The following is a 72,089-nucleotide window of genomic DNA, read 5'->3' as shown; positions in this document are numbered from 1 at the left end:
TATGTGATAGTAGAAGATTTAGATAAAAATGTTTTCAGCTACAATTGTCTTGAGTGTAGTAATGCAGTAGCAGTCAGTAAATTTGTGCCGTTGGCAATTGGTGCAGTGGAAGCTGGTAAATGATAGGGCTGCAGGTAGCAATCTCCACATCATCAAACCCTCATTAGCTGCTTGATCAGATTTTCAATGTAAAAACTGGGACACTGTGATTGGAAGGGGACGGAGGTTGCCACAGGGAAGTATTTTGTTGGGAGTTAAGGGAGGTTGGCAAGAAGCAGGAAGAAAAAGGGTTGCCCTCTCTCGTCTGTCTCTCTTACCCCCACTATCCAGAAAAACAAGGAGCAGAGAAAGTAGGTGATCTGAAATAACTCCACCCACAAGTCTGTATTCCCTGCTCTGTGCTTCTTTCTTATTTTGCAAGGGAAGAGGCAGACAGTTCTACATCCTGCCTCTGTGGAGCTCACCCTACTAAAGCCTCTAAATTCTGATCTATGCCCCCTGAAACCCAAGTACCGCAGAGTGTCAGATAGGTGTACCCTATCCTGAAGGGGCTAACATAGATGTAGTTCCATAAGGAATTGCCCAGTGGTAGCAGGTAATACCGTAATAATAATATTTAGGTCTTACATAGCCCTCTTCTTTAGTAGATCCCAAAGCAATTTCCTAAGGGGATAAGTATCATTATCCTCATTTTACAGATGGGGACACTAAGGAAGAGAGACTGGCCCTAGATCACCAGGCCAGCAGTAGACCTGGGAATAGAATCCAGATTTCCTGAACTGTAAGCCAGTGCTTGATCCACTAAATTATATTGCCTCCAAAAGAGTTTCATTGCCTACTGTGTAGTTACCCTACAGATCCCAGAACAGCTCTCTGAAGCAGTAGCTTCTGGGAAATTGTGAAAGGACTTGTGGGAGATCAGGTCAAACTCCCACAATTCCCAAAAGACAGTCCTTTAAGTCCCTGGAATTAGTGCAATTCCCAAATTGTCATCTCAAAATGGAAGCCAGAATGAACAGCTCTCACTACTTGCTCAGCAAGAAGTATTTTTGTTTCAGCTTTGGAAAATAGTTGAGAGGCACCTGCATTTGCTATGGCCAAGTGGAGGAGGATATCCCACCTGCACAGAACTGGACACCAGTAACTCACAAAGTTATTGCAGCAATGGTTACACATCCTACCCAAGCCAGATCCATTCAGTCCCTGAAAGTGACCTGCATTTTCTGGAGATCTGCTTTTGGTCCAGGCCACAGACTGATGAGCTGTCCTTGAAACCTGACTGAGCAGCAGTGGCTTCATAAGAAGGGAAGAAAACTTTCTGCAGCCATTTGGTAAGCTATCCTTGACTTTACAGCAGCTATCATTAGGTTGAGAGCTCTGATTGTTGTGGGAAAGAGAGTGGTGATTGCCCTCTAGAAACTGACAACATCAGATAGTTATCAGTCAAATAGGTGCCAGTCTGAGTTCGGTACTGTTGCTTTGGAGATGAACATGAGAATAGATAGCATTTCAAAGGCATGTGATCAATGTGTCTAATGTGACAAAGTCCACTGAGGGATTTAAGCATTTTAAATTCCTAAACTGTGCAGGAGCTATTAAACGAACCCATGTGCCCACAACGGCCATTTTTCTCAGAACATAACAACGGGCATAGTGGATCAGACCAATGGTCGTTCTAGCCCAGTATCCTGTCTGACAGTGGCCAATGCCAGGTGCCCCAGAGGGAATGAACAGAACAGGCAATCATCAAGTGATCCATCCCCTCTCACCCATTCCCAGCTCCTGGCAGTCAGAGGTGAGGGACACCCACAACATGAAGTTGCATCCCTGACCACCTTGGCTGATAGCCATTGATGGACCTGTCCCCCATGAACGTATCTAATTCTTTTTTGACTCCCGTTATAGTTTTGGCTTTCACAACATCCCCTAGCAAAGAGTTCCACAGGTTGACTGTGCGTTGTGTGAAGAAATACTTCCTTTTGTTTGTTTTAAACCTGCTGCCTATTAATTTTATTGGGTGACCCCGGTTCTTGTGTTATGTGAAGGAATAAATAACACTTCTTTATTCACTTTTTCCACCCCATTCACGATTTTATAGACCTCTACCACATCCCCTCTCTCTCTCATATCATCTCTTTTCCGAGCCGAAAAGCCCCAGTTTTTTTAATCTCTCCTCATATGGAAGCTGTTCCATATCCGTAATAATTTTTGTTGCCCTTCTCTGTAACTTTTCCAATTCTAATATATCCTTTTTGAGATGGGGTGACAAGAACTATACACAGTAGTCAAGGTGTGGACGTACCATGGATTTACACAGTGGCATTATGATCTATTCTGTCTTATTATCTTTCCTTTCCTAATGGTTTCTAAATAAGAACATTTTGCAAAAAATTATTAAAATTTAGTTTTTGAAATGAATCTAGAAAATGATTTTTTTTAATTTGTTGTTTTTATTTTTTTAGTTTATCATTTTTCCTTTTTATCCCCTTTCTCTGTTTCCTCCTCTTACACACCCACCCCTCAACTTCTGTGGCAAAGTGTAAAAAGGAAAAAATGGGGGACAAAGGGAATGAAAGGAAAAAGGATGAACAAGGCATTATTATAATACCTGTCTGTTGCACTTTACATAATGTATGTAAAAGCAAAGGCAAGGGCTTCAACACGCAGTGCAATAAGGAGGCAGCATGACTTGCAGTAATATATACACAGATGGACATACAAACTGTTGGATTTGAGGCTGTTACCAATATTACCATAGCCTGTGATCAGTGTGCTGCCCACTTATAAATACTCTGGGCACACACCTTCAAACTAAAGTTGTGTAATTCGGTTTGCGTCGTTCACATCAGGGAAACTAAATGTTATAATTTTTAAAAAATGTGGAGTTATTTCTTGCTATGTTGATGGGGGATTTCTCCTTTCTTTTAAAATAAGTATTAAATATGAGCTTTCTTAATTGTTCTGTTAATTTAATTTGTATAGTGAAGGATTTTATAGTGTCTAGAGTTATGTCTGTGTTGAGGCAATAATAATTAGGAACAATGCTATGTAGTGCCTTTGTGTGCCTTAGTGGTGGGCTTGTACTTTTGTTGCTGGTAAACATTTATTTTTCCTATGGTTTCATAATCATTTGCAATGGTGAGTTTATGTAGGAGTGATTTGTTGTTGCATTAATGTTAAAGAACAGTATGATTGATGTACTCATTACACAACAACATTTTTTTCCATAATGTATTAGATCATACAAACACAAATATGCAGGCCAGCTGCAATATCAAATCAGTGTAACATATTTATAAAAATAAGGTCAATAGGGATTGCATTTCACAGGGGAATAAAATGCTTGTCTTATGGATTCCAGTTGTCTTTCCCTCTATCATGCAAAGGGGTGGAATGCCTTGAGATTGGATCCACCAGACAGCTGGTAGGGGGCAATCTTGTTGGTATTAGAATCTTGAGTAACTGGTTTATATTGGGCAAGTGGTGCAGGAGCCAGTTGTTGGGACAACTCTTCTCTTCTCTTCTCTTCTCTTCTCTTCTCTTCTCTTCTCTTCTCTTCTCTTCTCTTCTCTTCTCTTCTCTTGCCCATCCCTCATGGTGTCTGAGCCCCTCTGTTATCTTTTTTTGGAGCTCCTAGGTACTTATTAAACAGTCACTTTGGAATTGTGTCCTAGAGTGTCATTTCCCTCTCATTCTGGGAATAGTCCAGCTTAAGTTCCTTGTCCTGCTGCATGAACCTGTTCTGTCTGATGTAAGTGGTCCTGATTTGCACCTTTCTAATTGAGACCATTCAGACCAAGTCTCTCTACATGTCCAGCAAAATGTTTTCCTTGGTTTTCCTTTCCTAGCCCTCAAGTTAATCTGTACCTATGTGGATACCATTCACCTGGTCTGATGTACCTACTTGGGTAGAATTCACCTGACCCCATGTAGCTCTCGGTGGTACATGGTGGCCACTACATGAAAAAAATAAAAAGAAGAAATGACAGGGTTAATAACTATAGGGGAGGTTTTCAAAATCTTCTAAGGGATTTAGGAATACAAGTCCTGTTGAAAGTCAACAAAACTTGTGCTTTAAAATCCCCCAGGTGAAAATAATTTATCCATCCCTTGGAATACCAGGAAATTAAAGTAACAATTAAAGTTCAGTTGCAAATTCCAGTGGTTTCCTGCAAGGTACTTTAGCTTGGGCTTGAGATAAAGGGCACACAGTTAGATTTCTCACACAAATCTTATAAGAAGGAGAGCTGGAAGGGCAAGAAAATTGCGGGAATGGAAGCTCTGATGATGAGAAAGGGACTTGTGGGGGGCTAATCACAATTACTCATTGCAGACAAACACAAACCTCAAAAACATGACTGTGTTCTTCTTGCCCTCTGTGTGGAGGGTCCCAGCAACGGACAGAAAAGCTGTATGAGATTTTGTGGGAGTGCAAGGAAATATGCACTTCCTGAAAGAGTAGAGTCAAGTAAAATATAGCCTTTCTGTGTTTAATTTAGAAACCGTATTGGCATTGATGTTACTGGAATGGATGGATCCAGAATGCTAAATATGAACAAAACTCTACCACAAGCACAATGTGTATCAAAGTTGATCTGGTTTAGCATTTCTAGGATTTTTTTTATCTTGACAAATTTTGGAACACTTTCCGACTTAATTAGCTCTTTAAAGATACCCTCTACAGTACAAAATGTCAGTTAGATCAACTACTGTAACTTTGTAAAATTCCAGACATGGTTTTGGTCTAACAAGCATAAATCTTTTTCAACTGTTATAATTTGTGTCAATCACAAAACAGTGAAATGGTCAAATCAGAAAAGCACAAATCAAGCCACACAACAAGGACATAATTTAGACTTTAGTTTGGCAATTCTTTTTCTATTTGGTATGTGAAATATTAATTGACCATGAGCAGCCAGTTATTAAATGCTTCTGAAGGTGGTTTCTTTGAAAGCCAATGAGAGTAATATCAAATACATTGTCTTCCTGCTTCTGAAAATGTATTTTCTCATGAAACAACTAAAATAACTGAGAAATATGGTTACAAGCTCCTTGATAATGCTGGATCAAGATTTGGCCTTGTATTAGAAGTAATCATTGTGAGTTAGTGGAGTTTCAAACAGCTGGAGCCTTCTGTCTGAGCTGCTGTTTTGAAACGTAATTTTTTTCTGGGACTTTGGTCTTGATTTTCTGGTCTACGTGAAATAGGCAAAACATTTACATATCTCATGGGACACCCCTTTCTTAGGATCTTGGGAAGTTACTGAGGGAGTTCTATTCTCAATTCCGCCAACGAATGAAATGTCGAACTTTGGGCAAGTCACCAGACCTTTCCACTCATGAGCGGCACGTAATGGAGGCTGGGGGAGGCTAAGCATGGGCTGAGAAGAGGAATAGAAAACTTCTCAGAAGTTCTCAGAAGCCAGTCACAGTCACTAGCAGAGTACCTCTTCCTTTGTATACTCAGGGGGTCAAAGCATCCAGGTTTCAGGTAGGGTGACCGGACAGCAAGTGTGAAAAATCGGGACAGGGGGAGGTGGGTAATAGGAGTCTATATAAGAAAAAGCCCCAAATATCGGGACCGTCCCTATAAAATCGGGACATCTGGTCACCCTAGTTTTGGGGCCTCGAAGAGCTGCAGTGTTCAGGAAGTGAAGGAGGCTAGACCTGCAAGGGTCAAGAACTTGCGGAGTTTGAGAGCTGGAAGATTATAGAGAGAGGCAATCTGAAGATCCAAAGGAAATGAGGAAACTCTTAAGAAGCTGGGAGCTGGAACAACATGAGTTATGATCTGATTTGGCCCTAAGGAATAAAGAATTGATCCCTTCCATAGACTCAGAATCTTGAATTGTTAGAAAGGTATATTTTTCAGCCACAAGAATATCTGCACAAGATATGTGTTTGCTACCAGAAAATCCTGGGTTATAGTGTAAGAAAATGGAAGCTAACAGCAGCCATGTTCATTACTAAAAGTCTTTTTTCACTTTATGTCATTGTCAGGCTACATATCAAGTCTACAACATTCTTACTGCAAGACTCTACAGATGGATGGACCATTTCATTGCTTCTCTTGGACCTATCTCTAGCCATGTAGAATTTTGCCTTTTTTTTTTTTTGTTACTCTGAAGAGCATCATTGATCATATGGAGGCTGGGTGTGGAAAAATCTATGGAAGCGATTAAAATTATGGACATTCCTGGTAACAGCTCTTCCTATTGCTATCATAGTGGTCAGCAACATGCTGGCTGGTTCACATCTGGTCCACTCTTGCCTTTCCTTTAGAAATAATGTAGAGAAGCAGGCCTCATAACAAATGCTGTGGTGCAGGGTCAGAGTCATAAATGAGGGCTGCACCACCAACTTGGGGCTAGATGGTAATAGTGCCATCATTCTGAATATTTAGTTTCCATTGGAGCCTGATATTTTTGTGCCCATTGTTTTCATTCCATGTGTCTATAAACTCCTCAGCATACTGAGGAGTATCTCTCATTAATGTGAAGAGAGTCATCTTCCCTTGCCCTGAGTAAAGTTATAGGGATGAGAGATAGGTGCTTTCACCCCTATCCCAGTTGAGGTGACCTTTGTGGGACACTGTGAATCCTGCCCCTCCACAGACTCTCTAAGGGAGATCCAGGAAGGGACCCATGTCTCTAAGCAAGTGCTTTCATCCTAGGAGCACGAGAAGCTGATGCCATAGCATATCAATGAAATAAGAGGCAGCCAAGCCGATCATCCAAGAATTAGAAATAATACGAGTTTTGCCTGCTTTGCCTTCTCACCACTGCATAGGATCTGAAGGAAATATTGCTGTCCTACTAGCAGTTAGTAGCTGGGGTCAGATGGCAGCAGTGGCATCTTTCTGAAAGATCCTAGAGGGTTAGTACTAGGCAATTTGTTTGCCTGCCCCAACAGCTCAGCCCTTTGGGTTACCATAGGGTGTGTCCCCTCCTGCTAAATGTGCATAAGATTATTAGGAGGGTAAGTGAGCAGGTGATAGCTATGAGGCCTTTGGTATGATGATGACACCAAGCTCTATGTCTCTAGTCTTGTCTGAATGATTGACTGAGCAGTGTGCCTTACATGTGCCTGGCTGAAATTGGAGCTTGAATAAGGGCTAGCTGGCTCAGGTTCAGCCCAGACAAGAATGAGGTAATGTTGATAGGACTGGGAAGCAATCAGAAGGAATTGCAGAGATTATATCTGTTACAAGAGATGTCTGTATATATGTAAATAGTTAGTAGATAAGGTTCCAGTAGATAGGTTTTGTTGGACCAATAAATCTTCTTGTTCTTGTGCACTGCAAATGGCTTTCTTTGTGCAGCTCTCAACAATATCAGCCCCTCAGCTGAGGGTGTGTGCTTCTTTTTATGCAGGTTTGCACCATGGGGGTTGCATTAGATTCTTAACTGTTCCTAGGTGCTCAGTTCTCCTTGCTTTTGCCAAGAGCATCTGGGTTTGACTTGAAGAGTGACGCTTTTCTTTCAGATGCAAACCTTGTTACTGTTACTCTAATCTTTGTCTCCTTGTGATACTATGCTCTATATGAGGCTACATCTTGGGGCTATTGAGAACTTAAATTAGTGCAGAATGCAGCTTCCTGTTTAGGCCATGCTATTCCATTCTTACCCTGTAGCACGGAGGTGGATTACAGCAATGGCAAGTTTCTTCTATTGCTGTAAGAACTTTACTTCTTAGAGTGATGGTAGCTATGTCAGTGAAAGCATTCTTCCATTGTCCTAGTCCTATATACACCATGAATTAGGCTGGCATCATTACTGTACTGAAGGCTGTGGATTTTTCACACCCCTGAGCACTACGGCTATGTTGACCTAAGTTTTAAATGTAGACCAGGCCTAAATCCTGGTCTTCATTGATAAAAAGAGTGTGGTTTCTCTTACTTCCAGGTTACTAATACATATGAGCTATCCTGGTGTAGGTACACAGCAAAGACAAGGCATTTTAATTCTACTGCAAGGTAAACTAAGCAAGGTCATCACTATATTCTTGTCTGGGGTTGATCCCACCTAGTTTACTTTGCATTGAGATTCAAGTGCCTTGTCTTCACTCATGTTTTTACCTCAGATACCTCATGTGTGTTAGTTACTCAGCTGTAAAAAATAAACCTCTTTTTTTAGCAGTAAAGGCCTTACTAAGTTGTGGTTCATTTAAAGAGAATATCACACCAGTGCTTCTTAAGCAATGTCTTCACTGCAAAAAAGATGGGTTTTTTCTATAAAAACTTAGTGAAGACACAGCACTGTAGTTTTGCCATGGGCAAGGGCATAGTGTTGATGTTGTCTCCTTACTTGGTAGTAAGACTACAGTGCCTTGTTTGCTTTAGCATACATTGATTAACCTGTGGTAAAAACATACCGTTTTTTGGCAGTGATGACAAAGCCTCAGTCTGTTCTGGCAGCCATTTCATTTCAGGGTGGAACATATAGTGTTGTCTTTGACCTGCATTTTAGGTCCTAGCCACCTGACAGACCATCTGTGATACCACTACTTTTTTGGGAAAAGGAAGCACTTAAACCAGCACCCCATAATTTATCAAAAAAGTAGCAGGCCCTTTTCCATGACAAAACTTCAACTCTGATCCCAGAGACCAGATCTGTTGCCTTTGCAAGACCAAGGGATGGTCATCTATTTTCCTGGGCTTTTGCACAAGAGAAGTGTAGTGGGATTAGACTGATTTGATAAGGGTTATATTTTCCTTTCTCGAGACCGGTAATTTTATCTATACCACTCAACCAACCATCCCTCATATGCTCAGATTGATTTATATGTAAGGGAAAATAATTTGTATTTGGGATCTTATTTGTAGATACATTTAGATTGAGCAGTATCTGATTGACTTCAAAGAGACTATTCATGATACAACTCAATGTGAGTAAGGGTATAAGAATCTGGCCTATAATTTGTATATTATAGCAGGGGTTGTAATAACCTCTATATTTGGGTTCTCTAACCCTTTCTATTATAAAAACATGAACATACTTTGTTTGGAAGCTCTAACTGTTCCTTTGTTTGCAGCAGCCCTTTCAAATTTGGCAGCAGCTAGAGATATGCCTTTCCCTTGCCCTGTGAACATTGGTTCTGGTTTGGCGGAGTTATAAACTGTGAGAAAGCACCGTTTCCCTTCTTTGACCTGAGTTGCTGAGGAAAAGGTTGGCAATCGGCCAAACTGGCAACTGAACATTCTAAAAAACCAGGCCCACATCTCTGCCAAAGTAGCAGTAGCACCCCCCCCCACCACCACCACATGTTGTACTGGAGATTCCTGGGATCTACCCGAGCAGCTGGAGCAGCATGGGGGTGGGTGGATGGTCGTTGCATTTCACAAAAGCACATATCCCCACCTGGGGCCACCACATAGAGGCAGGAGCTCCCCCAATTCATGATCGAGGAGAGAGAGAACGGGCTTTCTCCAACATGTGTCAGACCCAGTCCATGGGGCACATGGCTCCTCTCCCTCTCTGGAATAACAGCCTTTTCCATTTACCAGCTAGCGTAGCTCGTCCTGTAGTTCAAGTGGTAGCAGTCTGTCTTGTAATGCTGAAGGATCAAGCCCTAATGACGCTTCTGCATAATGGGGGGAGGGAATTATTACAATTGTACATATTAGTATTTGTTTTCTATTTTTTTCCTTTAAAAATATAGGATATTTCATCAACAAAACCCACCACCACCAATAAACCAAACCAACCAATCCTACATTAAAAGAAAGTTAGGAAATGCCAGACTGACAATTGTCTGTGCACCCTTAATACTGCCCTCTTTTGCACAGGTATTATGGTACAGTCTCTAATTGCCTGATCACATACTGTTTTCTTCACAGCACCCCACTTCATTCAGTGCAAAGAATGGATGCACCCAAAGGCAGAATTAGCGTTGTACAGGCAGCTATAAATCTGACTTTTCCTAACTTTGGAGTGCTTGACTTGGCAACCTCAATAACGTTCTTTCAATGTAGTTTTTCTGTATGTAATTTTTTGTTTGCTTAGGGGTTAGATTAGATTCCCAGCTATTAATGGATGTTCATCATTCAGCATTAGCCAAGGCAGCTTGTTACCATTTACATTTGGCTAAAGCACTGCAACCTTTTCTTTCTGAGGCAGACTTCATTACCACAATTCATGCCTTTATCACTTCAAGACTGGATTATTGTAAAGCACTTGACTTTGGGCTATAGCTATACTTTAAATCCATTCAGAAACTGAAGCTAACACAAAGTACTGTGACTAGATCTCGGTAAAAACTGGATTTTTCATTATTCAGAGAATTCTGCAAGTCTGATAAGAAAACTATTAGAAATGTAACATGAAAATGAACTCTGAAAAAATCATTGGGGGTTGATGGAAGCATTCTGTTTTGACAAAGTTGAAACATTTCTTTCCGGTTTTGACTTTTCAATGTTTGTGTATTATATTCTTAAAAATTGTAATGAAATGTAACTTTGAAATGGAAAATTGAAATGTTCAGTTCCAAATGTTGAAACATTTCTACCCTTCGAAACACTTTTTATTTTTCAATTTTTCTTTCAAAACTAACTTGTCAAAATCAACATCTTCACACAAACCATTTCTCTTTTAATGAACTGATGTTTTCTGACAGTGGAGCCATCCATCGGAAAACTTCAGATCAGTTCTACCTGTGACTCACTTGTAAAGTGAAGTGTCGCACTGCGAGTATATAAACTGATATGCTTGTGATCTGCACTAGTGGCTTGTGGGTCTGCACAAGTGGCTTGTGGAGTTTAAGGAATTGGCATCCTACCTTGAAGATGCTCTCCTCAGCTTTTGGCCATCGAGACTCTATTTACATAATTGATGGGCAAACCAGTGTGGATAAAATAAACCCACTAACCTTCACCTAGGTTTAGAATAGAACTCTAACCCAGACCAGATTATTTTTTTCCCCTTGCATTTTTTATATTGGTACTCTGTGCTCCCTTCAACCACCTGGACTATAATGGCTCTTCAGAACATTTTCTGTCTAACTGGAAATGGAAATCCTAGAAGAGCAGAAGATGGCTGGTAAAGTTTAATGTTCTCCAATCAACTTCAGCTGCAGCTATTTGGGTTGGTTAGTAGCCATTGATTTACACTGAAACCTCAGAGTAGCACTGCTCTTTACTGATCCATAATAAATGTCATCTATTTGAATGAGAAGTTAATTGGTCTGTGGAGCTGTCCATTGGTGTGAATGGAGACCCAGTGAGGCTTATGGTAAACCTGGTTTTGTTATGGTGGCAATTAAGGTCAACAGTAACTTCTTGGAATCAATGGAAATCAAATGCAGATAATAGACATTAACTTAACATTTATTGGAAGTAATTAAAATTAATTGTAGTCATGACTTAATTACTGGAAATTAATGACTGCCATTTAGATATTAACACAATTACTGGAATGTAATGACAGTCAATACAAGAAGTTTACAAGTGGTTGAGTTAAAGAAAGGCTTATTGATATTAGAATTACTTGTTAGTAATTAGGATATTAGGAGTACTTGTGGCACCTTAGAGACTAACCAATTTATTTGAGCATGAGCTTTCGTGAGCTACAGCTCATTTCATCGGATGCATACCGAGTTTCCACAGTATGCATCCGATGAAGTGAGCTGTAGCTCACGAAAGCTCATGCTCAAATAAATTGGTTAGTCTCTAAGGTGCCACAAGTACTCCTTTTCTTTTTGCAAAGACAGACTAACACGGCTGTTACTCTGAAACCTGTCATTATTGATATTAGTGATCTTCAATATTTTTCAGTGGAACTATAATCTAAACTAGGGCTGCATTGCAATGGGAGAGATTCTGGACTACAGAGGACAGAGAACATAGGCTGAAGGAAAGCAAAGATCTGGTGCTACTAAAAAAGGTGTCAGGTTCTCTCATTTAATAAAAAAAACAGTAATCTAAATTTTTGCATTTCCCCCCCCCACACACACACCATCACCTTTTTTATAAGCATTACTTAATTAAAGCAGTACTGTAAGGTAAGAACTGGGTAATCAACAGTTCTGCCTCAGAAACAGCATTATGATAATCTTCTTTGGCAATAAATCACATGATTTATATTTGTTCTCTTCATCTGCTGAAAGTTCCTTCATTTTTCAAGGCGTTTTGGACATACTCGTCCTTGTTAAGTCTACACTAATCAACATTCTGGGGAAAAAAGATTCTTGTATGGCATATCCATTAGCAAATTAGTACTTCCTCAAGCTATTAATACTTTCTCAACATTGCCTTCTAAATCTGCAGTGGTTGTGCCCTATTGGTTTTTTAACTGTTTTCTGAGTATGCTGGTAGAAGATGCTAAGTACACAGGTAAATACATTGGTATGTTTCATGTACAGTATAGCCGTAATAAGTAGTTATTACCCTTTTTCCAAGTACAGTGCATGGTAACCTTAAGCAGAGTCAAGTGGTAATGTGGTAACTGTTTGGGTACCCAGATAAGTAATACAGTGACTTTCACATGGGTAGATTATTCTGAAATACATTCTTACATTTACATATAAGTATGAAACCATGAATTATATTGATTGTAAAAGGACCACACTGTAGACTCTCTAACCATGTAAATATATTGTTCTTGAATTTCATATAATGTACCTCAAGTTTTTACATCTGATTTGAATTATATGAATTTCTTAAAGATCTCTGTTCTGTCCAGACGTGAGAAATGGCTTTGGTTTAGACAGTCTGAATGAAAGACCACCTAATGAGGAGAGAAATATCTTTTTTACTGCATTATCACTGAAAACCAGGATGGAAAATATGGCACACTTTTTGAAAGGACTTTGAGATCCTCTGATAAGTTCTATAAGTGTTATTATTCCTAATTGGGTCAATTTCTCAGCACAGAGTAGAGTTGGCACACCTTATAGCCTCATAGGTTTTTGTAAGGTCAGAAAGGACCATGGTGATCACCTAGTCTGACCTCCACCCACTTCTGTAACCCTAATGTCTGGTTGAGTTAATGAAGTTCTCAAATTATGGTTTAAGACTTCAAGTTACAGAGAATTTACCATTTACACTATTTAAAACCTGCAGGTGACCTATGCCCCATGCTGCAGAGGAAGGCAAAACCCACCCAGCGTATATGCCAATTTGACATGGGGGAAAATTCCTTCCCAACCCCAAATATGGCCATCAGTTAGATCCTGAGCATATGGACAAGACCCACCAGGCAGATACCTTCATAGTCATGGGAAACAACCAAACCTTTCTACACATAATTAGACTACAAGTTGCTTCTATCCATCTTCTGTTACAATTTCGTACCTTTTTACCATAGGCCTATAAACTCCTCTAGTTTCTGCATGAAAATTTACTTACTGCTGCTTAATCATAATAATAATGAATGGGAATTGCATACAATGTATATTAGAGCTTCTTCAAAACAAGAATTGGTCTGAAATAAACAAGATGAAGTTCAATAAAGACAAGTACAAAGTGCTACACTTAGGAAGGAAAACTCAAACACACAAACACTAACTAGACAGAGATACCGCAGAAAAAATCTGGGGTTATAGTGAATCATAAATTAAATGTGAGGTGAGATGTGTCGCAGTTGCAAAAAAGTCTAATATTCTGGGCTGTATTAATGGGAGTATTGTATCTAAGATGGGGTGGGCAAACTTTTTGGCCCAAGGGCCACATCTGGGTGGGGAAATTGCATGCAGGGCCATGAATGTAGGGCTGGGGCAGTGGGTTGGGGTGTGGGGGGGAGTGCAGGGTATGGGAGGGGGTGCGGTGCACAGGAAGGGGATCAGGGCAGGGGCGCAGGAGGGGTGCGGGGTGTTCGAGGGGGCTCAGGGCAGAGGGTTGGGGTGCAGGAGGGGGTGCGGAGTGTGGCAGGGGGCTCAGGGCAAGGGGTTTGGGTGCAGGAGGAGTGCGATAGGGGATTCAGGGCAGGGTGTTCGGGTGCGGAAGGGTGTGGGGTGTGGCAGGGGGCCCAGGGCAGGGGGTTGGGGTGCGGGGTACAGGAGGGGTTGGGGTGCAGGCTCTGGCCCAGCGCCACTTACCTGGAGCAGCTCTGCGGTGGCAGCGGTGCGCAGTGGGGCTAAGACAGACTCACTGCCTGCCCTGGCTCCATGCCGCGCCGCTCCCGGAAGCAGCTGGCACCATGTCCCTGCGATCCCTGGGGGAGAGGGGGCAGAGTGCTCCACGCACTGCCCTCCCCTGCGAGTACCTCCCCCAAAGCTCCCATTGGCTGTGGTTCCCCGTTCCTGACCAATGGGAGCTGCAGGGGCATCTTGAGGCAAGAGCAGAGCACGGAGCCCTCTGCCCTCCCTCCCCAAGGACTCCAGGGATGTGGTGCCGGCCGCTTCCAGCAGTGGCGCAGGGCCTGCGGTGCCATGACGGTGGCAATTCTGCTGGCCAGATCCAAAGCCCTGACAGGCTGGCCCGTGGGGTGTAGTTTGCCCACCTTGATCTAAGACATGAGAGATAATTGTTCTGCTCTACTCAGCACTGGTCAGACTTCAGCTGAAGTATTGTGTCCTGTTTTAGGTACTACACTTTAGGAAAGATGTGGGCAAATTGAAGCAAGAAGAGCAACAAAAATGATAAAAGGGTTAGAAAACCTGAGATATGTGGAAAGGTTAAAAAAACTGGGTATGTTTAGGCTTGAGAAAAAAAGATGGGCAGGACCTGATAGCAATCTTCAAATATGCTAAGGGCTGTTATAAAGGGAAGGTTATCAATTGTTTTCCATGTCCTCTGAAAGTAGGATAAGAAGTAATCAGTTTAAGAGTTTTAAAAGAGCTGTCTGAGGAGCTTGCTGGACCATTAATGTTGATTTTCAATAAGTCTTGGAATGCTAGGAAAGTTCCAGAAAACTGGAAGAAAGCTACTGTAGTGCCAATATATGAAAAGGTTAGAGGGGATGACCCTGGTAATTATAAGCTAGCCAGTGTGACATCAATCCCAGGCAAGATAATGGAGTGGCTGATACGGGACTCAGTTAATAAAGAGTTAAAGGACAGTAATTTATTTAATGCAAATCAACATGAGTTATGGAAAATAGAACCTGTCAAACAAATGTGATTTTTTTATATGAGATTAGATGTTTAGTTGACAAAAGTAATAGTGTTGATGTAATATACTTAGACTTTTCTAAACTCTTTGATTTGGTACTGCACAATATTTTCATTAAAAAACTAGAATGATATAAAATTAATATGGCACACATTAAATGGATTAAACTCTGGCTAACTGATAGGTCTCAAAATGTAATTGTAAAAAAGGAATCATCATCTAGCAGGTGTGTTTTTAGTTGGGTGCCACAGGGCTTGGTTCTTGGCCCTAAGCTATTTAATAATTTTATCAGTAACTTGGAAGAAAACACAAACCCATCACTGATAAAGTTTGCAGATTACTCAAAAATTGGAGGCGTGGTAAATAATGAAGAAGACAGGTCACTGATACAGAATGATCTGCTTTGCCTGGTAAGCTAGGTGCAAACAAACAATATGTGTTTTAACCTGACTAAATGTAAATGTGTATATCGAGGAACAAAGAATGTAGGCCATACTAACAGGATGGTGGACTCTATCCTGGCAACCAGTGACTCTGAGAAAGATTTGGGGGTCATGGTAAATAATCAACTTAACATGAGCTCCTAGTGTGATGCTGTGGCAAAAAGGGCTAATGGATGCATAAACAGAGGAATGTTGAGTAGGAGTAGAGCAGTTATATTGCCTGTGTATTTAGCAATGGTGCAACCATTGCTGGAATACTATGCTGCTGCTGGTGTCCATAATTCAGGAAGGAAGTTGATAAATTCCAGAAGTTTCAGATAAGAGTTATAAGAATGATTAAAGATTAGAAAACATGCTTTATAGGATCGACTTAGGGGTTCAGTTTATTTAGCTTGGAGAAGAGAAGGTTAAGGCATGACTTGATCTCAATTTATAAGTACCTACACTGGGAACAAATGTTTGATAATGGGTTCTTCATTCTAGCAGAGAAAGGTATAACATGATCCAATGGCTGGAAGTTGAAACCAGACAACTTCAGTGTAAATAAGGCGTAAATTTTTAACAATGAAGGTAATTAACCCATGGAACAATTTCCCAAGGACCATGATGGATTTTCCATCACTGGCCATTTAAAAATCAAGATTGGATGTTTTTCTAAAAGGTCTGCTCTAGGAATTATTTTGGGGGAAGTTCTATGGCCTGTGTTATTCAGGTCAGACTAGATGATCACAATGGTCTCTTCTGGCCTTGGAATCTATGAGTCAAGGCAAGAGAAATTTAGATTAGATATCCTGAAAAACTTTCTAACTGCAGTATAAGGATAGTTAAGTACTGAAGTAGATTACCAAGGGAGTTTGGGGAATCCATATTACTGGAGGTTTTTAAGAACAGGCATCTGTCAGGCATGGACTAGGTATAGTTGGTCCTGCCTCAGTGTGAGTAGATGGACTAGATGACCTTTGAGGTCCCTTCCAGGACCATATTTCTAGGATTCTATTTATTTTGTCTCCTTTTTTGTCAGTGAATTTTCTGTGAACAGCTTGCTATTTTCTCAAATGCATGTGTTATTCAAAATTATTTGCTGAGTAAATCATTGACCTGAGTGGGCTTTGGATCATGTCCTAATTTCTGAAAATAATCCTTAGGCCACATCTACACTACAAACTTTTTCTGTCATAGCTTTGTTAGTCAGGGGTACGAGGAGGTGTGATCCTTAACTAACAGAGCTGTGATAGCAAAAGCCCCCTCTGTAGATGCACTTATATTGGCAAAACCACACTTTTGTGATAATAGCTTTTTTCATTTGTGGGTCTGAAATAAGCGATACCAGCAAAAGCACAGTGAGTTTTGCCCATATAAACTGCATCTGCATTAGGTGTGCTTTGCTGGCGCACTGTAGCTATCCTGGCAAAGCATTCCAAGCCTCAGTGTATATTCTTGAGGCGTTTCCTACAAGTTTTTAGAAGCTGAACTAGAGGTGGTCATGTGAATTTTTCCAGACTGGATGAACACAACTCTTAGAATCAGGATTCTGTTGCAAAATTTCAAATGATGAACTCAGAAATTCTATAGTTGTAAATATTCAGCAACATTTTATAAATTGTCTGTTCCTGCAAACATTCCCACCAGGAAACTGATTAGCTTGACAATTAATGGAAAGTGATCGCAAAATGAGTGTGAGAAAAAAAGACAAAGTTAAGTTATTTACAAATGTGAATCAATATTTATGGGGTTTTTTTGCAACATTTAACAAAATCTATTGAATGTATACAGAAAAACTGAAGGAACAGGTCACACTATAATACAATATAATACCAACTTTTTTTTGAGTAGTAGTGTCTTGTTTTAAGTGATAAACTGAACTCACCCTTAACACAGAAGTGCTATTGCACTTCTGAAATGTTTGAAATGTCTGAAATGTTTGAATTCATTAACAACCACGGATCCTGTACACTTTACTTAGACAAGACTCGAACTATAGTAAAGGGAGATATGCCTGAGTACAGAACTGCAGGAATGGCTACACAGAGATTATTGTTTGTATTTTTAAAATCATATGACTGTACTTTGTTTCTACAGTGCTTATGCTGTAGCCTCATTGTTAATTATTTCCCTTATTGGTGCGCAGGAAAAGGGATATATTGCATTTATTCCCTGTACCATTTAAAGTAGAGTGCCATATGACTCCCAATCGTTTATTCCTTGACAGAAAAATAGACATCTTTGTATTAAACTTCCTGGGAACAAATCCTTCTCCATTTGGAATCAATGGGAATTTTACTGTTGACTTCATTGGAAGCAGAATCCACCCTCTAGTGTGAAATGTATTTGTAAGTTATTACTTCTCTTACCTAAAGGTGTTTTGAGTCATCTTGTTTTTAATGAGGTTTGTAACAAACCTTGCTTTGTAACAGAAGCTCTTATGGAAACAAACTAATCTCTGTACTGCGCAGATCCCTTTAAAGCAGATATTTTGTCTTTTACAGCCGTCCATTTGATTATCCACTGATTTAAAATTAAGCTATTTGTGGTGTAAGGTTTGGCAAAATAGCTTGTAAAACCAAACCCAGATTCCATTTTGTTCCCTATAGTTTAAAGAGAAAGGGAGAGATCCCTTAATTTCAACAACTTCAGAATGCATTCTGGTAAACAATTTTTGCACTAAATTTCAGCTCAGTAAGGTTTGAAATGAGTGAGATACTAAACCCAGAAAATCAGATTTTACAATGGAAATGCCAGCTGATCCTTTAGTATATCATTGGCACAACTCTTTGCTGTTATTGAAATAAAGCCAATACAGCAGGGTTATCACTTTTCCATTCTCACATCATTTGTTTAAAAATAATTGTTTCCTGATTCATAGCAGTCCACACATATCAGACCTCTCTCTGGGTATAATCATACAAGGTGCTGATGTCAATGTGAGTTGAGGATCCTCAGCACTTCACCAAATCAGGCCCCATGCAAAGGGAGAATGTAATTTTTCAATAAGTGAAAGAAAAAATGGACGTGGTAATTAAAGATTGTTAGTTATAAATCCATTCTAATGTTAGCAACTGTAGACTCCAGTTATGCCACTCAGTCCTCCACAGAATGTCACAATTAATCTCTAGGTTTTTAATTAACATTTTCCACCCCATATTTTATTTAATATTTCTCTTGGAGATTTTGTCCTCATCTTCCATCAGTAGTTTAGTTAATAGGGCTCTAAACCCAGAATGACCCCACTGAAGTCAATCTAGAGTAATTTAACTAAATTCTGTTTTCAGTGGAATCACTTAGGACTTACACTGGTGTAACAGATGTTAGTTCAGACACTTGGGATTTACAGCCATTACCTCCAGCCACGTCCACTGTCATTTTCATGATATTTGGGTAAATATACACATTCCAGCATTTCAAAAATAGTTTAATTCATCTCAAGATGATAAAATTATCAAATATACTAAAAAAATCCTCAGGAATTTGGCTAACTTCATATTTAGTCAATTAGCAGGAATCAAGGGTCTTGAGATCAACAACCATGATCTTGTGCACTGTCTAGAATCTTTTGCAGCAACTCATTCACTATTGTGCAACAATAATAAGATTGTTTTGATGATTAAAAGGAACTTTGCGTGTTATAAATTGGAGCTTATAATGTTCTTTTTGTTAGTAATATAATTTGGACCTTAAGAGCTGTGGGTTTGGCACTCAAACATTAAATAGTTTGAACTTCCTTTTGGAATTAAAGTTAGCAAAAGGGACTGACTGCATGATCCCAGCTGGCAAAGAGGACATGCAGCCTTTTAAATGGACTTCTGTCTAAAACTGCTTTCCTCATTCCACACTTGTCTACATCTTCAGTCACTATAATTTAGACAGAGGAAATTGTCCAATAGTTTTGAAAAATGAACGAGTGGATTGATTCTCACATGGGGCTTGATCCTGTTCCCACTACAGTCAGTGGCAACTGACTTGAATGGAAGCAGGATGAGATCTGTATAGTATGGTTTATATTATTTTTATTTAGAGATGGGCCTGAACCAAAACCTCAGATCCAACTCTCTGGAGATTCAAAATCCAAACTTGGATCCAGACCCAACTTTTGCAAACGGTCCCTATCTTTTTAATGGGCCAAACAAAAAACCCAGATCTGAATACGACCAAAATTTGGGGTATATTAAATCCAGCTCTGGATTTCTGTTTTCATTTATACAGACAAATGGCATAATTTCGCAGTCCTTTAAAACTCAAGGTAACAGTTTGCTTTGTCCCATTGCTTGCAGGAGTCAAAGTCTAATCTAAGAGGCAGATGAAGCATAAAGTGCTAAACAAATGAATGTTATCAGCAGATGCATGGCACAGTTATGTTTTGGGAAAGTAACATGTTAAAGAGCTGAGAGAAACTCAGACCTTTATTTATTTATCTATATAGCTATTTATTTAGATTCTTGAGGGCAGGGGCCATGTTTGAAAAGCAACCTAGCACATTTTGGAAATGATTATTATTAATTATTACTATTACTATCATTATTCCCTGTTCAGGGGTTTATGCAAATACTTTCTTTGATTTCCCAGAACATAAGAGGTTACAACTCAGTGAACCTCAGTGAGACATGAAATTCTGCCAATGAATTTCAAAAAAGTTGCTGTACTAACCATAAATCAGTTCATATTCATTTGGAGTTGGGCTCAAATTTGCTGAAATTGGGTCAGGAGGATCAATCAAAAGGTAATCTGCAAGCATTACCATCAACCTCAGCAGCACCTAAAGTTTTTAACAAAGCTATAAAGGTGGCTCTCTGGTTTGGGGTTTTGTAATGGAGGATTTGCACAGCAGCAATAATGAGTGGGTGAGGAAAGTTTAGAGAGAACAAAGTGTGGGTGGTGGAAATATTCAAAGGGCATAACATGGCCATAGGAGGAAACATAAGGGCCTCCCAACCCTGTGATGGAAAGGATGTCAAGACTTCATGAACATGAATTTTATCTACCTATTTATTTATTTATTTTAACTCTAACACATTCTCATTAGGAAGGCAAAAATGTGAAATCGATACAGTTCCTTTTTCAAGTGGGGAGCTGACTGTGGCTGCATAATAGAGCTGTTTTATAATCTCCTTCCAAATGTGTGGGTGCCTCTTGGGTTTCCTCAAATATTTCATGGACCATTTTCAAAGATTTATGTAAAATCAGGCCAACAATGTCTACATCCTCTACCACATCAGTGAAAAACTACATGACGTTTCAAAGTCCTGTAAAATCTCCTTGATGGGAAACATTTACATTTTACAAAGTATAAATTTAGCTGACCGTTTCGTTAGGGTAAATTCATTCCTGATGTAAGTCCACTGATTTCATGACAGTTACACTGTGGATTAGGTCAGCCTGGTAGACTAATGCTAGCAAGTTGAAAAAATGATATCACATACAACCGTGAATGCTATAAAGGTTTTAGGAGACTGCCAAAAAGTGCTCAGATATTTGATAAGATATTTTGTTATTGCCACTCTGTATTTTTATGGGAACACATATAGTAAGTAAACAAGTTTTTCAGTTTGTTTTATGTTTCTTTATCGTACTATTATATGGCATGTTAGATATAATAAAGCAATCCATTGAACATTCTCCTTGACTTTTCATATCCATTAGTCCTATTAGCAATTTTCACTTACTACTTCAGTGAAAGTAGATCAAGAAGCTTAGGAGGTAGGAGTGCATACAACAACTTTCATTTCTGAGTCACTGGTTCAAATATGGCCAGTTTCAGTGCAGAAAAAAAGAGCCTTAGCCACTAGGGCTGGTCTAGACTGGAAAATGATGTTGTTGTGTTATAACAAATGTTAACTAACACAGTGTTAACCATCTTTACATATTTTTATGTTTAAAATTATATTAGATGTTCCTGGGCTAATTAATTCAAGTTAATAGTCTGACAGGATTTTAAACATGACAGTTCTTGTCTACATTGAATGCTAATTTATGTTTAACAACACCTGTTATAACGGTGACATTTCCCAGGGTAAAAAAGTCCTAACTTCTAAATAGTCTATTGAGTAGCTTAGAATATATGAAATAAATTGGTTGTATCAATCCAGTTCCTAAGTGGCAACTGTCTATATCACAAACAGCACCATAACTGCCTCACTAGACAGGCCAAAGATTGCTTGGTCATGGAGACTGAGCTACCTTCCGCTAAATATAGTCACTTTAGAGCATGGTTGAAGAATTCTGGTGGAGTTAATGTTGGGATACTCACGCACATCTGCTATGTGGATAAAAAAGAGGATTCCATTTTCCAAAGCTGCCTATATTTCAGAAGAACTTAATTTTCTTAAAACAAATGTAAAGGATTGGGGTAAAGTCCTGTCCCCCCTGAAATCAGTAGCAAAACATCCATTGACTTCAGTGGGCAGGATTTTAACTTTTATATGGAATCTAAGATTTTGGAAGAAGATGGCAATGCAATAATTCAAGCTAAAAGGTAAGATATACATCTCAAAGTATCCTTTTTGTCAATCAGGAAATATATTCATTGACAAAAATTGCCTTTCGTTCATGGCAAAAAATAGTGAAATTGAAAAGTGATTTTTGTTTTGCTTTTCAACGAAAGCTATGAAAACTCAAAGTATGACAGTTTTACACTCTTTTAAACTATCAGAGCTCATGTTGCAAGAATTTGTAAACTAAACTCAACCAAGAAAGAGTTTTCTGAACAGTTGATGTGAGACTTGAAAAGAGGCAATGTAACAAATGAAATGCGGGGGGAAAATGCTTTCATTCCAATACAGGAACATCTGGTTTATTGCAACAATATCTACTGTAATTATATCACTGCTGGAAGAACTGCTCTAAGTTAGGTTAAATTTGTGGGTTTCCATAATAAACACTGCTTGGGAGGAGTGGGGAGGGGGGTTCACTACTCAGCCATGTCAGATCACATTGAACTGAACAGTGATTTGAGGCAAAAATAACAAAATATGGAAAACATAAAAGCAATGTTTCCAACCATATATTTCTTAAGATATACTGTTGGTCTATTCCTTATTCTAGCAAATGGAATCTGTGCCAAAGAACCAGATTGTTGGATGGTTGACCATTTTTCACTGATAAAAGTTACAAATGTAAACTTTTTGACAGCTAGGAATTGGCTCATTCTTAATACTGCTATTATTATTAATAATAACATAGCCCTCAAAGCACTTTACAAAGGATGGTAAATATCATTATTTCCATTTTACATATGGAGAAAACTGAGGTACTTATGATGGGTCATATAGCAGGTTAGAGGCAGAGCTGGGAATAGAATCCAGGTTTCCTGAGCCCCAGTCCAATACTCTGTCAAGAACAATTGTTAAAACAAACCCCCCCAAAACAAAAAAAAAACCCTTGGACTTTTACGCATAAGGGACTCTGTGATAGACTCTAACATCCAACGAGTTTGTCATATAACAACGCTAATCAAAATGCAGCAGTTCACAGTGTGTATCAGTTTCTCTATTTCACAACATGAAATGGAAAGTTTCAATCTAAACCAGTCATTTATTACGACAGAAATAATCATTGTAGTAGAATGTTGTCACAGGACCAATTAAATCTTTTGATTTCAAAATAAACTTCCCAATGTTTGCCTCAGTATTTATGTAGCAACAAGAAACCACTATCTATTCCATTGACAACATGGTATCTTGACATGATAGTGACAATGGACTACTACTATTATTATTATTATAGAAGTGCCTAGAGGCCCTAGGTCACACTACGGCTCCAGTGCTAGGCACTGTACATGCACACAGAGACAGTCACTCTGAGGGAATGTCTACACTACAATTAAAAACCCAACAGTTGGCCCATGCCAGGTGACTCGAGCTTGCGGGGCCTGGGCTAAGAGGTTGTTTAATTGCAGTGTAGCCATTTGTGATCGGGCTGGAGCCTGAGTTCTGGGACCCTCCCATCTCACAGGGCCCCAGAACCTGGGCTTCAGCCCAAGCTCGAATGTCCATACTTCAATTAAACACCCCCTTATCCTGAGCCCCATGAGCCCAAATCAGATGGCCTGGGCCAGCTGCGGATATGTAATTGCAGTGCAGATGTAGCCTGAAAGGCTTGTAATCTCAATAGACAAGATTCTATTCCACCCCCAATGAGTTCAGCACCAGGATAAACAAGAACAGGTACATATTTCGTTGGTTAGTCTCTAAGATGCCACAAGTACTCCTTTTCTTTTTACAAGTAAGAAACTCATTTCACAATTGGAATTTCCATTAGAACATTCTGGGCTTGTCTACACGGGGAGATTCATATTATGATGATGTGGGCCATCAATTTATAAAGGGTGCAGAGGGTAAGGTGGATCAGGCACAAAATCTTCAGGAGTTTTTTTTTTGTAACCTTTTTCCTCCATCTTGTCTATGTGGAGGCTTAGTGCATATCAAACTGGGGTGTGAATCTACAGCACATGAGCTTGCCACACACCAACAGAAGTATGTCAAAACACATTACAAAACTTTTAGTGTATGGTACGAGGGTCCACAACCCAGTTAGTGCACTGCACTCTAGAGAACTGTAGAGTAACACCCTAGTTTGCTGTGCACAAAGTCTCTATGTAGACAAGCCCTCACATTCTGATGTTGTTTTCCCAACCTTTGTCTGGATTCATAAATTTCTATTCTATGGGCCAAATAGAACCTGCAAAATATGCTTGTGCTATACCCAATATATCCATGGTGTTTAACCCATGAACAAAATGTTCTTTCATGTGTGTTTCTGCAAACAGGTACTTATGTGAGCAATCAGTTGTGTTATACATGCAAATGCGGTTTTGTGTGTGCAACAGGCTCATGCTCAAATTTTGTGGGTGCAGGTTAGACACTATCTTTGTTATTGTCTTCTGCAATTGAGGTAATTTCTTATCAGGGTCAGTGCTTAGAATTGAAGCTGTTGCTGCACTACCCTGCACACTCAATAAAATAACGCCAGAATATAACATTTGAGATATTTTTCTCATTTGTAATCAACTAGAAAAGTTCATGTTAAGGGTGTATTACAGAATCACTCAGCCTAATTCAGTTTCAGTAAATTGCATCATGTAAATATGCAACCAAATCCTGCTGAATGTGGATATGTAATTGCAGTGTAGACATACCCTGAAGAAAAGTATATGAAAACCCAGTAGGCTTTTCACAGTAGCATGTTAGAGAAAATTAAGAAACTGCTTCAAGCATCCAAAATAAAAAACAGATTTCTTATTATTTACCATTTACTGTGTCTGGATTCCTATTGGAATTATACAGAATAGTGCTAATTGCGACTAGACAGGGGCACATCAATCATATCAAAAGAGTTTTTCTGGCAGAGTATTATATATGTTATCCCCTTTTTGACTTTCTCAAAGCTTTCTTTTGTGCTTGTCCAATTTTTCTCCAGTTTCATATTAATCTCTTTTTACAAATCAAATCACACAAATGCTAACAATAGAATAAATCTGAGGTGCAGCTTAAAAATTCCATACACACACGCACACACCCATTTCAATTTTGAAACCTGGGTGGTTGTACTTTTATAAGAATTTAAATAGAAAATCGAATAACTGAGATCCTCATATCACTAATGGATTTATTTTCTTGCTTATAGTTTAAGTCCTCTTTTCTGTTTCCCCTAAAACAAATGGCTTCCTCTCATTTATTTCAGTGGGGAAGGATCATGCCTCAAAGTAACATACCTGGGGACAGATCCTCAGCTGGTGTAAACAGTCATACCTCAACATGACAATGGAGGAGCTGTCCCCTGAAGTATTAGACAGTTATATATATATATATATATATATCTGCTATGTAGAGAATATATGTATCTGCCCCGGCCTGATTCTGGGATATGAGCAAAGGGAACATAATGTAGTAAAATCTCATTCCATGGGTAAGTTTGTGACAGCAGGGCAAGCGAGGCAATTATTTGCTTTATAAAACTCTACAGAATCATAATTTCAATGATGTCAGCCTTTATGGCATGGCAGGGGGGATTTATTCCCCTCCCCCCCACTTCCAACCTCCCAGCTCTTCCACAGTTGATGGAAATTTTTATAATACAGTTTAATCAGAAATGGGTTGATTTGGGCACCATTTGAAAGTCTTTCTCCCACCAACACCATGGTACCAAACATGACAAACCTAGGACAATTACATGGATATATATTCGAGAAAATGTTTCAAAAAACAACTGTTTTAAAATTATGCTTTAACACAGGGATTCATTGCTTATATAAAAAAAGACATTGATTTTTGGTAATTCTAGGGAGGTTATCTTCACATGTAGGACTGAATACATGTATTCATCAAAGTCACTAGAAATGTCATCTCTGTCTAGAGGACCACATACGGTCAAAAAGGGATCCTCCGGGTGAAAATAAGCAAGTGAATGAGGGTGGGGGAGAGCGCGTGACAGGGGATGGAGTGAGCAGGGTAGGACCTTGGAGAAGGGGTGGGGCAAGGTGTTCGGTTTTGTTCGGTTAGAAAGTTGGCAGCCCTAACTACTAGACACGTTGTCATGTGTCCATGCTACACTTCACATATCTCCGTACAAGGCAGGCTGCTGACCAAATATTTGCAGGATGGTGAGCACCTGGTCTTTGCACGTGAGCATTTGCTTAGCTGAAGGACTGATTCAGGAGCACATGGTATTTCACTGGTGTGATCAGTCCATCCTTCAAGATTCATCCATGCCCAACAGAGGAGGGGAGTCTGGGATGTGCATGATCATCCTGGAGCCATTCCACTGTTTGATCATTTGTCCTCCTGATAGACAATATAAATGCACCCCTTGTCATTTGCAATTTTTCTCTGTTTGTCTGCTTCTTGGAAAACATCCACCAATATAACTTTAGAAGTGTCATAAGGCTGGACTTAAAATGGTAAACTTGGCATATGAACATCTCCAGTGCATTTGTGACTTTTTCAGTCATTGTCTCTGCCATCCGAGCGCCTTCAGAGTGAGGAGAGAGTTTTTGGAGGTTGAATCAAATGCCTTCCAGTAAGATAGTTGGGTCTTTCCAGCCAGCCTTCCAATAGTGTTACATCTTGGAAGGGTGTGGAAAACTGGCTGCGTTCTGGTGCAAGCACACTGATGAGTCTGTGTACCGATGGGGTCGGGCTGCAGGGTGATCTCCCAGCTCTGTGCTGCCTGTGGCCTGTGCTCCCCACTGCCATACTGGAGCCTCCATGTTTCTTTCTTGACAAATAAAATGTGAGAATTTCACGGAATTTTAAAATACTGTGCACAGAGTTTTTATCAATCATATGCAATATGTAATGGAAAGCAGAATGTACACTGGAGGGGTGGAACTGCTCTCACAAGTCCTGTACACTTTGGGAAATTACCTCAAATGCATTTTCAAACACATCAGTGTTTTTCAAAGAGGTTATCTAAGTAGCATTTTTGAAGGGCAAGAAGAGTTCGGAGGTGTGCTTCTATAGTGCAGCACAACTTTTCCCTGCAAGCATTTGGTTCACAGTACTGCATTCCCCACATCTCAGGAATTCCAGTGCCATCAACCAAGGAGCCGTAGCACATATAGGTGTGAAGAATATGTGCAGTTCACCAGGATATAGACTCCACCATTCACAAAGATCATCATGGGACACTATTAGCTGTTGAACAGGCCTGTAAACAGAGTCTTCATATTACTGTTGCCAACAGCACTTTCTTCCATTTTTGATCCCGCCATGTCTTTTGCAGCATTTAAGGATATAGCTCAGTGGTTTGAGCATTGGCCTGCTATACCCAGGGTTGTGAGTTCAATCCTTGAGGGGGCCATTTAGGGATCAGGGCAAAAATTAGGGATTGGTCCTGCTTTGAGCAGGAGGTTGGACTAGATGACCTCCTGAGGTCCCTTCCAACCCTGATATTCTATGATTCTATGATTTTTGCAGATAGGATTGCTAAAAACTACATCCATACCCCACAGTTCATCTTCAATAAGTGCTTTTCGAGCCTTTCTGCTAAGCAGTTGTTCCTCAATGCTGTTCAAAGCACACATTTCTCAGTAATTAGTCTCTGCATCGGCCATCCCCACAACTTTCTCACCTATTACAGCCTAGGCAAGGCAACTCATGAATTCCAGCAGAGTTGCAGTTTGCAGTATAAAATCAGGATTTGTTTCTGTTGCTTTTACCTTTTGATGCAACACATTACATACATTCTTGCTGTAGCACTCAATGTGATACATGGGCGTCTTTTGTGTCAATGTACCCACTTTATTTTCCACACAACGTTCTCACTAAGAGTGACTATATCACACCTGTCTCACATGTTGAAACTGTGCTTAATGGATGCCTTCTGGATTCTGGCTTACTACAGAAGAAGCAGGTGTTCTTCTTGAAATGCATGCCATAGCACCTAGTATAAACTGAGTCTCATACACAGCAGACATGTGTCCCAGCATCTTCAGCTTTTTCCTGATGCTCGATGTACTTCCTCTCCAACCTTGCCAAATTCAGTTTATGGGTACACTTCTTATAGCATGTAAGCTGCCTCCAGGCATTATGTTTAACCATAAGGTCCTTTATTTGCCAAAGATTCAGCTACTAGCTGGTAGTTTTCATCTCCCCATTGATGCTTAAAAATGATCAAGACCAAAGTAAAAACAAGGATTTTGTAATAAATTATTTGGGGATTGTAGTTAGTTATGTTATGTAATGTATGTTATGTAACTATGTGCATACCATTTGCAGATGGATTTTAGTAATTTCTGGCTGGATGCTGATGTTGTAACCCATTGCCTCATTTCAACTCTTTTGGCATAATAAACACAGCTGAGAATTAATACTACTGAACCGCTTCTTTTTTTGCCAATGATGGCAAATCCCCTGGAAGCACTCCTTTCATTTATAGTAACTCGTAACATTAAAAGAATTAATCCAGTTCTGAGCCTTAACTGATCACACAGCACTGTCATTTGAGGGCCATAGTATAACTTTGGGAAGGCTGCTTTGCTAAAGGATAATTAAAATAAGTTGTTTTTTAAACATTTTCTTCAATGTGTATCTCTAGGTTTGTCATGTTTGGTACCATTGTGTTTGTGGGAGAACAGGCTTTCAAATTACACCCAACTCAATGCATTTCTAATACAATTGTATTATCAAAATTTCCACCATCTGGAGAACCTAATTGTGGGAGCTTGGGGGGGGAGGGGAGACGACGACACACGCAGAGGGTGACACCATTGACATTACAATTCCATAGATTTTTATGAATCAAATGAGATCTCCCTTACCTTTCTATCATTAACTTGCCCATGGAATTACACATAGTCCCAGACTAATAGTCCTGGGAAGTACTGAGAGTTTCCTGGGAAGGGCTAAGCACCCTTTGCTCCTTTTGAAGTTGATAGGTTCTGAAAATGCTCCACACACATTCCAGGATTAGGCACTGAAACAATAAAAGCAGCTGAATGCTTGTAGCATTATTCCATTTAACCTGTGTCATAAATATAAAGGGAAGGGTAAACCCCTTTGAAATCCCTCCTGGCCAGGGGAAAGCTCCTCTCACCTGTAAAGGGTTAAGAAGCTAAAGGTAACCTCGCTGGCACCTGACCAAAATGACCAATGAGGGGACAAGATACTTTCAAAAGCTGGGAGGAGGGAGAGAAACAAAGGGTCTGTGTCTGTCTGTATGCTGTGCTTGGCCAGGGATAGACCAGGAATGGAGTCTTAGAACTTTTAGTAAGTAATCTAGCTAGGTATGTGTTAGATGATGATTTCTTTAAATGGCTGAGAAAAGAATTGTGCTGAATAGAATAACTATTTCTGTCTGTGTATCTTTTTTGTAACTTAAGGTTTTGCCTAGAGGGGTTCTCTATGTTTTTTGAATCTATTTACCCTGTAAGATATCTACCATCCTGATTTTACAGGGGGGATTTCTTTATTTCTATTTACTTCTATTTTCTATTAAAAGTCTTCTTGTAAAAAACTGAATGCTTTTTCATTGTTCTCAGATCCAAGGGTTTGGGTCTGTGGTCACCTATGCAAATTGGTGAGGCTTTTTATCCAACATTTCCCAGGAAAGGGGGGGTGCAAGTGTTGGGAGGATTGTTCATTGTTCTTAAGATCCAAGGGTCTGGGTCTGTAGTCACCTAGGCAAATTGGTGAGGCTTTTTTACCAAACCTTGTCCAGGAAGTGGGGTGCAAGGTTTTGGGAAGTATTCTGGGGGGAAAGACGCGTCCAAACAGCTCTTCCCCAGTAACCAGTATTAGTTTGGTGGTGGTAGCGGCCATTCCAAGGACCACGGGTGGAATACTTTGTACCTTGGGGAAGTTTTGACCTAAGCTGGTAAAGATAAGCTTAGGAGGTTTTTCATGCAGGTCCCCACATCTGTACCCTAGAGTTCAGAGTGGGGGAGGAACCTTGACAACCTGCATCAAAATTTTGGGTGAGATATTGAGCTAAATCATGCAAAATGTTGAGCACTCTCAACTCCCAGTGATTTGAAACTAGAGTTAGGTTGATCTAAATGTCCCAGGAGTCACTCGGCACCTTGTAGGATTGAGCTCAGAGTATTTAAAAAAGAAAACCTTTTTCTTTATATAAAAGCAAAGTTTTAAAATATCTCATACTAACCTGAAACACAGTAAAACACCCAAACACCCCAAGACATGATTTCCAATTCTCCAGCCCTTTGTTTCCGCTTTTATAGTGTTTCATTAGTAGCATCTAAACAGCAAAAAATTGCTTATGGCTGACTGACTTCCTCCCTTGGTGCTCATAAGTCATCACTGATTGGCTTGACTGCCTTTCATCTCTGCTAAGCTCAAATCAGAATTACTTGCTCCAAGGATGTGTTCACTTCCAGTTGTGGGCCCCACACTGCATTACAGAGCGAGAGGTATTTATTGGCACTGGCTGCTTATATTTGCAGAATTTTGCTTGGGAAAGATGGGGCAGCACCTGGATCTGTTAGATGTTTCATTTTCTTTTACTGATAGCATTGGAGATTTTCCCTGTGAGAGTCTGAACGGCTTATTCAGTTTTGGATTTTGCATTTTTAAATGTTAGCTTGGAAAGGAAAGCTCTCTGCTCTGAGAAAACATGGGAAACATTATTTCAGAGAGAGGCAGTAAAGTCCTGTGGACAGAGCAAAGGTCTGGGAGAAAGAACACCTGAAATTTAAATCTTGATGCTGCCAGTGATTCACTCGATGGCTTTGGACAAGTCATTTAACCTCTCTATCAGCCAAATTCAGACCTAGTGAAAGTCAATGGAGCTACATCCTCTTATACCAAGTGTGAATTTGGACCTATGTCTGATTCTCCCCATCTGGAAAATAGGGATGATAATATTTGCCGCGATGTTGTAATTAGTTAATGTTTGTCCAACACTTACAAGATGCAGAGTGCAATATAAGTGATAAGTATTATATATATGCTGTACAAAAGAGATTAAAATGATTCTGGTCCCAGTCCTGTGAGATGCTGAGCATCCTCAGCTCTGGAGGAGACAAGGGGCGAGGACATAAGAGACAAGAGCAGATAAGAATGGAGTTGCACAGTTCTGGCGAGTCTTGAAGGCAGAGACAGGAATCAATCAGAGATGAGAATGCTCAGCAACTTCCAGAGCAGTCAACATTTGGAAAACAGATTTTATTAGGTTTCTCTCTTGTTTTCCTACTATTCTTTAGCAGACCTTTTACAAAAGGAGCTACTGCCAGTGCATGAAAGCTGACATTTTTCAAAACCACATAGGGCATGTAGATGCACAACTCCCAATGGGAATTACATATGTAAATCCCCTAGTTGGATCTGAAGATCTCAACCGAAAATAATATAGATTCTAGATACAATATGGCGAAGACGAGCATGACAAACCTTGATCAAAAACAGAACAGTTCTAGCAGAAACTGGTTTCAGGCAATCTTTACTTTTAGTTTTCGGTTTCCTTTTTAGAGTTTACTTTGATGACTCTCTGGTCACAGCCCCTGTGATTGGTCTCCTGTGTGAGATAATTGCTTTGCTGTGGTGCAAGTGCTGGGTGATATAGAATCATAGAATCACAGAATATCAGGGTTGGAAGGGACCTCAGGAGGTCATCTAGTCCAACCCCCTGCTCAAAGCAGGACCGATCCCCGACTAAATCATCCCAGCCAGGGCTTTGTCAAGCCTGACCTTAAAAACTTCTAGGGAAGGAGATTCCAACACCTCCCTAGGTAACACATTCCAGTGTTTCACCACCCTCCTGTGAGAAAGTTTTTCCTAATATCCAACCTAAACCTCCCCCACTGCAACTTGAGACCATTACTCCTTGTCCTGTCCTCTTCCACCACTGAGAACAGTCTAGAGCCATCCTCTTTGGAACCCCAAATATTTTGGACACTATTTCATATACAGGCACTGAAACTATTTTCTGGAAGAATATGGGTATGTTAGCCCTGTGGGTGTATCACTGACCTCCCACCATTAAGCCAGCTGTGACTGATGCCAAAATTCATACCTTCATTAGCGTGGGGCCATCCTGTTACAAGGGAGTGAGATAAAGAGAGACTTGCAGTTGAAGTGTGATGGAGAATATGTCCCCAATATTAAAAAATATTTTCTGTAGTTTTCATTGCCCATGCTGATGGTAAGTGGTCCTTGTGAACCATGTTGTGCCACCTCAAAATGAAAACAGTTTCATTAAAGAGGTTTCGATGGCCCTTTCAAGATTTACACTCAATACAGTCCTGTTGCAACAACAAAGACTTCACACTACAGAGGTCAGACATCAGAGATGCACTCAAGCCACAAAATGCAGATCCTGTGATTTCAAACACACCAACATTCAGAGTTGTTCCAATGGAGGGCCTGAACAGCCAAGGAAAAGAATATACATTGAAACTTAATGAGCATTGCAAGAGTGTGATGATCAGCCCCCATGGCATTTTGGTAAGCTCTGAAATAAAGATAGGGATCATATATAAATTCCAGCTCGTAGAAACTTGTTTGGATTTCAAATTCTGCTCAAGTTTGGGGACATTTGGCTGCAGAGTCTTGATTCAGACTGATCTCTGTTAGAAACAGGAAATGCTGGGGACTATTAAACATTGTGAATTTTTACGGGAGACCAGCTCAGGTTATTGAGAGCAGGTGTTTTTGTAATTGTGATACACTGGGAAAATTCTCAGGCTCTCAAACCTATATTTCTGGGATAGCATGTAAATGGTGTATAGTGTTAGCACATTAGGCTGTGATATGGAACACATAGGGACATACCTTGGGTCAACACTTGCTATCGTGTGTGCATGGGTAGGCATTTTACATGTTTCTTCATTTCTGTTTAGTGTTTTATTTTAAAAGCGTGGGAAAGCCAGAAATAAATGTTAAGAAGCCAGGCATCCTAATCTTCAAAGTGCTTTACAAACATTAGCTAATTAAATCTCTCACATCCCAATTACACAAGTAAATAGCATTCCCTTTTTATGGATGGAATCTGAGGTTCACAATGTGGGAGCTACCCAAAGCTAAAAGGCAGCCAGTGTCAAATCTAGGGATAGTAATGCCTCGTTCTCTGACCTGTGCTCAAGTCGCTTACTCATTATACATTTATCCCACTGTATTTGTGGGTGTAGAAATTTTTTCTGGAGGGTTAAGAAACATTTAAGTGAATGATTGATTCCTCATTGACCCCTTCCTTGCCGGTTGTCACATCTTCAATATTACAGTGGTACAGGGCAGCATTATAAACTAATGTTGCATTCATCTAGCTGGCTAAACTTTTCCACAGTTTTCCTCTCTCCCACCACCAGAAATCCTGTCTTTGTGGTCTCAAGGGTTTGAACTGAGGAGAAACACACAGGGGAGAACTCGTTTTCCCTTATTCAGAAAAATTAATGTCCTTTCAATGCTCTCCTGCCGTGCACTGGCCTTTGCACTCTGGCCTGAGGTCTTTAGCTGCTGTCGTTCATCCTGGAAGAGCTTTCCCACATGCTTTAATGTCAGGGGACTTCCTGAACATGGACAGTGGTTTCTGTATGTGTTTGTGTAGGAGTAAAGGAGCAGAGGTGCCACAGTAGGCTGGGAGAAAACAATTGCTGACGGGACAGAAGAAGCAGAGCTTGAAAGGCCTGGATCAGAGTTGGGTTCTGTGGGTGCAGAGTCCCTGACCCTCCATGGCCTGGTGTCTATACAGGTAAAGGCCATTAAAAAAATATGTGGTTGCTAAAATTGCATCTCCTGTTTTGCACATCCACGTTTTTATACGCACAAAAAAATCAGATTTGCAGGTGTACACTACATCATAGGCCCTTTTATCCACTGCCTTTGCTTAGTAAGTGCATGCTTCCCAGATATCTTGCAAAGGAAGCTACTAATGCAAAAACATGCAGTTGGATGGCTATTTCTGGCTTGACACACTGTGAATCTCATTGGCTCTGTACACTAACTGTCCGATACAGATATTTTTTCAGTTTCTGGTAATTAAATCTAGGTAGCAGGGTTAGAAACAGGAAGTAGCAAGGGACCCAAAATCTAAAATTTTGACCCAAACTTTTCTATAGTTTGGGAGAGCTTGAGCTTATGGTTTTGATTTTGGTCCATCTCTAATGAGAAATAGTTAAATTCTATGTTCCTTTGCAAAATAATACATTCTGGGCCCCCTTCGTAATCCTCATGATTTACCCATAGTAAACGATGGATGAAAATTCTTTTTGACTGTTTATTTTATATATATATCTTAAAGTCTATATAAAATCTATTCCATCCCTGGTCAGAGCATCTTAATGGACCGTTCCCTCTCACTAGTTCTCTGTTATCTGCTGCAAGGGTGCTAAGTGCCTTTGATCTGAATCCTGTGAGCTGTGCTTCTCAGTGCACTGCAAGATCAGACCCTAAATAAGAGCCCAATAATGCAGCCACTCAGTCAGTAATTACGTTAGTGGATGTTCTATGTGGTCCTGATTCTTCAAGGTGCTGAAGCTTACCCCATTCTGGAGGCTCACAGAATCCAGCCCTGTGGAAGAAACTACAGGTTTAAGTCCTCATTCTATAATATAACCAATCAATACCTTAGATCCTTGGTCACAAGATGTTAGATCAGATTATAGAACTGAGTTTTCTTAATCTATTGAATATCAAAAATGGTCACTTCTGGCTTGCTATTCACACCATCTGTTGCCAGCAGGTTGTACCTGCAGTTTCAGGACAGATTAATAATTGTTACTGATTTTTGAGTGCTGAGTGGTTAAAAGCAAATCTTTAGTACTGAGAAAAGTCTTCCGTCATTGATTTCATTAGGATATGTTGGCAAGGTAAAAAGGAAATATACTGCGTGAGGCTTCATAGAATTATTTCTCCCAGCCACATGTGATATAAATAAAACAAACCTCGAGAGTCTGGCTCAGAATATGGAATAACATTTATCCTGCAATCATTTCTGTTGTGTTTCACCACAGAAAATGTTGAATTATGGGCGTCACCATATATAATATTTAAATATTTCAGTGGTACCAAAGCTCCCAACACTCTTGTTACTTTCCCACATGCAAGACAACTTGCCAGCAGCATTTCAAAGAGTAGCACAGTCCCTTTGTAGCAGCCCCTTTGTTTCAGGAAATATAAATCTGATGGAGAGATGCATATAGGCTGCAGATGGTGGGTCACATTCTGAGCCCTAGTTTCATCCCCTTTGTGATGCATGAGTGGTGCAAAGGGCTTGGAATGGGGCTGGGATTTCCCTGGCATAAGGGAATCCCTAAGTGGTGTAAAACTAACATAGGTAGTTCTGTGCCATCACTCCTTGCAGGGGTATGTGCCATGTGCTTTGGTGATCCACAGCTACTAGAATTGTCAGTAGAGGGTTTCCTAATGGTGTGACTTAGAGAAGCCCACTTAGTAATGCCACCGGCTAAGCAAACCCAGCAGCTGGTCCCAAGATTGAGGGAGTGGAAAGATGGCTTGAATGACATATCTGTCCTCCTTTGGTTACTGCACTGAAAGCAAACTTACCAAACCAGAAGATCTGACACAAGAGGTTAGTGCCAATTAAAAGAAAATGAAGTTCAGTGAGCAGCAAAAGCTCTCAAATATCAATTAAAAATAAGATTGAAGATGGTGACTTTAAGATATTGAGGTGGGAAATAACAAATAAACAAAAAGAAAAGGAGTACTTGTGGCACCTTAGAGACTAACACATTTATTTGAGCATAAGCTTTCGTGAGCTTCAGTGGATTCACTGAATGCATCCGATGAAGTGAGCTGTAGCTCACAAAAGCTTATGCTCAAATAAATTGATTAGTCTCTAAGGTGCCACAAGTACTCCTTTTCTTTTTGCGAATACAAACTAACACGGAGGCTACTCTGAAACCTAACAAATAAACAGCCATCCCAGATAACCTCTTAAGATGCAGAGATCTTGTGTATGTACAAATTTCTCTAATAATAGAGAACAGGTAAAAATAAGTAACAATAAATTATATAAGTGAAGAAGTATTTCTAAATAGGATATGTTTCATGAAGCATCAGTGACTCTGAGGATTTTATGATGCACATGGGATTTGAATAGATCATTGGATGTGACACAGATTTTTAAACAGGTTCTTTATTTTTTTTTCTTAGGTATTTGTCCTTTGGGCATTATAGCAGGAATTTTCAAAAGATAATTAGGCAAATAAATGTCACAGTGGAGGATGCTGGGGTCTGTATGCATTTGAAAATCTCGCCCTTATTTAGGTGCCTAAGTAAGAGCTGAGCTCTTTTGAAAATCTGGCCCTATGAGTTTCTTAGAGTGTACAGTATGACTTTTTTTGTACAAAAAATATCCTACATGATCTCTTAGAAATTGGCTAATACTTGCACACTTGGTAGAGTCCACTGGAGGGCACTGTGGCAGGGAGGGGAAGACTCTGCTGACTGGGATTGAGTCCTGACTCAACTCACCTACTGCTCTTACCCATCTCCTGCATCCTCATGTACTCTCTGAAGCCTCTTGCCAGATTCCATCTGCTCCCTTAAACTGGGAAGCAACTGGGGGAGTTGGATTGCAAGAGCATTAAAGGCAAGGGGAGGAAAGGATCAGCATGTTGCTGGCAGAATAGATGCAAGTATTACATAATATAGCACACTATGAGCAGGAATTACACAGAGCCTCATGAGGAGTGTGGGGAGAATGGGGCTGATGGCTAAAGTAAGGTAGGCAAGAGTGTATATGGACTGGAGGGAGGGCAGACAGGTGGAATGGTATTTGAGAGAAGGGAGAGAGCAGTAGTGGAAAGGGAGGTGGAACTTCTTTTGGGATGAGGGAGAATTTTCTCTTGGAAGAGCTTCCTCAGTCCCCATCTTTTGGAATGTTGGTCTGAGACTTCTAAGGGCTAACAAGTCTAGACAAGCGGAAAAGACTTCTGCCACAGACCCTCTTTGTGTTAATATATAGCTATTTCTTTGTGAAACCTTTCATCTGAGGAGCTCAAGGCCCTAAAACATTAGATTAAACTCCACAACATCCCTGGTATGTGGGTATTAATTGTAATTTTCATTTTGCAGATGGGTATTCTTAGGCACAGAGAAGTTAAGCGACTCGTCCGAAGTCACACAGTGACTCAGGATCAGATCAGGGAACAGAATTGAGGAGTCTTGATTCCTACTTACATGATCTCACCCTTAGACTACACGCCTTTACCACATGAATATAGCATCTGAGTGGGGCACTGTGGATACAGGATGTCTCTTTTCCCTGGAAGCCTGTCAGTAGCAATCAGGGGTACACATTGCCTACTGAGAGAATGGATGATCAGAACACTCTGTGGTTAAAATAGGAAACATTAGTCATTTTCCTTTCGGGACTACAGCAAAGCCCTGCATGAATGATATCATCAGCTAGAATATTGTAACTAATGGATGAAGCTAAATGTAAGCATTAACTGTTGTTTTTACACCTTCCTCTCCTCCACCAGCATTATGCAAGGGGTAAAATCTTGTAGACGGACCTACAGAACCTTCTTTACAACCTTCATATGACATCAGCAGAGGCTTGGACCAAAAGTAGTCTCTCCCTTTTCAAGCCGCATGAACTACAGCCGGGAAGTATGAGTCAGCAGAGATTTCTGGTAGCTGTAGTTTGGAACCAGCAAAGTGAAGTGTTTTCTATAGAACTATAATGAAGGCAGAAGGATCCATAATTAGAACTTCTCTCTCTCTCTCTTTTTGCAAAAACTTTTTTTTTGACCAAAAATTGGCTTTTTGACAAAAATTCCAATTTTCATGGTGGGTCAAATTTTTCATTTTGTCAACAAAAAAGAAAGAGAAAAAGAAATATTTTCAATCAGAGTGTTTGGGTTTTGATAAAACTTTTGGCTTTTTGGTTGGAACCCATTTTCAGAAAAATGAACATTTTTTATCAAAAGATTATTTGTTCCAAAAACAGAACTGAAAAAAATTATTCTTTCTCACTCTCTCTTCCCTGTTTTTTCTGTAGTGTTATTTCGATAAAAGCCTTCTTTAAAAACTCCCAATAAAAATAAAAGACAGTTTTGACCAACTCTAGCCACAACAGTTTATCCTATGAAGGTTACTGCATATTTATAAATACCAGTGATAGTGACTTGTACACACATAAATAATAGCATTTGTGCACACAAATAGGATTTGCTTATACAAAGAGGATAACTTTGTGCATTTCATGAAAGCATTAGATGCACATGGCTGTGCTACATAAGTGAATCATGCAATACCCCAACATAATAATGTTTGGTTTCAGAGTAACAGCCGTGTTAGTCTGTATTCGCAAAAAGAAAAGGAGTACTTGTGGCACCTTAGAGACGGAAGTAAAGAAACAGATTGATAGAGCCAGAAGAGTTCCCAGAAGTTACCTACTACAGGACAGGCCTAACAAAGAAAATAACAGAACGCCACTAGCCGTCACCTTCAGCCCCCAACTAAAACCCCTCCAACGCATTATTAAGGATCTACAACCTATCCTAAAGGATGACCCAACACTCTCACAAATCTTGGGAGACAGGCCAGTCCTTGCCTACAGACAGCCCCGCAACCTGAAGCAAATACTCACCAACAACCACATACCACACAACAGAACCACTAACCCAGGAACTTATCCTTGCAACAAAGCCCGTTGCCAATTGTGCCCACATATCTATTCAGGGGACACCATCACAGGGCCTAATAACATCAGCCACACTATCAGAGGCTCGTTCACCTGCACATCCACCAATGTGATTTATGCCATCATGTGCCAGCAATGCCCCTCTGCCATGTACATTGGTCAAACTGGACAGTCTCTACGTAAAAGAATAAATGGACACAAATCAGATGTCAAGAATTATAACATTCATAAACCAGTCGGAGAACACTTCAATCTCTCTGGTCACGCAATCACAGACATGAAGGTTGCTATCTTAAAACAAAAAAACTTCAAATCCAGACTCCAGCGAGAAACTGCTGAATTGGAATTCATTTGCAAATTGGATACTATTAATTTAGGCTTAAATAGAGACTGGGAGTGGCTAAGTCATTATGCAAGGTAGCCTATTTCCTCTTGTTTTTTCCTCCCCCCCCCCCCCCCCAGATGTTCTGGTTTAACTTGGATTTAAACTTGGAGAGTGGTCAGTTTGGACGAGCTATTACCAGCAGGAGAGTGAGTCTGTGTGTGTATGGGGGTGGGTTTTTGAGGGGGGTGAGGGAGTGAGAGAACCTGGATTTGTGCAGGAAATGGCCTAACTTCATTATCATGCACATTGTGTAAAGAGTTGTCACCTTGGATGGGCTATCACCAGCAGGAGAGTGAATTTGTGTGGGGGGGTGGAGGGTGAGAAAACCTGGATTTGTGCTGGAAATGGCCTAACCTGACGATTACTTTAGATAAGCTATTACCAGCAGGACAGTGGGGTGGGAGGAGGTATTGTTTCATATTCTCTGTGTATATATAAAGTCTGCTGCAGTTTCCACGGTATGTATCTGATGAAGTGAGCTGTAGCTCACGAAAGCTCATGCTCAAATAAATTGGTTAGTCTCTAAGGTGCCACAAGTACTCCTTTTCTTTTTATAATAATGTTTGTTATAAAGTGATACATAGGTATTAATAATAATAAACTGCACACAAATTTGAGGACACAGCCTCAGATGGTATAAATCAGTGTAACTCCACTGAAGTCAATAGAGCTAAGCTGAGCTGAGAATCTGGGCCTTTGCTATCTGAATACTGATAAATGGAGGCATAGAGAGGTGAGGTGATTTGCCCAGTGTCCCACAGAAATTCAGAGAGGCAACATGGACCAATGGACAGGACATGGGCTTAAAAATGTCTCCAAGTAGGGCATTCCAAGCATAAGGGGTGTGTGGAAGAAAGTGAAGAGGTCATGGTGGCCAGATGTGATACCAAGAACAATATTTTTGGTGGAATGGAGGAGGCAGATGTGACAGTAAGAGTCCAACAGTGAGGAGGGAAGAGGTGTTAAAGGTCTTGAAGGTGAGAAGAAGCTTGACCATGATGTAATGGAAAAGGGGAGCCCATGTAAAGATTCAAACAAAGGATGATGGCATTAGATTATTAGATCATCTGGGTTGTGTATGGATTGGGGACAGAGATGTGGGTGTCAAGGAGGCTAGAGATGATAAGGCAGCAGCAGTCAAGGTGGGGGATAACGAGACACTGAATGAGAGTTTTGGCCATAGGCACAAGAAAGAAAAGGTTAGATCTTACAAAATTTGGAGGCTGCCTGGGTGTTCAAGAGAGAGGGGAAAGTTGAAGACATTTTCATGTCATGTGTTAATGGCCATGGAAGATGGTAATGTTGTCAACAGTGACAAAGAATGGGAGGAGAGGGGAGAAGCTTAGAGCAAACATAAGGAGTTCAATTTTGGCCATGTTAAGTTTAAGCTGACAATGTTCAGATATGATCTGGTTGAAGTTTGTGGACAGTGTTTGGGCAGGTTCTTATTTTATCTGAGTTAGTCATCCAGTGGTTTATCCAGATTAAAGTGTACATTGGGTAAAAATGCAATAGGAACCCTTTATAGAGACAGAATGATTTAGACTGAAAATTGTAAAAAAAATCGTAAAAACATTTATTTTTATATTGAAAACCAATAGATGCAATATCAATAGAAAGGTTAGTATAACCTTTTTAAAGAAATCCACTGAAAACAGGATTTTTTTCGGTTATTATTTAAACATTCCTTTGCAATGTTTGGAGTGCAAACAGTGCAACATTGTGTAAGAGCATGGCTGCTGGAAAACGAAACTGACTAAAAACAAAAGTGAAACTATTTTCATTGGGCATGCTGGAAGAAATTCCAAATGTAACCAAATAATAATCAGTGTTGACAACTTGTGCCATTTTATTGTAAGTATCATGATATTTGTAATTTTTCTTAAAGCTCTGGAGTGATGTGATTACATCAGAATCTCAATTTTCATTAAAAAAAGTGTGCTTAGATTTTTTGATTACAGAGAAGAGTTTGAAAATTTGAACCCCAAAGGCTCAAAACTAGGCAGCAAATAAAAAGAATCCCGAATTTATTATTTGTTTCAAATCTCATGACTTTAAGCTAATCTCATGATTTCGGGGGCCTGATTCATGATTTTAGCGCTCCTATACATACCCACAGGGTTCAGATATGTCTTTTCTCTCCTTGCCTAAGCAGCATGTCACCATCTACACTGCTATTTATACCCACGCTGAGAGGGGCAAAGGGGCATGTAGTGTATGTACTCTACACACTTCCAAGAGGAGTGTGCAGCGTAGACTTCTATTAAGCAAATCACTTGATGATGTACAAAAGGGAATAGAACCTAGGTCAGGTCTCTTTAGCTGGCCTATCTCTGAATTTTCTTGCCTACCATAAGGCCTTAATTCTGCAATTACTTGCATGGTGTTATTACACTCCAGCATATGTGTGAGTGGAGGCTACATGTGAGTGCAGGTAAAATTAGGGACTATGCATAGTCCTCCTCACTGAGCAGTAGTAAATGTCAAACTCCCTCTTTCAAATTCTCTTCCTCATAAATACTCAGGATAAAACTGGAGTATGAGCAGAAAATTGTTGAATTTGAGAAATCATGTACTTAAGCATGACCTTCAGTGTGCCTACTGAGATGTTTAACTACAATTTTCCCTCTGTGGGTCTAATCTTGAAAACACTTGTTATCAAGCCTAGTCACTTAGAATGGGTTCCGTGAAGGGACTTACGTGCTGCAACACTGAGCCTAGAAAATCACAGGAACAACGCTGTGATCGACAAAGCTAAGTTAGGCACCTAGGCCCCCTGTACAATGAATGGGGAGAGACGGGCACCTGAAAATGCAGTACACAAGTCAAGCTAAGTGGGGAGCAGCCTAAGCTAGCCAATGGGAGATGCCAACCAGAAGGGAGTGTGGTAAGCCCTGCCCCTCTCTCAGAGATAGGCGTCTGAGTCTGGGCTGCAGGGAGGTGCCTAAATTGGCTTGCAATCCACAAACAGGAAACTGCCACCTGTAATCAGGCAGTTTAGGTGCCTAAGGCTTTTCTTGTGGGGAACGATTTAGGAATCTGTCTTATTCCACACAAAACAGCAGGAGTAGGAGGTGCCAATCTTGTAACTTTTAGCCCACTGGTTAGAGCACTCACCTGGCATGTGGAGACACAGATTTAATTCCCCACTGTCTGCCCTAACCACTAGCCTACAGAATCATTCCCAGTCTCTCTTTCTGGCATAGTGATTGTTCCACTATGGATAAATAATTAAATAGTCATTGGTAAGGATACCGTTCTGTCATGGTGGTCACCACTGTCATGGAACGTGTGAATTTTGTCATTTATATGGACCCTGGGGAATGAACTGTTTGTTGCTTTGCTTTGATATAGTCCTCTCTGCAATAGGACTAGATTAAAGCTGTTAATGTGCAGCAGCAGGGGGCACATGGGTTTTTACCATAACCATTCCATGAATTATACATAATTTTACCATGACAAAATTGTATCCATAGGCAGGGGGCCACAGAGAGAGCATGACTCTATAGTTCAGTGGTTAAGACACCTACATAGCAGACCCTGAGTCCAATCCTCCTGCTCCAACCACTCTTTCATTGTTTATCCACAGTGGAACAGCTTCAACAGAAGAGATTGAGGAAGCCCCCTACATCACAGCATTCTATAGCTCAGTGGTTAGAGCACTCTCCTGAGAGATGGGAGACCCTGAGCCGTAGCTCACAAAAGCTTATGCTCGAATAAATTGGTTAGTCTCTAAGGTACCACTAGTCCTCCTTTTCTTTTTGCGAATACAGACTAACACAGCTGTTACTCTGAAACCTGTTCAAATCCTTTATCCCCACCTGAACCTGGGTCTCCCCCATCCCAGATGAACGCCCTAACCACTAGGCTAAAAGCTATAAGGTGGGTCGTGGTAGCACCACCATCTACTCCTTCTATAGCTGGATTTTGAATGGGAACAATGCTGGTGGAATGCTCAGAGGTCGCCTGCTGGATTGGGCCCTGCACGTGAGGTAGTTGGCCGAATGCCTACCTTCCGACAGTTCATGAATTGCTGTGGGGCTTAGGCAGGAGATAGGAGTCTAGAGAGGGACAGCAAAGTGCATACCCCAGGGTCTAAAACTTAGGTGCCTAGGGAACTTACAGCAAAAAGTTAGGTGCCAAGTGAGTTTAGGCACCTACCAGGTTTAGGAGCCTACAAGGTGGCAGCAAGCAGGATTTTAGTGGATCACAGTGGTGCTGTGCTTGGGGACAGAGGCTCCTAACTCTGGTGTTAGGCACCTAAGTTTCTTATTGGATTACACCCTTAGATAACTAAAAACCTTTGAGGATCTGGGTCTAACTCCCACTGAAATCTATGAGAGTTGGGGACCTAAATACCTTTGAGGGTCTTGGCCTTCGAGCTTACTCCTTCTACTTGGCAATCACCTGAGAACTCTCTAGTTAAGTCCCCAATCCTCAGGCAAAATTCTCAGTGATTTCAGTGGTGTAGAAATGGGCTCTCTTGCACTCCTTGTGCTGCTCACCACCATTTACTTTTTACTTACTGCCACAGCATTCTATGTCTGTGCTGTGCAAGATTAAGTTTACAGAGATTGGCAAAACACTTGTCAGGGTTTGAACCTGAGGCCTAACCCATTGAATCATACGCCTTATGAATGATATTTATACAGTACATAGTATATAGTATAATAAATATAGGGTAATAACACCTCCCAGTCTTGCTGATATTTCAGTGTATAATATTTTCCTATCATGGGCACACAAAACAGTAACATGGTATCTCAAAATTGGATCTCCCTTACGCATCACAAAATAAAACCAAGCCGCAACAGGCTGTTCTTCAGTGGAGGGCAAATGTGATTCATGTCACAACAGGTATGCCATTACCATAGGGGCAAGTTTGTACTTCAAGAAATGATTTGGTGAAATAGCAAAAAACATTTATTATCTCAAATAACCCCTTTTTAGTCCCATTGCCTGTAATGAGTTCAGGATTTTGAGGAGTTTCATATCCATCCATGTTGCCCAAGCATCACTGCATCTTGACACGTAATCCAACGTGATATAATTATAAAGTACATCATCTGCATCAACCATAAGCACGTAAACCTCCCAAATTTAGTGATTTTCCTTTTTTACCACTGAGCATTTCCAATTGTGCACAATTCTTATAAAGGCTGATACAGGTGCAGATTTTGGAGAAAAGTCACTTTTACATTACTTGGTATCAGAACACTTGTAAACTTTTTGCCCACAAGGCGAGATCAAGGCTACCTTAGAAGTAGTTCTAAGAATGTGTTAAATGTGAGTGTGCACAGAAGATGCTTTAAACATTTCTCCCTGTTTCACAGTAGATCGAGTTGGTTGATCATAGCATTTGGACTGCTTTGATTAGATCGCAGTATGTTCCAGCGAAGCTGTAAGGGCTATCCCTATTGGTATCCAATTTAATAATTATGATAGCAATGATTAGAATTAAAAAAAATGAGGTAATAGTTATTTATATGATTGACATTCTGCTTCAGTGTTTTCACACAAAGACCCTTCTCTCTCTGACATGCAGGCACTGCATTCCCCACACATTCTTGCAGCCTACACCACATAGTCAAACAATAGAGAGCCTTCTTTCATTTTCCTGCCTAGTTTCTGTGAACAGAACTCTGTTGACAACAGAGTCTGTTCTCACTCCTGAAGAATTCCAAAAATTGAACAATATAAGGAGAGCCTGTGACTTTCAGGAGAGATCTTAAAGCGCTCTGTTTTTAAAATTGTGGTTTGGTGCTCCTTTTCTTTGTTTTGTTGTTGTTTCAAAGGAAACCTACAAAAATGTAGTTGTCCTACATTTCAGCCCTCGTACCATTAATGATAGCAGTATAATGCAAGTAGGCTGGACACTTGCTCTCTTAGACCATTGCAAATTCCTACCACCACCCCCCAAACTTTAATCTCATGATAGGTGCCAGCTTGACAGCTTCAGGACTGAAATCTTTTACACAGAGAATACCTACAGCATAGGCAGGAGCAGTCTTATTTTCCCCTTCCTTCCCTGCTAATACGCCTCAAGCCTGAAAAGGAGGGACCACCCCTAGGGTTAAGAATGCAGTCCATTCACCATTCCCTTCATTCCTTGTCCTCTCTGTTGCCCCAAAGGGTGGCAAGTAGTGCCAGTTATGGTGGTGGTTCTTCAGTGCTATGGATACCTGCACAATAGGGAATTGATATGAAACCAGCAACTCATTTCACATAGGCCACTGACCTGTCGGCAGATGGTAACAAATTTGGCCACACTACAAGTATAACTGACAAGGGACTCGGCTACAGATTAGCTATCTCCTGAGCCAGTCACAAGAGGGTTAATGTATAGGACTAGTAGGACCTAATAGAGTGGGACCAACGTTTTTATTTATTTTAATCTTCAGTGTTTTTAATATAGATTTGAACACACATAGTAACAGCACACCTTCCATCTGAGGATCTCAAAGTGCCTATCAAACATCAACACTATGCATCAAATTGGTACACATACACATATTGAATTTTGTTACAGTAATGACCAGAGGGCCTGGTTGAGATCTGGATTGCATTGCTAGGCACTCTACAAACAAATGGTAAGAGATTTCCTGCCTCAAAGAGTTTATATCTAAATAAACAAGTCAGAGAAAGGAAGAATTATTATCCCCATTTTACAGATTGTGAAGTGAGGCACAGAGAGTTTAAATGACTTATATAGGGTTGCTCAAGGAGTCTGGGTAGAGCTGGGAATTGAACCTAGATCTTCTGAATCCTAGGCTACCCCCGAACCAGAGCTTCTTTTAATCCTCTTAAGTGGTGTTTATTTTATATTCTTTTTCTAAAGGAAGAAATAATAGACATTTTTACCTGTCCTATTTACTTCTTATTGATGAGCTGAATCATCTCCGCTAACCACCATTGACATAAGACTGTGGGTTGATTCTGTACCGCCCCTCAGGGAGATGCTGCACAAAAGGTACCACCCTGGAGGAGGTGGGAAAGTTAGAGAATCCCCCAGAGCTTGAATTTACGCCTGTCCCAGGCTGCCTACTGACTGTGGAAGAGTCCAGAATTTCTGCAGGGCCATGTCCCCACTCTGCCCTTTTCCCATTCACAACCCCAGCATGCCTCCCCCATGTCAAGACTTTCCAGGTGGTCAATGTAAGGCTGCTTATGGTAGCTCTACACTGTGCCTGTGCTCGAGGAATATTCCCGAATCCTCTTGTGGAGCCTTAATGGACCCTTTGCATAATGATAGTGACATAAGAGGCTGGAGAGGGGATAGAATTTGCCCAACTGTGCATGTTTCCCACCTTTTTAAAATATGACTCTCTTGCCCTAGATTTCAGTATATTTTTCACTGCAGCATTTCTGTTGGTGATAGCACTAATGCTGTGTGTGTGAATACACACACACTCATGCCTTATTTCTATTCATGTAGCCTGCTGAAATTAATGTATCTTATTTTAACACTGCTTAATTTTAAATTTAACAAAGATTTCATAGTGCCTTATAAGATTATATACAGAGATATTTCAAGGAATGTCAATTCTTTATTTAGGCCTAATTTGTTCCTGGCTTCTGACTTCTCCGGGAGGGTCTGGCATAGTCAAGGCTAAAATGGAACATCAATGAACTGGCCTGTTGACGTCACTAAGAAAAGAAAACAATTGGAAAGTGACAATCAAAGGAAGGTGAAAGATCTAGTCCCACTGCTTCCTGTTTCAGTTGATAGTTTATTCAGATGGTCTGCAGATAATTTATCCCAGATAGATAACACGTGTAGTGAGATAGCATGATGTTTATCCGCTTGGCTTTGTTGATAATCAAGTACTGGAGCACTCTCTGTTCTATGCTTTGTATATCCCAACCATCTCCACTCTTGGATTCAAGACTTAATTTATTGTGCAGTGATGATAGAAGAAATATGGGCAAAGGAAGGTCCAATAAATGTAAATATATCTAAATATGGCAGAGCTTTGTGTGCTACAGTGTCTCTGGTGATGTAAGGTTACATAATATTAGGTATATAGCAACATAAATATACTTAATAGTCAAATAAAAGAGAATGATCCCAATTCCCATTTACAACAGTGCTCTGGCAGTATAAAAACGCTTTAAAGTGAATGTAAATTTACAGACACTTTGACGTCCTTTTACACTGCTAGAGTGGTATATAGGCCCCTCAGGGCACATGAGAATCAGTCCCAAAGTCTCTTTCCCAAGCATCTTACAGACTAAGGCCCCATACTTGCAATGAGCCATGCAGAGGCAGAGTGAAGTGCTGTTGACCTCAGTGGGGCTCTACACAAGGATCTTCAAATGTGGTGCTCATTGCAGGGCTAGGGCTAGTTTAAGACATACCAGGAATAAAGATGATAGATATGAGTTCAGTACAAGGAAAAGGGAGGACAAGGTTTAGAGCGGTAGAAGCATGTAGCTAATGTGCTTAGTAATATATGCCTCTGGGTCGGGCGGGGGTTTCACATGATGGATTAGTTTGTTGATGGCTGGAGGGAGAACCATGTTCATTGGTTTCATGGAAGAAATTGGTCAAATTCATTCCTGCTATAACTGTATTGAAATCAATGGCCAACGGTAAGGCAGAACTTGAGACCTACTGCTTTGAAAGATACTTGGGTTGAAGGAAATTTGTTGGTGATTATAGTATTATTTGATCTATTGGGCCAAATTCATCTCTGGTACATAGGTGCTGAAACTTGGGGTCCAGGGGGTGCTGCCGCATGTACTGGCTTGAAGTGGTTTCCATCATATACATTTTGGTTCAATGGCTCTCAGCACCCCCATGATATGTTTCAGCCCCCTGCTCTGGTATTATCCCCTAGAAGTCAATAAAGTTGCAACAGGGATATATTTGATAACCATTAAAATGGAACATAGTCAGATATAGTAGAGTAGGGCTGAAATCCTATCCAGTAAAGAAGGTGGTAAAATGAGCATGCATGTCTCTCTCTCACACACAGACCCAACGTTAGAGAGCTTACACAATGTAGTTATCATTACACTATTTGTCTGTCTGTTATGTTTTTGTTGTTGCAGTCTGGTTTGGGAGGTTTTTTCCTTAGATTTTACATACAATATAGCAAGGTACATTTTAAGCAGGATACAAAACGGCCAAATTATTGAATTCAAACATTTAAAATTATTAATTGACAAAAGGGTTTTTCTAGATACGTGTTACATTCGTACAAACTGTTCAGAAAACTAAAAGTGTTCCCTAACTGGGAATGACACACAAGAAAATAACTACGTATTCTCTATTTGCTTGTGCAAACTCTGTCATTTCAATGGTGTCACAGCCAAAACTACATTTGTATACAACTTAGATTCTTATTTTTCCCTGAAATCTGCCTATACAAAGTGCCATTATTTAATTCACAAATGCAAAAACCCAGCATGCAGACAACATTAGGGTTCAGAATAAAGCCCTCAAAAAGCAGGAAATTCAAAGTTAAGGCTTCCCTTCACATTTAACCCACTCTGTTGCTTTTTAGTGTTGCATTTCAGAAAGGATATAGAATTTCCTTTTCTTCTGAGGTCTCCAAACTAGAGAATAATGTGAACTGCAGTATAAAGGCAAAGCATAGTGAGTTAAAGAGGAATCAATCTGAATTTAAGGGTTTCAAGTTTTAAATCTACCTGAATGTAAGGAACCTGTCTGAATTGAAGGGTTTTAAGTCTGACCCTTAAAATCACTTTCCTATCAGTTTTTGCATTGACTTCCCTTCTTTTATGATATATTTTATATTTCACGAGCTCCTAATGTAGGTGACCATGGAGTTCACATTGCTTAATGTATGCTACTTATTATGAACCACGAAACTCATTTCCCACATGCTATTTAGCATTAGCAAACTTTAAGCATATGAGTAGTCTCAATAGGACTTTAAGCACTTAAGAGCTTCAGAGTCAGAAAGCTGAACACATTGAAGGACCATACATTTAGCAGTATAAACAATGGCCCAATCCTCCAGGTGAGTGGAAGCTTTTGCCATTGACTTGAATAAGAGCTGGCACTATTTACAGAAAGGACTCCCAATATGTAGTCAAGAATAGTGATAGTATGAATATTTTGAAGCATTCACATTCTAAGAGAACGGGGGTGAATTGTACCCCAGTTGTTATACCTGATCAATTGGAGGGCTGCAGGGGTATAAATTTAGCATATGCAGTAAACTCACGTTTTATGACAGGTTGCAGAATACACGTGTAGCACTTAAATGATTGACTTGACTGTGATAGGAAGCTGAAATCACGCAGAACAGGAAATGACATAGGGCTACATGTAATGCTTTTAATAAAATACTAATCACACAAGTTGTTTGCTATGGAACATTGATGGAAACAAAACCAAAATTAGTTAACTTTGGCATCGGGTCAGGTCCTGAGTTCCCCAGGCTGTTGGAGAGCTGAAGGGTCAGAGCATTCAGGTCTGAGGCCAGGATTTTGGGTGATGGGGAAAGAACAATTGTGTCTGATGGAAGCAGAGGGTACCATTGACAGGCTTCAGAGGAAACCATGTCGAGCCTTTCTTGTCCAGAGAAGGGAGGGTCATCTTTGACGTAGGGTCTTTCAGGACTGGGGCTAGGGGCAAGGATCTCTAGGGAAATCTTCTTTCTCTCTCAAAGCAATTAACTTTGATATATGATTATGGAGCTATAATTCAGACATCAATGTCTTGGCTCTTACTCATTTATTTTTACCAAAATACCAAACTGGGGACTGAATGCAATTGAAAAGGTAAAGTGTGCCTACCTATAACTTAGAACTTAGAAAAAACAGTGAAACATATGAGTGCACGAGTAACACTGCTCAATTTATCACTTTTCTGTAACTCAGATGAGTGGGTTAATGTTACTGTCATCAAAAGTTATGACATAAAACCATGAGGGCTGACAAGCTGTAGACCAGCTGTCAGCCTCCCCTGATGTGAAAGCCTAGAGATGAAGCTTTAAGAAGAGAGTTGGCTATGATGGTGTCACCATCAAATCTTGAGCTGCAGTGGTCTTCCTAGGCACCCCAAGCATAACAGACAAGCTAAATTCATTTGAGTAAATATAATCACACTAATTATTATAAATTACAAATGTATTTATTCTGTTTATGGAGAAAACTCCTTTGGGGCTCCAGATGAGACATTTCTCACATGTATTATTTAGCTTTTCCTGAGGCCTAATGAATTACTTTAAATTACAGATCTAGATATTGATTAGCCTCATTCAGTTGAAATCTAGGCTTAACAATCTATACTGGTCTATAGTTTATTTGTGATAATATTCCTAATAAAGAGCTGCAATTAATCCACATCAAGAAAAATCAATGAATACAGATTTGTATCACAAAGAAAGAAATCCTCCTGAATTGTGCCCACTAATCCTGAAGCTTAGGCCTATTTTTGCTACTGAGGAGAGCAGACAAAAAATATTGATTTCACCCTCTTTCCAAAACTAACAATGGTGCAATAAGAACATGCAGAACAGACGGGGCTTATCAATTAAAACATCTTCTGCATATCCTATGATAGCTGAGGACATGACACTCTTCAGCCTATTCCAGTTCTGTGCATTATTAATAATTATGAAGATAATGACATACCATTCGATGTTATAATAATGCCTTGCAGTTATCGCACTCCATTCATCCATGGATAGCAAAGATTTTGAATTCACATAGATTCTGGTTATTAATTTTACAATCCTTTGAATTATGGCATGAGAGGTTCTAGAAATGAAGCCCCATGTTAAGTTCAGTTGCATAGGAAAGGATAACTATTCCATTTAATTTTTGTCTAGTGGTACAAAATTGAAAAAGCACAACTCTTTTCTAAAGTGACTACAATTTGCCAGTATGATGTCCCATTTGAATTGAGCCAATATCTATCTTAATTTATTAAAAATCAAAACCCAACATTTGCCTTATCAGAGCCTTTTTGCAGGAAGCATCACATAAACACTCTGAATTAGATTTTTCAATTTTATAAGACAAACGTTGTAAGCCCTGTAACACAAAGAAGACAACAATATGTCATTGTCCTTTTACAATTCCCATTGTAAACTGTTTATATGATTTATTGTTTTGCATGCTAGATAATTACATATTTTATACGAGTGTATCATCAGCAAGTCGTTATTTTGACTGCCCCATAATAGAAATTGTGTATTTTCCCACTGCAGTGAATGCTATTCTTAACAAACATTGCCCTCAATCAGCTAAAAATATCAGCATCCAGTTGCCTGTGGGAAAATTATGATGAAGTTATTTCAGTGAAAAGTTTTGTACTGATCTCTTATTAGACTTTTCATTCTGTCTATGCCATTCACATACAATGCTGTCTTCTCTCATATGCAATTACTTACAAGTACTTAGGTGTCACATATGGCACATATTAGGCAAATAATGCCCTAATTCACTGTAATGCTAACATTAAATGAATGATTGGGACTAAGATTAGTCATTTTCACATAAATCACAATGATATAGAAACAGCTATATTAAGCATTAAGAGGTATCGATTATTGTAGTTTATGGATTAAGATATCAAATCATATGACAAAGTATTTGGTCTTGGCAGGAGGATCATGAAATTAAAGACAAGAATAGCCATCCATATTTCTTTGTGTTTTTCGATCTAAAATTTCATGGGGGCGTCAGGTTCTGAAAAGATTGTTGGTGGTTTGTTGTGGGTTGTCCACGTCAGCAGGTAGCTTTTTCCCCATCCATCCAAGGTTTTTATCTGGAGAACTAGTATCCATCACACAGCTAAAGAAATAAAGAGAAACACTAACCTTATAACCCATTCCCTTTTGAGCCCCAAATTGATGTAATCTTCAGATTTGAAGATCCCCATAAGTAGGTGACAATATTTATTTTCTCTATTGCAGCCATTTGAAGTTCTCTTTGTAATGATAATTAAAAATAAATGTTTTGCATTTCTCTTGCTCCTTTCATCTGAAGATTTTTGAAGCCACTTTACAAACATTAATTAATCCAGCATTCCTTTATGGTATATTATACACCCTTAGTCTTTTCATCATATTTCTAAACCTAAATTATTTAGGCTTCACTGGTTAAAATCAACATAGTTCCATTGACTGAAGTAGACACCATCTGCGGATCTGGCCCAAAGTTTGTCAGTCATGAGAAACGGGACATTAATTACTCTTAAGTAAGTGATGATGGGGTCTCATGTCGATATCAATATACGAGGAGTCAGCAAACAGTATAGGTGCACAAAGATACGTGAGGTCAGACCAATGTGAGAACCCAAACATGGTTTTGTGTGCAACAGACAAGACTGTCCATGACCATTTCAGATTGTTGTATCCTTATTTTGCACTGTTCACCTTTTTCACATTAGGTGCTAATGTGCCTTCTTCAAAGCAGTTAGTGAAGACATGACAAACCTTCCATCACCTTGCTCTCTTGTGGGCTGTTGATTCCCAATTGCTGGAATCACATCCTGACATTCTTTCAAGTTTGACTTCAAGTGTTTTTATATTGTTTGTACTGGCTACCATGAGACCAAGTGCATTACTTTAGCTGATCACAAAATAAGGTGTTAGATATTCTGGAGTTTGCCAAACAAATAGGATGCCCAGACCAAAGGAGCTGAGCTTTTATGAGCATGCTTTGAATACCAGACATCTGACAATGATTCAAAATTTCAATATTGAGAATCTTGTCATACCATTTGACCCTGCAAACAGACTGAAGACAGCACATTTGCAACTGATCGAGTTTCCTAATATGGCAGCAATATGTTGTCCATGGCTCACAAAAATATAGAAGTGTTGTAAGCACAACTGCCCTATAGACATTTAGTGTAATGCTTATTTTGATACCGCTATAATTCCATAGGCAGTGTGATATCATTCCAAATAGAGAGCTGCCCTTGGCTATGGAATCTGATAATCAATTGTGACATTCTGTAAGCATACTCCCTTAGATAGCAAAACTTCTCCATGGCTTGAGAGGAACATTGTTAATCTTAATAATTGGGTAGACATGCACATTCTCCAGCAAAGGTTGGTACAGTACTTCAGCTGTCTTTAGATTGATTGTGCAACCAAAATGATTGACTGCACAAGCAAAGCAATCATTTATAAACAGAATGTAATCAATCAAGTGAGCAACCAGTGCACAGTCACCTTCCCAGGGGTAGTGTCAAAGGGTTGCAGATAGTGCAGTGTGGATAGCCAGATGTGGAGAGTAGCTGCAATATAAGCAGGAAAACCTGTTGAATAAACAGGTAGGGACAATCTGACCACAGTACCAGCAGTGCATGGTGGAGCAGCAGGTGGAACTGCTTCCCCTATAAAATGCCACAGGTGGCCACAGATAGAATTGGACATAGTGATCATAGGCCACCATCAAATAACTCTATAGCCAGTTACAACCGATAGGACCATGCAATTGCCCTTCCAGAAGTAACTCTGGAAAGATGGAGGAAACATGAGGGGTCAATAGCATTTGCTAGAAGAAGGAACTCCAAGCATAAACCTGCATCCAACTTTGTTGCCTTTTTCTCTGCAATTTCTATACCACTATGGCACATGGCTTATGTAGATGACAGAGTCAGACAGGAACTGCAACTTCAATCTAATCAGCAATGCAGAATTTGCAAACCCTTAACAAGAAATCCAAGTCCTGAGGAGATGGGGACATGGCAATGGAGAATGGCTGAGGATGCTGCTGAAAGTCTTTAATCACAACCCTGCACACAGGCGGCCTTGGAGTCATTGTCATTCATTGTAGAATGAAGCAGATGCCACATTCATATCCTTCCAAGATGTCAGAGAAGCCCTATTTAGAGACGTGTCAGGGGGTAGCCATGTTAGTCTGTATCCACAAAAACAAAAAGGAGTCCGGTGGCACCTTAAAGACTAACAGATTTATTTGGGAATAAGCTTTCGTGGGTAAAAACCCCACTTCTTCAGATGCATTAATAAGCAAAATTGGTTTGTGTTAGTAATGAATAAATACGAAATCAGAAATAACTAACATGGAATTTATTGCCCCTGTTTTAGGATTATTTCCTCTCCTTTTGCTCTGTATTTTTACTTACCTTCTTTTTCTGTTTGATCTTTTGATTTATTTTCACCTCTCACTTTGGCATTTTGAATCTTTCATGCATGTCATCCATGCCCTCGTGAAGGCCGTTTCCCAGACAATATACTGTATGTGTTGTTATATATATACTCGTCTCTTCACTTGTGTATAACCAGTGACTGTTCTATTTGTCCAGCTGTATCTGTGTGTTCAATATGTTTAAATGTAATTAATCTTTTATTCCTTTAAAAAAAGAATTAAATATGAGCACAGTTATTATTTGTGAATTTTAAAAATATTTTTCTTTAAAGGTGACCTACAAAGGGAGTAAGGGCAGCAAAATAGTTTTTTCTCCTTGTTTTTTGTTTATTTATGATGTGTAAACCTGAAAGGTCTCCCCCACATCAGCTTCACCTGACATTCCTGATATTTTTAAGTCCTGCCTACCTAGAAAGCTTTACCAGTTTAACTAAATTCCTTATTGACATAAGCTATATCAATATAAGGCACTCTTAAATCAATTTAAGAGTGCCCACAGATGTGGGAGAGGTTGTACTCTGATTTAGCTAAATCAGTCTCTAAACCAATTTAGTTGCTTTGATAAAACTTGTGTGTAGAAAATATCTAAGATGAAAAACATGCATATGAAAAATGGTTTCCAAAATATAACACTTTTCATTCCTTCTTTATACGTGATAAATAGTCTTGGAAGGATTAGATTTTTATTGGTGAATGTCAGTAATCGTCAATTTCACATACACAGACAAACCGATGGAAAATATATTTCCATTGATAAAAATAACTTACAGATAGACAAAGTAAGAAAATGTTTTCATTCAAGTCCCATCTTAGAATGTATAAAACATGTTGTAATGTCAGTATTAAATAATTGTCTGAAACCCTGTCCCCCAAAATATCTCACAACTGTGAAAAATGAAAGTTTAATAATTGAAAAAAAACCCAAACCTTTAAATCTGTGATTTCACCCAACTGTGAACATTTAAATACATAAAAATCATAAAAAGCTTAAATCTAAACTTTGATATTATCCATCAAAAGTATAAAAAAAACCCATAAAGAATAAAATAAGGGCATAAATCCAGTTTTTAAAAATCCTTTGCAGATCCACATTTAATGGTATGAAAAATACAGTCACATGCATAATTGTGAACCAGAGTAGACACATACTCTCCTTCTCATTAATTTCCTTTCTAAGTTCCCATGCACTGTACTTCTTTTACACTTTTCCTTCTTCCTATTAACTTTTCCATCTTGACAGTTTCCTGTATCTCTCCTCTTTTGGAGGAGTCCTGCTTTTATCATTATAATCTCTCCTCTGAGACCACAAACACCACTTGAACAGTCTTTCCCTTATCGTACTCTGGTACTTTTTCCTGCAGTCCCATCCAGAAGTATGTGTGTGAAAATGAAAAATAATGAGAATGAAATGTAGCTCAAATGCCTTGACATGAGGGGCCTTGAAATGAGTTTTGGGTGTAAATTCAGGATAATCTAATGTCAACACTTTATTTGAGGTGTTTAGCAATTTGCAGGATTGGGCCTGAAAGCAAACCTTAATAATTATTGTTCAAATAAATTTTGTCCCTGGTATGTTATTCATACTAATGTAATACAAACAATAAACCATAATAATAAGGAATTAATTAATATGATAATAAAGAATGAATCATACTCTCATTATCCAAATATCTCAGAGCACTTTAGTGTGTGTGTGCGTGTGTGTGTGTGTGTGAAGTAATCCGAAAAATAACTGATAGACTACTTAAAATGAAAGGGGGATGTTAATGGATGGACTCATGGATCAGTGTTACCAACCTTTTGTTGGAAAAAAATGATTGAATGTGTTGCTGACACTTTGGGATAAATCTTGTAGGGCTCTTGTATCAGCCGAGTTTGTGCTATACACTATACCCACATTTGTGTTAACAAATGACCACCTGTTTATGTACAATGGGTGTAGGAATTCCATAGGTACATATGTGTTTGCTTGTTCAATTGCATGAATTTCATGTCACTTACATGTCCAATTACCTGAGGGCATATCCCAAATCAGGTTTTTTAGGACACAAATGAATGAACATGCACGATGCAGTTTAGAAAACTCATTTTGGCAGACTTTAATGACATCTGATGATTTGCATTGCTAATATATATTAATGTGTGTGGCTTGGTTTAGAATAGAGCTGATTGACTAATTCATTTTTAGTGGATAATTTACTCAGTGAATTTAGCCTTGTGTTCTTAGAGCCATTTAACAGGCGGAACACAATTTCGTCAAATTTGTTTTTTGTTCCAATGTAACACTTTTTTTTTTAAAGAAAAGCCTTGCCCAAGGCATTATTTGCAGAAAAAATTAGACTAGTGTAAGATCTATTAGCTGGATGAAGAGCTCAGATTTAATTATCTCTTGTCACACACCAATTATATGTACTTGTGTGATCCTAGTTGCAAAGAGATCCTTACTTGACTTTTTTCCAGGGTATCATAGAAGGGTTTTGAGAACCTCATTCTATCATTTCCAGTGCAAATGTGCATGCATGGAAGCTTAAAATTCACTCTCCTTGACCATGTAACACTTGATTACTTAAATTATCACAGGACCTGAACACAGGACAGGTACAACACAACTGAATAGGCTTTGGAATATTTTTTTAATAGTCACCCAGCTGTAGTATGGGAGTTTTATTTAAATTTTGACTGGATTTAGTGCTCACAAAAGCTACTACTTTCTATCCTCAGAACATGTATGGCACAAGTAATAGATGAGAGAGGTTTTTGCATACAGTGCCCTGCTCCTGTACCTCAGCACTGAATAGACTCGAGACACCACTTACCTGGCTGAAAGGGCAGTTTAGCTTTGATGGCCATTAATTCTTTGGGTCTCTGCCAAGACAGACCACAGCACCTAATTAGTGGTAGCTGTGCAGGACGCCTATATACTTGATTCAGAAACCAAACTAATTTCACTTATATCACTGGACAGCTAAAGTGGGTAACAACATTTAGTCACTGCAAAACTGAACTGGATTTGAACCAGCTATTTAGATAAATATGTTTAATCACCCACTGCTACCTCCTTGAGCCATCCAGTCCCTAGAAGCTACAGGCAAAATTTTCAAAAACACCTAGGTCCCATTTTCAAAAGTGCCACAGGCACTTAGGAACGTGTCACATTGAAAGTTAGTGCTTACATCATTTCTGACTTAGGCTTCAAAGTCACATAGAAGTTTTTAGAAAATTTTACCCTATGTTGTTATTGTTTTGCTTTTTGTATCACCTACAGGTAGAATGAGGTTTTGGACACTTGAGCAACTCTGTCATTTGTTAACACTGATTTTATAGCCCAAGTTATATTACGTTTCACGGGGGAAAGAAAGCAAGAAAGATGGACAGCACTAGCTTGACTACTCCTGATCCCTCAAGTCCAGTGGCTCTCAAACTTTTTTACTGGTGATCCCTTTCACACAGCAAGCCTCTGAGTGTGACCCCCCCTTATGAATTAAAAACACTTTTAAATATACTTAACACCATTACAAATGTTGGAGGCAAAGCAGGGTTTGGGGTGGAGGTTGATAGCTTGTGACCTCCCATGTAATAACCTTGCAACCCCCAGAGGGATCCCAACCCCCAGTTTGAGAAACCCTGCTCAAGACCAACTGCAAACATCCTATGGCCTGATGGTCATAAATCATAAACACACTATGTAATGGTCATTCCACTTCTTAGTCAAAGATATATTTCACAGTGTACGGTTTTAATAAACATACAGCCTTTGAGTGGCCTATCTGAAATGAACTAGTGTTCTTAGTCCAGTTGCAAGTACTCATGTTTTTGCAGCACAAAGGCCACCAACACAAATGGAAAGATTGTGAACAGGCTTGAATGAAAGACTGAATGACTTTCTCACCCCTAGTGATGGGAGAGGAACATTAATGGAAAGGTTCCCATTGGAGTCAATGGGCTTCAGATGAGCCTCTAATAAAGGTAAGTATTGCAAAGTGACCGGCCATTGATCATGAGGTCCCTGATCCATGAACAAACTGAGAATTTTAATCTCCAGAGCTGTCCATCTGGCACCTGTCATGAGTGAAATATTAACTTTAGATGGGTAATTAATACACATAAACACTGCACTTTAGTAAGTAAAGTGCATAGAAATGCATATTCCTTTCAAAATTAAGCAGCAAACTCATATGTGCTCACATGGTCTTTTGAAATGCATTAGGAAATATTAATTATTCTTGGACACAGTTCACTTTTAGTACAGCGGTTATAGCAGCTATCAACATTTACTGCTTTAGCAAGCCCTGTTTCTGTGAATTTGTGACAACTTATTCTAGAGTTCCTTGGCAGAAATATGCTTGACCCCTTGCTTCAAAATAATTCCATATTCATTGGCCTCATGCATATTTTAGACATTATGATGAAACCTATTTTAGGGGGTTTTAGGAATTATTTTTATAAACGTTGTTTGTATGCATAAGAATTTAAAAATTAACATTAGAAAAGAAAAACGTGTATTTCCATTTTTTAACTTACACCTCAGCTAAGTTCCTCCAAAACTTGTTAGTATCTGGCAGTTGGTATAGCACCACATTAAGACAGCTGTGTTAGTATAAGTAAAATTTAAGCAGGAGATAACCAAATACAAGTAAACAGTGTATCTCACAATATTATTCTCATTAATAAACCTCGACTATTTCTCCTAGAATGTCAAAACCCTTTGTGCCATATAGTGAAGACAGTATATAGAATAGTTTGATAAACATGAATATTGGCCAACAGGCTGGTGCCTTTAGAGAACAGAAATATTAGGAGGCAGTTTTACTATTCTCTTCAATTTCATTTGATAACCAGGATATAAGATGTGCTTACATGACTTTGTCCTTTGTCCTTGACATAAACCATTATCTTCAATGACAAAAGAAAAGGAGTACTTGTGGCACCTTAGAGACTAACCAATTTATTTGAGCATGAGCTTTCGTGAGCTATAGCTCACGAAAGCTCATGCTCAAATAAATTGGTTAGTCTCTAAGGTGCCACAAGTACTCCTTTTCTTTTTGCGAATACAGACTAACACGGCTGTTACTCTGAAACCTATCTTCAATGAATATTTAAAGTAGAGAAAAGAATCAGATTAAATCCTGGATCTGAAATTATTCAAACTTTGGGTGTCATGCATGTAGCTATATAAAGGATATAATGACTTTGTTTATATAAATACTTTGTGTTCTTTGTACTGCACCTTTCAAGTAACTAAGGACTCTCCCTGTTTGTGGCTATTTTTCAGGATGGAATGAAGCATATTGCAGAGGAGATACACACACACACACACACACTGTGTGCTCTGACTGATTTTTATTAACATTGTATGCTTCACTACAGTTCTAACAGGAAAAATAGGTTTTTAGAACAAATAAGTTTTTAAACACTTTTGTTAATAACAGTTATAACAATATGTAACCCACTGGTCAGGATGCATTATACATTGTGATCTACGCCTGCTCCACAGAGGAAATGGGTCAGTTATACTTTACGTCTACAGACCTTGGCTCTTAACTCAAGTGGTACAGACTTATGTGTTTAGCTCTGGAAATCCTTCTGTTGGCCAAAATGGCAGCCATCAGAAATACACATGCTATGATATAACCTACCTCATGAGGGCACTGTGAGGCTTAGGTGATTAATATTTATAAAGTGCTGATTGATCCTTTTCAGTTATTATAGATATGTAAAGACACACTATAGTATATGAATATATCACCTTTCATCCCAAAGGGTTTCAAAACACTTTACGTGTTTGAGTGCAGTCACCCCTTGGAAAAAGGACAGCAGCAGCTATTTTAAGAGCACAGGGAACACTGCACTACACAGTTTGTAATATAAAATAAAGATAAATTCTTTATCTAATACTTCTTACGTACCAGCAATATTGTTTATGGTTCTGTTATGGAACAGTATTCTAAATATTCCTTTTTTTTCTTTTTATATGAACAATAAATTTGTGCAAACAAAAACAGGAGGAGTGCCAACTGCATCTGCTCAGACTTCCTATGTGCCAATAATGATCCAAGTCCAGCAGGACTGGGTCTGTGCCTAAACTTAACCATGCTGTTGGCAGATGCATGTACTTACTTTTTCCCATTAGGCTGGCAAAGATCCCTTTGAGTGTTTCCCAGCCAGATGAAATCTAGGAATTGCAGGTATCCCTGGTTTTGATCAGCCTGCATTTTCACTAGGTCTGCTTAGCTGAATCTGGATAAAGATGTGAATGAACTGCAGTCAGCCAGAACTCACAAAGCTCTACTTAAATCAGCTTTTCAAGACTGGCATGGTGACTTAACAAGCTAGAGAGTTGACTTGTTGATCCCGAAATGCTCAAAAGACTGTTGTTAGATTCCTGGCTCCACGAATGAGATTGAGAATTCTGACTACAATAACTAGCAGAAACTTTCCATATGTCAGTGTGCCAGGAAAAAAAGGGATACTCCTTGCAACAGTTGCTCCCTGAGGGTGGAGGAAATTAGAGGGAGGGAAACATGGAGAGAATTACGGCTACCTTACACTACTGAGTTGGCATGTGCACTGATATTATTGGCTGGCAGAGCCTTGCTCTAAAACAATCCTGTGGCCACATCCTTCAGTGTTCTGAATGACAGTGCCGTGGAATCCACAACAGTACACTAAGCTGTGGAAGAAAGGAGTAAAATCTGACTGCGGACTTGAACCTACGTGGTAATTGACATCCTGTACTTAACATTCACTTCACTTTACTAACATTGACAGCGTTTAGTATCTTGCAGGCTTGAACCCTACATACAAAGCTAACTATTCAAATAGAAATTTTCCAGGCAATAACCTTATGGTTGATCCTCCGAGTGCTGAGCACCTCTCTTGAAGTCAATGGGAGCTGAAAGTGCTCAGTCTTGGAAGGTTTGGATTGTTGTATAAGCAGAAAATATTAATATGTTTATATGTTAATATGAATATGAACATTTTCCTTGGGGATGATCCTGGCTGATGCAAAACATCATCAGTAACTTTGAGCATTGGATCCTTTGTAAAACAAATTCTTCTCTTAGTTCATTTGTAATCGGAAAGCAAAACGACTGCTTGAGCGACTGGTTTAGTATTTCACATGCTCTGGTACCCAAATCAAGGCAGTAAAATATTTGTATTGCTTCAGCGCCCAATAGTTTTAAGTGCTGCCTACAATGAATAATCTGGTTTCAGAGTAGCAGCCGTGTTACTCGGTATTCGCAAAAAGAAAAGGAGGACTTGTGGCACCTTAGAGACTAACCAATTTATTTGAGCATAAGCTTTCGCGAGCTACAGCTCACTTCATCGGATGCTGTAGCTCACAAAAGCTTATGCTCAAATAAATTGGTTAGTCTCTAAGGTGCCACAAGTCCTCCTTTTGTTTTTAATGAATAATCTGTCACTGATGTAAAAACACATTCTTCACCAAATGGGTGAGTCAAGGTTTCAGATACTTTTTCAGTCCCTTCTTTCTTTTTTAAATTGCAAAAGGGTTTTGAAAATAGAGCATAGCTTAGACAAGAATCTTGGCAATAACAGCTCATTTACAGTACAAACCATGTGATACCCCTCAGCAGCAGCTCCCGAGCTGTTCCCAAACTGAATACTGTTCTACTGTACGTTCTGTTTCCTGTAGTCATTTTTACTTAGTTAACAGCATGCAGTGTGCCTATCAGGAGAGCTAATTTGTAACCTCCTAAACAGTGAGGCGGGGATAAAAATGTTTTAAACTCGTCCTCAAGCTATTTAGTGCACATTTTGAAAGGCTCGGCTAATCTCATCTAAAAGACATGCCTCTAAAAATATGAATCTGTCCCCTATATATATCCAAAATAAAAGTTAAGAATGTTATTGTTAACCCATTTTTTTAAACAATAGCCCTAAATCCATATTAATGATCCAAGAAGTGACCAGGCCTCAGTACCTTTTGTCCTCTATACATTAACTATCCAATAATCAACAGTAACTGTCCTGTACTCTACTGTCTTTGGCCTAATTCAGAGGGACAGATATTTATCATCACCCTTGAATTGGGTGACCCATTCTGACAGGTTGACATCCTTATTTATGTAACAATGTCATAGACAGTAACTACTAATGAGTGGAGTGACACAGAGGTCTGTTAGATGGAAAGGCAGAGGAAAGCTGAAAAGGGCATGAGGGGTTAATGGGACTTTTCTGTTGCAGTCTCCTGGGATGTGTAATTATGTTCTAATAAGGAATGAATGTATTGATTAGATTAATGTGCAACTGTATTCGTGTGCACAAGTTCAGTGCCGCATATAGTCAGTAATTGTGCAAGTCTTGAATTTCTCCAGTTTGTATATTTAATATAAAAATGCCTTTGTCTGGTCAAAAACAGACAGGGCCAAATCCTGAGGCCTCTAGGCAGTCCTTATGGAGCCAAACTCCCAGTGAATTCAATTAAAGTTTGAGTAAATTTGGAGTAAAACCTTAGTCAACAATGAATAACTATCAGCATTCACCTCACACAAGCCAATGCCTTTTTATTTACATAGTTTAGTATTGGTAAATTTATGAATGGGATTATATGATAGGTTGCCTGAAATAGCAAAAGACTGAACTCAGTGACCCAGGTGGTCCCTCACAGTCCTATGTCCAATACTCTTAGTTTATAACACATGCTATCACTTGAAAGAGGAATAAAAGCAGCCAAGCAATATATACTAAATAAAATAAGTGCTCTTGGCTTGTGAGAGTCTTATGTAGACTTAGTGGAACACATTCATCCCTTTTATAACTCCACTGACGTCAGTGGATTTACCTCAGGGATGAATTTGGCCCAGTAGCCCCTCTAACCATACATACATTCTTTTGCTGCTCAGGAAAGCATCCTTCACATATTCCCAAGGGGTTGATTCTCCATTGTGTTTCCAAAGGGAGTGCAAACCAAAGTAGAGGGCAAATTCCCAAGATGGGAAACATCTGAAAGACATATTTAGTAAAATAACAATAAAGACGAGACAAAGAAAAAGAAAGCATTTTTGAAAATTAGACCTTTTCAAGGTGGTGAACCGGGGAGGAAAGAATGCAGCTGATGTTGCAGTTCTCTTCTGTTCTGTCTTCTTGCTGCTGTGGGAATGCAGCAGAAAGGTATGGCATTTCATACCATATCAATGCAGTACAAATTCCAGCTATGAACATAGTTGAATATACCCAATAGTCTTGTCTTTGATGTTTGAATAAATAAGAAATGACCAAGGTTAGTTTGGCAGTGGAAATACAACGAGGTTGTGACTTTGGGTCACAACCTCAGCCCCTCATTCCTGGGATAACAGAGGTTATGGAAGCAGCATGCTCCGGTCTTTGATGAATGAGCACCTCCCGCTGCACACTGAAGAAATAAATTGCTTTTTAGTGACTTCTCTGGCTGATACAAGAAGCACCGATATTGGGTTCTAATGGAATTTCCTTCTGCCCACTCCTGGCTGGGACCTTGATGAGACAAGAAGAGAAAAGGAAATCTGAGGGATTCTTAAGGCTCAAAAGATCCACTTTGGGGATACAAATAAATAAGAATGCCTAGATTCCTCTCATCCATATGCCAATTGTGATTTTGTATATTGTGTCTTGGACTTCAAACAGAATATACACTAACTTCTGTATTATATGACAGATGGCAGAGTTTGGCAGTTAGAATAAGATTTTTAAATGCCTCTCTGAAGCATACTTTGCAAAATCCTGTATCATAAGAGGAAGATACTTTAAACACTTATTATGATTAACCCCGAATGAGAGAGCCTCTGAATGAATTAGACATGGTAGGTCTAAAAATGCAACACCCATTGGGATTGGTGGAGCACTAGAGGCTGAACAAAGTAAACAAAGTAAACTTAAATAATTTTAATAAACCATTCTAGACTTTCCCCATGAATACATTTGCAATCTAAATTGCTTTGACTAAGTATATGCAGGACTTTTATAGTTGAAATAAACAAAATAATATTCAAAGAATATTGGCATGAAGCCTCCAGCGCTTAGGAAATGCCAAATAGTATAGAAAGCTTCAGTTCATCTCCTCACCAGCACCGGCCACCGTGAGCACATCAGATCTGTCTTCCACTCCCTGTACTGGCTTCCCACAGAATTGCAAATCAAATTCAAGATCCCAGTCCATAGCTGTGGATTGTGCTCAGGATATCTAAAAGACCACCTAAAGCTCTAGGATGAAGACCATGTTACACAGATAGGCTCCACTGGCACAATGGAACGCCCCTCAATAAGGGTAAAGCAGGAGATAGAACTTACTTGAGGGCTGGTCCCAGACTGTGGGATGAACTCCCCCAGGAACCATCACTAACCTCACCACCTCTTCTGTTCCAAGTGCAAGGCACATTTCGTTGACCTTGTCTTCTCTAAATAAACACACAGCAATATGTATCTTTAAAAAGGAACAAACCCTAACGCCCTACCACAACACAACACCCCACTGCATACCCGTCTTCCCCCGGGGAGAGCATGAGAGAGCAAACACTGCATGACAGACATGTAGTCACATTGTTTAATGCACTACAGGCAGAGGCGGGCACTCTGATACTACAGCAATGAGCTCAGTATAAGAACCTCTACAGAGTACAACAGGAAGATAAAAGTAGGCTATAGAAAATGAAAGAAAGATGGTTACGTGCGAGGAAATAACAAGAACGGAATGTACGAAATTTAATGCGGAATGCTCAAAGTTTATCAAAATCTCATGATGAGTTTCATACAGAACATATAGTATTCAAAGTATTATTGCAAAGTGGTAATCTTCATGCTTTAGTATTTGGGTTACGCTAAGGCAAGTTTTGATATCTAATACAGATCCTTTTAAGAGCAAACTTATTTCAATGAATATTTTTCAAAAATTAATTCTGAAGTAGTCCATTGTCAAAATTAACTATAGTTAGAATTTTAAATAATTTAATCATTTACTTTGCTATTTCGATGTCAGGTCAAATAAAATGATTTCCCCTGATATTAACAAAAATTATAAGCCAGTTCTTCCACCAGCCCTTCACTTCCCCTCACCTTCAGATATAGTACCTGGTAAATCCCTACAGATACAATTTGGGTTATTTATTAAAATGTTTGCAGATTTCTTTTGAAATTTACCAATTGCCACAGGTAATTTAGTTCCTGATCCTGCCACAAGTGAATTCTGCACCCACACTCCATTGATGTCAATGGAGTTCTGTGCAGGGATAGAGTCTGCCTACAAAAAGCTAGTTGCAGTATCAGAGCCTTGTTGATTAAACTTTTTCCCTCTATAATGACAGGTTTCAGAGTAACAGCCGTGTTAGTCTGTATTCGCAAAAAGAAAAGGAGTACTTGTGGCACCTTAGAGACTAACCAATTTATTTGAGCATGAGCTTTCGTGAGCTACAGCTCACTTCTGTAGCTCACGAAAGCTCATGCTCAAATAAATTGGTTAGTCTCTAAGGTGCCACAAGTACTCCTTTTCTTTTTCCCTCTAGTACACCATGCGCTTAGGTTTTAACCAGTTATTGCTTTTTATTCTTTGAACTTCATATATCCTCCCTCATATTCCCCTGTAAGGCAGAGGAAGGACTGTGAAAATCTAGATTGCAAGGTCCAGCTCCTCAAGATATTTAGATCCTGATAGGCCTAAGCTCTTCGGGGGCAGTGACCATATTTTTGCTGTCCTGGACCATGGCTAGAGCTCCTAGATGCTACAACAATTCAAAATATGTAATAAATAAATAAATAATAATCCTGTATGAATTCTCCAAACCTTTTGACAGTTTGAGTATGGTCGGGATCTCAAGAAATAGGTAAAAAGAAAAGGAGTACTTGTGGCACCTTAGAGACTAACCAATTTATTTGAGCATGAGCTTTCGTGAGCTACAGCTCACTTCATCAGATGCATACCGTGGAAACTGCAGCAGACTTTATATATACACAGAGAATATGAAACAATACCTCCTCCCACCCCACTGTCCTGCTGGTAATAGGTAATTTCTTTTTGCGAATACAGACTAACACGGCTGTTACTCTGAAACCTGTCATTATGCAAGAAATAGGTAGAATCTCCAGTACATTTCAAGAAGTCGTGACAGCTGTAGTCTTTTCTAGTAACACAAGCTAGCTTCTTCTTTCTGGTACTGAAAGAAAGAGACAGTGAGAGAATCTGAAGGCAAGACACAGGTCTTGGTGTTACCAACAGGAGGGCCTCCTCATTAGTCAGCATGGAGGGAGCCTCAGTTGCTCAATCTGTCCTGATGCCTTTTGACTTAAGGGAAGGAAGTGAAGGCTTTGGAGCTGAGTAAATCCAGAGTGACTTCTTCAAATAGCTTACACCAAGATGTATTTGGCCCCCAAAATGCTTATAACCACAGATCACTGGTTTTATGGAGTTACTATAGATTTAGGCTGGAAAATAGAATCTGGCCCTAGAAATCATCAAAAAGGCTATCTGAAAACTAGTGAGGAAAGGAGGAAAGAGGGGAGAAGGTTAACTATCTTAAGTTCATTCCCAGTTTTCAAAATGCATTCAAATGCAGTAATTATGAAAACGCAAGTTAGGAGGAATTTACTATCATGTTATGCTGAAGAGTTCCATGGTTTATTCTCATTCTTACCAATATTTTGTTAATATATTCAGAATTTTTCTCTCGAAAACAAAAAAAAGGCAAAACCATCTTTTTTTTCTTGAGTTTTTAAAAAGAATCAATTATTTATACCTGCAAAAGCTTACAGAGTGTACACATGAAAAGAGGATGAAGTTCTGTTCTATAGCAGGAAGCATGCAGATGTCCTTGCATCACAGAGTATATCACACTCTGAAGAACCATGTTCATTCTGTACCCTCACTATTTGAACTAAAATATACAAAGTGGGTGAAGTCTTGACCTTATTCATGTCAGTGAGAGTTTTGCCATTGACTTCAATAGGGACAAAATTTCACCCAGAAAGTCAGCATCCCTGATGGAAGAGTACAGAAAAAGACACACCACTTTGTTCCAAACACTGTACAATATTAAAGAAAGTTCTTTCCATAAAAAAATGGTAATAGAGGCCTCCTTCCAATGTATATGTATATTAAAAATGGCCAAATAATTATGACCTCCAGGTCATAGTTCAAATACAGGTCTTAACTATAAATCCAGGGAAGTTATCTTTTCAATGGCATGGTTCTGTGTGTCTTTCAATGCCTAATAGTGTAGGAGGGGTTCACATCTCAGTGCTCAGACCTGCATGCAGAATCAGCTCTGCCACTGTATTGTAAGATATTAACTGATGAGATCTTTGTAACAGAGTGAATCATCATCAAGTTGTAGTTCTTCTTAGCTAATGAGCTGGTTTATTTCACAGGCTAACTTGAAACAGAGAAGCTAGAATAAGATAGCTCAGATTGAACAGAAATATCCTCTCCTGTTCCATCACCTGTCAGCATCACCATAAGCTTTTTTCCTCCTTAGTGGGCCAGTCTTTCATTCCAGCCATAGAGGATCCTGAGAAAGTTTTCCTTGTGTCTTTATTTTTTGCCAAACCACTGAGCAAGCTCCTAAAAAGTTATTGAAAGGACATTACTCAGCCTGACACATCCCATTGATTTCAATATGATGGCAAGGAGGGAAGATCTAGTTAAAGATATTGCAATAGCCTTATGGGATACTTAAGAGTTGGGTTTTTTTAAAAATGTAATACATCACAATAGGATACTTTGTTTTTGTAGAAGGGCATTCTGTATTCACCAAAAAAGCCCCTGACTCAATCATTAGTTATGATGAGAAGAGATTTAGTGCTCTCTTTCTTTACACTGTCAGTGAGAACAATGTCTATGAAAAAGCCTATGTTTCCCATTATAAATCACTATAAGCTCCATGAAAAATTCTTCACTACCCTGGGGTTTAAGTGAGCAAATACTTGGTCATGCAGACCCCCAGTAGCAGCACTTTATCCATCTCATGTGTTTATGAGATGCGATGGGTTACTACGAGGCTGAGCGCTGCTCCTGCATGCAATTTCCATTGTGTAACACGAGTTGTTGGTTTTGATGTAAAACTAGATGCTTTCAAACTCCCTTCCCTTCTGTTACCATCCACACGTACAAAGTGTGCTTTTGAAAAGTCTCTAAAACTTGTCCAGAACGGACTCCCTTTTTCACCCCATCCCTTTATAAAATAAAATACATGGTAAAAATACATATCAATGTTTTTCATTCGGTTCTCTTTTAGAAACACAGGACCCTCTTTATCATATAATGTTAAGGGAAAACCATTTCGGCCCCTGGTTAGGGGAAGCCAGTTTTCCAAAAAAACGGGCCCATTAATAGAAAAAAAAAAAGATAGTTTTGTAGATGCTGTTCCTGACTTAACACAGAACACTTGATCATAGAACAACAGGTTCAATCTTTGCTGATTTCAATGGGATCTATGGGTACTCAGCATGAAAATGAGGTCACATATTTAGATGCCAAATATGGATTTAGCCTAACTTTAGCCACCCAGGTTTGAAAAATCTTTGGCTTTGTCTGTTAAAGAAGTTTCACATTTCCACATACCATGTTCACATGCAGAGCTCGGCAGGATTTTATAGTCCACTTGTGAAAAGCAAAAAGAGACCCAACCATCTGCCAGCATGTTTTGTTTGTTTGTTGGCCCAAGCTGACAGCCTTTTTTGTTCTTTTTTTTTTTTTTCAGTTGGCCAAAATTAAATATGTTTTCTGAATAAGAAGTGTCATGACCTTTTTACTAGGTGACACAGATACATATAATGCCCTCCAGTACTTAGATTCTTCCTTCAGATTCTTGATTCTTGCCTTCTGCATTTTCAGAAGTGATTTCCTCCCCTGGAGTGAGGCAGGAGTTGTTAGTTTCATGACAAACTGCATCATTCTCTTCCTCTGCTGGGTTTAATTCCGTGAGCTCTGTTCAAAATTCACATCATTGGGTTGGCTTTGTAAAGGAAGGACTTTGGTCCAAACCTCTCAGCCACCCACACTGGACCTGAAAGGCCACTCGAAATAGCCCTGGCCTGCCCTTGCCCTGCTTTGTTTCTTAGGAATCAGAACAGACACATTCCCTCTGGTCTGTTGTGAGATATGGATTTGGCTCAATAAGCAAATGTCAGCTACAGAAGCAGCTGGAAAATGGGAGCCTATGTCCTTCTAAACAAATACAGTGTTATTTATTAATTATAATTTTATTATTATTAAAATGATTGAAAAACAGCATAGTAGCTCTATAGGCTAAAGCTCTAGGGTCAAATTCTTAATTCTTCAAGTCAATTTTAGTAGGCTATTGGCATTATTATTAATTATTATTATTAATGTATATAACACTAACTATATACTATGCTATGTACTTTACAGAACTTGGCAGGGAAAGATTAAGGCATAGGCACTATAGGTCCATGACTAGGACCACAACGTCTTGAGTCTCATAAGGATGTCAGGATCTCAGATTTCACTAAAAATCAATTGTGTGTCTAGTCCTCAGAATCGGAAAAGCTTGAAGATATGACCTGAGACATTTTGCAATGATGTCTGCCTGAGTCTGCAGACAGCCTGAAATAATAGCTCTTGAGGTGGAATCTGCCCCATTCAACTTCATGGGCTGTTATTGCTGAAACCCTTTGGGAGGGTTCCCACAGATGCCATTCTATCTGAGGACTCTGAGTTTGATCCTCACTGTCAGCATCTCATCATGGCTCTTGTGTGGTGATATTTATAGGGGCTGTCACACAGAATGTCCTCCAGTCAGCTGAGTTCTCCCTCCTTTGGGATGGATCCCAGCTTGCCTGAAGACTGGGAGCATTTGTCTGAGGAGGGGGAGGCCAGAGCTTTCCCAAAGAGAAATAGTGGTATCTCCTTCAGTCCAGAAGACAGCTTTTGTGTGGATAGCCCTTGCACTAATACCCCGAGCACAGAGCCTCCGTGTGTAATGTGCCTAGGGCCTCAGATCATCTTAATCTCAATATGCTTCAAAGAGTTTACAACCAAAATAAATCTCACAGATTTCATGAATCTATCAAACCCACATCTTAATTCTCAGCACTCTGCATCTACAATATTCCCCTCATCCACCAATCCCCCTGTCATGCAATCTAGTTCAGCTACCATGAACAACTCCCCACCGTCCTATGCTGATCACTGCACATGACTCTATCGTCTCTTATTCAGTGGAATTTTTTTATTCTGAATATTCCCGTGGGATTAAAAACCATTTACTGGATGATTCTCATGCTGTTGAACTAGAATTAAAGTTGCAAGTAGATATTGCTTGCAAGTGTAAGATGAAATAGATGTGACTGTTTCAACTTGATCCTTTACTCATACAGGTAGTCCAATTGAAGTCAATGAGAACATATGTCACATTGAGGATTATTTGCATGAGTAAAGAAAAATAGTTTTGGCTCTAGATTGTAAAAACCTCTAGATGATCACATTTCAGTCTATCACCAGCTGAGATGCAATTTCATCCTTTTAATCAACCGGTAGGTCTCTGACTCAGGAATCATATTTTTTTTCTTTCAAAGGAGGTGAAGCAACTGATATAGTTTCCCTAGTCTTAGACAAATATAATGTAGTCATTAGCATCTTGGTTTCAGCTCCACAGATGCCTGCAGTTGTTCACATCTGTTTTCCACCAGGCTTCAGTGTATCCAGTTAGAAGGATCATAGAATGTTTTATAGGTCCTGGGATCATTAGGTCAGCTAAATTATATGGTTGGGTTTTTTTTTAAAATAACCACAAATACAAATATGGCCCATATTATATCTCATGATAAAGATAGTAAAGTATACTCTAAAACTAACTGCACAAATGCCATCTTAAACCTTACTTAAATATATGTCAAACAACAAGAGTGCATATCATTTTATTATCCCCTTATAAGAACATAGTGCCTGGCTGTGTTGTGGTCCCTGATACAGCTGTAGAGTTGCTGGGAACAGATGCAAAAAAAAACCAAGCAGTACTTGTGGCACCTAGAGACTAACAAATGTATTTAGGCATAAGCTTTCGTGGGCTGAAACCCACTTCATGAGGAATAGATGGATCTCTGTTTTTAACCTGTGTACCTTTTCCTTTAAAAAAAAATCCATAAAACATTTGTTTTACCAAACTTATCCTTTTTAAAAAAAAGTGATGACAATTATTGACAAAAAATATTTGGTCTGTTGGTTTTGACATCTTCTATCATTTTTCATATTTTTGTTTTGGGATTGCCAGCTTTGATTGGTCAGGAAGGAGTTTTTCAATACCAATTTGTATTTTTCAAAAAAAAATTAGTGTCAAGCTAAAATAAAAATCAATTTTAGAACTGAATGTTTTCATTCTAGAAAATTACCGATATCAAAAGGAAAAAAAGTCCCATGGAAAAAATGCAGAAAACAAAACATCAGCCCATATAATATATTCATCGTTTATAAGTCCAGAAGGGACCACTGTGATCATCTAGTCTGACCTGTGACACAGGTCACAGAACTTACTCAGAATAATTTGTGTTTGAACTAGAGTTGGGGAGGGGGGACGGGGGGGTTGGATAGGGAGTGGGGTCCTGGGAGGGGGCAGTTAGGGATGGGGGTCCTGGGAGGGGGCGGTCAGGAGACAAGGAGTGGGGCGGGGGGGTTGGATGGGTCGGGGGTTCTGACAGGGGCAGTCAGGGGGTGGGAATTGGGAGGGGGCGGATAGGAGGCGGGGCCAGGCTGTTTGCAGAGGCACAGCCTTCCCTACCCGGCCCTTCATACTGTTTCGCAACCCCGATGTGGCCCTCGGGCCAAAAAGTTTGCCCACCCCTGCCCTAAATACTGCATTCTGCTACTAGCATGCTGTACCCAAGCTGGTTGCAGCCGTCCTTCCCAGAGGGGTCTGCATTCCAATGCTGATGTTTGCACATAGCTGTAAAGCCCTTTGGGATGAAAGGTGCTATTCAAGACCTTATTATACATTAAACATAAATACATACATTTGAGCCTTGCATGCATTCTTATTTTGCTTTGTACAAGTATGTTTTTTGTTAAACACATAAAATACAGAGTGGATTCTAATGGCTGATCAGGTCCTGTTAA

The sequence above is a fragment of the Eretmochelys imbricata genome, chromosome 6 (assembly GCF_965152235.1).
Source record: "Eretmochelys imbricata isolate rEreImb1 chromosome 6, rEreImb1.hap1, whole genome shotgun sequence".
Taxonomy (NCBI): Eukaryota; Metazoa; Chordata; order Testudines; family Cheloniidae; genus Eretmochelys; species Eretmochelys imbricata.
This window is presented reverse-complemented; position numbering follows the sequence as displayed.